The sequence below is a fragment of the Pollachius pollachius genome, assembly GCF_949987615.1.
Source record: "Pollachius pollachius genome assembly, chromosome: 1".
NCBI lineage: Eukaryota > Metazoa > Chordata > Actinopteri > Gadiformes > Gadidae > Pollachius > Pollachius pollachius.
Genome location: NC_136934.1, coordinates 15187649 through 15259135, shown reverse-complemented (window position 1 = coordinate 15259135; position 71487 = coordinate 15187649). Strand labels below are relative to the sequence as shown.

At 43.2% G+C, this 71487-nt stretch overlaps 6 protein-coding genes across 6 annotated transcripts in view; 5 read left to right on the top strand and 1 right to left on the bottom strand.

Annotated features, from left to right (window-relative positions):
* Nucleotides 1-19758, top strand: part of ghra (growth hormone receptor a) — a 27513-nt gene extending 7755 nt beyond the window's left edge. The window contains exons 3-10 of the mRNA XM_079756462.1: nt 8324-8456; nt 8780-8940; nt 10906-11084; nt 11686-11839; nt 12366-12450; nt 13231-13300; nt 13769-13998; nt 14197-19758. Of these exons, the coding sequence (XP_079612588.1) occupies nt 8324-8456; nt 8780-8940; nt 10906-11084; nt 11686-11839; nt 12366-12450; nt 13231-13300; nt 13769-13998; nt 14197-14998 (1814 nt within the window). The 3' untranslated portion in view covers nt 14999-19758. The remainder of the gene's footprint in view (nt 1-8323; nt 8457-8779; nt 8941-10905; nt 11085-11685; nt 11840-12365; nt 12451-13230; nt 13301-13768; nt 13999-14196) is intronic.
* A 2671-nt stretch (nt 19759-22429) lies between these two features.
* selenop (selenoprotein P) lies at nt 22430-26474 on the bottom strand. Its single transcript, XM_079735108.1, has 5 exons — nt 26413-26474; nt 25315-25545; nt 24668-24880; nt 24383-24500; nt 22430-24281 (listed from the first exon to the last, which is right to left on the bottom strand). Exons 2-5 carry the CDS (start codon nt 25515-25517, stop codon nt 23940-23942), a joined length of 876 nt encoding a protein of 291 aa, XP_079591234.1. The 5' UTR covers nt 25518-25545; nt 26413-26474; the 3' UTR covers nt 22430-23939.
* A 2243-nt stretch (nt 26475-28717) lies between these two features.
* On the top strand, nt 28718-35756 carry znf131 (zinc finger protein 131). The gene is made up of 9 exons (XM_079731599.1): nt 28718-28796; nt 29718-29865; nt 30357-30458; nt 30740-30884; nt 31283-31394; nt 31660-31842; nt 32245-32620; nt 33022-33152; nt 34388-35756. The coding sequence occupies exons 2-9, from the start codon at nt 29736-29738 to the stop codon at nt 35006-35008; spliced, it is 1800 nt and encodes a 599-aa protein (XP_079587725.1). The 5' UTR covers nt 28718-28796; nt 29718-29735; the 3' UTR covers nt 35009-35756.
* Nucleotides 35757-41444: 5688 nt separating this feature from the next.
* Nucleotides 41445-45139, top strand: nim1ka (NIM1 serine/threonine protein kinase a; the record flags this gene model as incomplete). The annotated part of the gene is made up of 5 exons (XM_079741371.1): nt 41445-41800; nt 41948-42060; nt 43327-43448; nt 43953-44099; nt 44378-45139. The coding sequence occupies 5 exons, from the start codon at nt 41445-41447 to the stop codon at nt 45137-45139; spliced, it is 1500 nt and encodes a 499-aa protein (XP_079597497.1).
* Nucleotides 45140-46482: 1343 nt separating this feature from the next.
* Nucleotides 46483-55975, top strand: creb3l3l (cAMP responsive element binding protein 3-like 3 like). The gene is made up of 10 exons (XM_079738318.1): nt 46483-46611; nt 47436-47583; nt 47714-48122; nt 48921-49030; nt 52448-52540; nt 52778-52884; nt 53254-53322; nt 53416-53500; nt 53871-53964; nt 54380-55975. Exons 2-10 carry the CDS (start codon nt 47446-47448, stop codon nt 54805-54807), a joined length of 1533 nt encoding a protein of 510 aa, XP_079594444.1. The 5' UTR covers nt 46483-46611; nt 47436-47445; the 3' UTR covers nt 54808-55975.
* A 1873-nt stretch (nt 55976-57848) lies between these two features.
* On the top strand, nt 57849-59542 carry gadd45ga (growth arrest and DNA-damage-inducible, gamma a). The gene is made up of 4 exons (XM_079734730.1): nt 57849-57969; nt 58085-58186; nt 58310-58520; nt 58644-59542. Exons 1-4 carry the CDS (start codon nt 57917-57919, stop codon nt 58755-58757), a joined length of 480 nt encoding a protein of 159 aa, XP_079590856.1. The 5' UTR covers nt 57849-57916; the 3' UTR covers nt 58758-59542.
* Nucleotides 59543-71487: the final 11945 nt, after the last annotated feature.

The window sequence follows — 71487 nt, the reverse complement described above, 5'->3', positions numbered from 1 at the left end:
AGTCACAACTTTTCTCTGTTTTGGGACCTCAGTGGTGGAACGAGCTCCCTACCGATGTCAGGACCGCAGAGTCGCTCACCAGCTTCCGCAAAAGACTCAAAACTCACCTGTTCAGAGTTCATCTCGACTCTGCATAGACACCAATGCACAGCCATCATTGAATGTTGTACGTCCTGGCACTTGAACATTGCACTTATTCAAGGTACTTAATTGTGTAGCATCTACAGTAGCTGCTATCGCTGCTTTAAACGGGGAATGGGTTAGCCTAGCGATTGTAATACTTGCACTTGGTTCTATGAACATCTTTACTGTACCGACAGCGATATATTGTTTCACTTCTTATGACAAATGTACTTATTGTAACAAATGCACTTATTGTAAGTCGCTTTGGATAAAAGCGTCTGCTAAATGCCCTAAATGTAAATGTAATCTCTGGGCTCCACAGGCCCACATAAGCCAACCCCCCCACCTCACTGTAAGTGTTTATAGAGTTGGTAAACACTTTGTGTAAGCCCAAACTGTAAACAGTTTGGGCTTCAGCTGAAGTTCAAATCAAATGTTCTTACTGTCTTTGTACAAATACTCTGTGCCAGTTTTATAAAGTCGGTCAACAGGTAAAAACAGATGTTTTCTTGTATATAACAAGGATGAAAGAGTAATGGTTGCACCTTTTGAATCAAGCACTTTGTATCCCAACAGTTTTTCAGCTAACCTTTTGGTCAATTAGCTTACTTTGGACAGTGCTCAGCCCGTGTTTATATCAACCTTATTTCAAGCAGTGACATTCAACTCAACAGCCCCCACCATGCAGGTTTATAGACTGATTGATTTCCAACGAGCGCATATTACCATAGCCCTGGTATTTCCCAACATTTATTTAACACCTGTAAACTCCTGACCGGCCACTGATAGCATGAGCAAACACACGCAGCCCCTTCCATTCTCAGAGGGACGGGCTTTGTCAATGCCTGCATAGAATACCTCTCGCCTGGAAACAAGTTTTCTCCGTCACGTGGTCTCTATTTGAACATTCTCGTCATCCCATCATAGTCTCCTTCGTCTCTTTCATCTCAATCCTGTTGTAGAGAAGCTGTATATTTCTAACGTGTATTTTAGAATCATTTGGAGTACACTCCCCTGGTTGAACTGAAAAGTCTCCCTTCCCAGTAGCCAGAGTCCTTTCTGTCCTCTCGTTTGTACTCGGATGTATTTTTTGTTTCTTCTTTTTATGTTCTTTCTTGAAAAGCAACCACAAGGACAAGGACATAGATTTGGTGTTGGAATCAGCCCTCTGTGTTTAAAGGTTTACCAGCGTTAATTATGGGCCCCACTTGTCATCCATCTTATCCCTCTAAATCTCCTCCTGCTTCCCCCCTCCTGCTCCCTGTTGTCTGTCGTTTGAGGGGAATCTCGACAAAATTGCGCCTCACAGGCGGTAACCCGTGGTTACGGAGCAAAGGTGTGGTACCTTGGTCCAAATAAACTATAATTACACTCCTTTTATAGTGACACAGTTTATGGTTGCAATGCATAGTTAAGATCGCCTTTTTTCCCCTCTCCAAGTTCAACCACCAGGGATATACAATAAGCTTGCTGTAGCTACAGAACAAACATGATGAGCACAGCAGAGTCTCATTGCTATGCCGCTCGGAGGCTGTGAACGCTGCCAGCGTGGATTACAGAACGGCAAATGATAAGAGTTTGATATCCAAGCGCCTAAAAATGGAAAAACGTGTGTGTGCCTGTGCGTGCGTGCGTGTGTGCATGTGTGCGTGTGCATGTGCAGCGTTTGGAGGGGTCTTGCTTGGAGAAAAGAGAAGCGAACAAGGCCTAAGGAGAACGGTTTACGCCCCGGGGTTACGTAAGGGAGGGCTGATCTGCGTGCTGTGTTGATTCAGCGAGTGAAGTGTCGGTTGGAAGGTAAGCAGCTGTAGCCCCGCACCGAGGACTGGCTGTTTCTGTAGGAGAGGGCTCTTAGCCTCCTTATCTCTCTCTCTCTCTCTCTCCCTCCCTCCCTCTCTCTCTCGCTCTCTTTCTCTCTCTCTCTCTCTCTCTCTCTCTCTCTCTCTCTCTCTCTCTCTCTCTCTCTCTCTCTCTCGCTGAGGGCCCAGGCCGAGTGCCTTGTCACCAAGAGAAGCCATCATGTGTACAATTTCGGACACAGTTATTCAGGGGGTGGTGCATGTAACACTTTTCTTACTGTGGTCCTGTATTTCACATTCCGTTGCTTGCCGAGCAAACTCGGCTTACATTGTAAGGTCACTATTGGATGCATTTTGTGTGTACTACTATGCTATATATATATATATATATATATATATATATATATATATATATACACACATACAACTTTCAAACAGTGTAGATCTTTTAGCATGATAATTTTTATGTCAATACAAATTCCATATAGAACAGAGTGACGAGGCTGCAAGGGTCAAGCAAAGAAAAAGACTACACCCCCGCAAGGGTCCAGAAACCTGATGCTTGTCATTTGTCTATACTTACCCTCACTATGACATGATATGACAGAAGTGAGCCAACACTCTGGGCTGCGGGCGGCTTTAGCTTTACAGATTAGCATCGATAACGCAGGCTAATTCATGACTACGGCCGGGCTGAGATAGCTGGCTCACCGCATCTCTGGACCTCAAAGTTAGTGTCACCACGGGTCAATGGAATCAAGGAAGAGAAACACAGAGAGGGTGAGAGGGAATGCAAGAGAGAGCGAGTAAGATTGAGAGAGAGAGAGAGAGAGAGAGAGAGAGAGAGAGAGAGAGAGAGAGAGAGAGAGAGTGCTAGTGCTTGTTGAAGTGCTGTGGAATTTAGGTTGTGTGTGTGTGTGTGTGTGTGTGTGTGTGTGTGTGTGTGTGTGTGTGTGTGTGTGTGTGTGTTTATGTGTGTGTGTGTGTTTATGGGTGTGTTTATGTTTGTGTATGTGGGTGAGTCTGTGTGTGTGTGTGTGTGTGTGTGTGTTTGTGTGTGTGTTTATGGGTGTTTGTGTGTGTGTGCAGTTATTTCTATCACCTGTTTTCATTCTCTTGTTTGTATCTGGTTGCATTCTGGCCCCTCCCCCCAAACCGCTTCTGTATCACTTATTGCCGTCTCACTGTCTCTCCTTAAACAGCTCTCTCTCTCCCTCTCACTCTCTCTCCCTCTCTCTCTCTGTAGCACTCTCTCTCTCTCTCTCTCTCTCTCTCTCTCTCTCTCTCTCTCTTTCTGTGCCTCTTTCTAGCGACCATATTGCCTGCCCACCTATCAGTCCCTATTCTGACGCTACTCTCTCGCACAGATGAAGGAATGAGGGATAAGCGACAATATTCATTTCGAAAAAGATGATATCATTGCATATCAATATCATGTAAAACAAATTTGATAAGCAGCTCTTAGCTAAGCTATTAGCTTTGATTCAATACTAACTAAAATGTTATTATGGTGGGGACTTTCTTAAAGGCTTACAATATGTGGCTCACAATATGTAACCCTCACAAATAAATGATGGTAATGCTTCAGTAAATACTAAGGTCTGCAACCTTACTAGGCTGGTATTGGGAAATCTCATGTATGGAAAGAATTAGAAGATAAAGCATCCAATTCTCTCTCTTTCGCTCCATCTCGCTCAGACATCCTGCTCTGTCCGCACTTTTCCTTCCATTTCATCAGTAGAGGCTGTGTGCCTGTACGACCAATGGCAGTTAAATGTGCAAATTTGCACATTCTCAAAGAGGCACACACACACGCACACGCACAGACGAAGATATACGCACACACACACACACACACAACCACACACACACACACACACACACAACCACACACACACACACACACACACACACATACATACACAACCAGACAAATACACACAGGCACATACATACACAGACAAACAGACTCACACAGGTACAAACACAACCTTTGAATAAAGCTTGATCGTAAAGAGAGTGAATCACGTTTGGGGCTTGTTTTAGGTAATTGTATCCATCTTTCCGCCAATAAAAACGATTCACTCCAGCTATCAGGGTTTAGCCGGGAAGCAAAGTGCAGCTGTGAGGCTGGGATGTATGGGAAAAGAGACTTTCTAGAAAATAACAAGGCTGAGAACTAACTGTATGAGACACTGCACAGACAGACCTGTATAAACTGATGTGGTGCTTAGAATTGGCAATTGAAGGCACAAAAAAGTGTGACAGAAAATGGATTATTAATTGTGTGAAGATTTTCAGTAATGTGGAAATACACCTGATATGTGTGCTTCCTGATATGAAAGCACACATATGTAAACCCTAGTAAACATTTTCTTTATTTTTAGGAAAATAACACAACCATGCAAACACACACACACACACACACACACACACACACACACACACACACACACACACACATACACACACATACACACACACACAAACACAATCCCTTAATTTACCAACCAAGAGTTATTAAATCCACAAAGTAGCGGTCATATTGGCAAATGAGCGGGAAGAGGTTGTAATTAAGCCCTTCTGTCTCCTTGCGGAGGTTAGTCAAGCATTAAACAATATGGCCGCTGACAAAGCTTCATTGGCTTTTTTTTTCTTTTTTCTCTGCAGCTCTTAGCAATATTCACAGGCCAGGAGCGTCAGCAGCAGAGTGCTTTATTTAGGCCTTTTAATGGATTTTAACCCTTAATGGGTGAAGCTGATGTCTAGATGGGAGGACACAAGTGGTTACCGAGCTACGAGGAGGGAACTCATGTGCACAGAGTAGGACTGTTGTTCACCCTCTGAAGCTCTCCAGGGACAAGCCTGCCCACACATGCACACATGCACACACACACAGGCACGCATGTACGCACGCACGCACGCATGCACACATGAACACACGCACGAACACGCACACTCACACAAGCCCTCACACATGCATGCACACATGCAAAAACACACACACACACACACACACAAGTTTGCACACACACGCACACACAAAAACACACAAGCATGCGCACACACACACACACACACACACACATACATGCATGCACCTTCCAAACACACCCACAAAGAACGGAAATTAAATGCATTTGCGGATAAGAACCAGAGGATAATAAGCTCAAGGAATAGCCCCCCCCCCCCCCCCCCACACACACACACACACACACACACACACATTAAAGGTAATTATAGAGGTATTCAGGAATATAGTGGGAAAGGGTACATTTTCCATACTGCACAGAGCATAAATGTACATTTTTAACATTTTGTCTTACTAATCCCAAAGTAGTTGATCCCAAATGAAAACTACAATTAAACTATTGGATAGAAAATTACTGACTTGAAGGTCTAGTATGTTCCAATTCGTGCTGTAACATACTTCTTGATACAAGAGGTTCCCGCCTGGCATGTGAGCCAGTTGGGACTTGCATAACAGCAGTTGTACTTTCCAGAAATAGAAACTACTAAGGTATTGTGAAAAAATTGTCTAGTGAGAACAAGTGGTTTTGAAATTGTTAAACACAATGCTATGTTGCACTTTGGAAAAGCTAAAAAAATAACATTAATTACATGTTATTATGTATGCATTATTAAGTTTGCACCTCGCACCTTTACCTTTTATTTGAGCATATCCCTGGCTTACCGTTGAACTATTAGAGGATTTGCCTATTCTTCAGATCCTCATAATGTAAGGCATGATGTCAAGCTTGTATTATGTAACACAACACAACCTTATTCATCCTCTGGCTACAAACAGGGGAGATGTCCACCCTACACCATATCAAGGTCAGACAGTTTTGTTTGTAAAATATAATATACCTCAATGATATTAATATTGTGTTCAATGTTTTGTTTAACTTACACATGTCTTCCACAAAATGGGGTTTATCAACACAGTTCCATATTGTACGATTATAAATTGGAAATATTATGAATGTCTTTCGCGATGTTTGTGTAGCTCTTTCAGCTGCGAAGGACCATGTGTCATCAAGAAAGAAAGAGAGACACTGAGGCATTTTGAAAAAGAGAGAGAATGTCTGCAGATATTTCTGCCTAACCTTTCACCTACGGACTTGTTTTTCAGCACAAGCCGGTTGAAGGCCTATACTTAAACATACAGAAACATCCAGGAATGGTCATTTCAGACTTATAACTTGTCTGTAGTCTAGTCCTAAACACAAGCCTAAACATTGGCTTAATAACTTTATTTGTAGATCAGTGGATTTCCCAAAAGTTAGAATTCAGCATTTTTCCAAAGCAATGTACAGTTTGTTTTTTAGATACATATGATTAATTAGGAGGTAGGGGATATGTATTTTGCTCAGGGAGGCCTACATGTAGAGGGTAACCTATGTTCCCCCTGTGTTCAACAAGAAAACAAGGCAAGCAAAGGTGAAAAGGTCACGTCTAAATGATGTAATCATTTAAAACAATGAATAGGAAGATTGAGTTTTCAATTGACCCCTTACTTAAGCTTCTCCCTGGATAGATTGATCCAGGAGAATGATATCCATTAATTTCTGTGATGTAATCTTTCTCCCCTAGAAGCACGATTCGTTTTTTAACAAAGCAAAAGAAAAAGTTTCTAAGCCATTTCTACCAAAGTTTCCAGATGGCATCAAGTTTCTGCTGCAATCCAGCAAGCTCTTTGATGGCGTTAGCAGGAATGTGTGGAATCAGGAGGGAGAGAGGGAGGAGCTAGGGCCAGAGGGAAGAAATGGAGAGCAGGAGATGGAAAGAGAAGCGAAAGGGAGAAAGAGAGAGAGTGAGAGTGAAGGGGTGGTTGAGGGAGGGGGAATGTGTGAGGGAGAGGCAGGAAGGGAGAAAAGAACATAGTGCAGGATGACGGAAAGGACGGAGGGAAATAGGGAATGAGAGAGCAGAGGTCTTGACAGAAGCAGAGTGTGTTGGCTGTGAAGATTGAGATGGAGGCATGGCTAGGACAAAAACATACCCTTGAGCAGCAGTAAGCCATTAACAATAAAGACACGTTATAATTGCAATCGGACAGACATTCACAATAATAAAATGCAAGAAAAGAACCACAATCTCCCAATTCCACAATGAAAGAAAAAAAATAATGGATTTTTTTGAAAGCTAATGGTTTTCTCTTCGATGCTTCTTTGGGAGGTTGTTACTTACAATTGGACTGCTTTTAGAGCTGAGCTACCTTGCTATGAATAAACCCTTATGGGATGATGGCGTGTTCACCCGGAGGAAGTGAGTGTGTGTGTGTGTGTGTGTGTGTGTGTGTGTGTGTGTGTGTGTGTGTGTGTGTGTGTGTGTGTGTGTGTGTGTGTGTGTGTGTGTGTGTGTGTTTGTCTGGGTGTGTGTGTGGGTGTGTGTGTGTGTGTGTGTGTGTGTGTGTGTGTGTGTGTGTGAGAATGAGTTTGTCTATGTGTATTTGTCTTTATGCGTGCTTGTACAACCTTTTCTTCTTCTCTATTGCTGATGCTTTCATCTGTCTCTTCACCCTGTTCCTTTGTGGTCGTGTGGGTGTGTATGGGCCTGTGTGTATATGTGTTGTTGTTGTGGTTGTTGTTGTCTGTGTAGGTTGAGGTTGGTGGGTAGGGTGGGGTCATCGATGCAGGGTTTGTTTGTGATTTAAACTGCAGTGAGAGAAAGAGAGTGAGGGAGGTAGAGAGAGAGATAGGGAAAGAGAGCGAAAGAGAGTGAGAGAGAGAGAGGGGGGGGGAGTTGCACAGAGAGAGAGAGAGAGAGAGAGAGAGAGAGAGAGAGAGAGAGCAGGAACAGCAGAAATCAATGGTACCTTCAGGCGCTTTATTTATGGTTGCACCAAACCCACAGACCCTCTCAGTTGGATGAAAAACTGCCCTGACATGAGAGATGGAAGGAGAAGAGGAAGAGTTTGGAGAGAGAGAGAGAGAGAGAGAAGGAGAGAGCGAGAGAGAGGGAGAGAGAGAAGGAGAGAGAGAGAGAGAGCGAGAGCAATGGGGTTGTTGAAGGAGTGCATGGAGGGGGTAAAAAGTGCTGAATCAGAAAGATCCTAAAGATGGAAATGTGGAGCAGAGAATCTATCTGCTTGAAATACGCTGATAGATTGGTTAGATAGGCAGTATTGAATGTGTCAATATATTTACAAAGTTTATCTATATCTATCTATCTATCTATCTATCTATCTATCTATCTATCTATCTATCTATCTATCTATCTATCTATCTATCTCTCTCTCTCTCTCTCTCTCTCTCTCTCTCTCTCTCTCTCTCTCTCTCTCTCTCTCTCTCTCTCTCTCTCTCTCTCTCTCTCTCTCTCTCTCTCTCTCTCTCTCTCTCTCTCTCTCTCTCTCTCTCTCTCCCTCCCTACCTCTCCCTCTCTCCCTCTCCTGACAGCTCCGTCCATCCCCCACTTCACAGCGTGTGTTTCCAGGGATCAGGCCACCTTCCGCTGCTGGTGGAGCGAGGGCAGCTTCCACAACCTCTCCCAGCCTGGGGCCCTCAGGGTCTTCTACCGCTACAAGAAAAAGTATGTCTGGGGGACTGGTGGGTGGTTGGGGTGGGAGGGTTAGGCCTAGCTGCTCCACTGGCCATGACCAACTCGCACACAATATGATGTAACCACCGAAGACGGATAGGATCCAAAAAAACAATATGGTGTGTGTTCATCGAATCTTCGTGAGGAAGACACAGATCATTCATGTCGTCTTTCCACGGCTCGGCCTTGTGTTTTGTTTGTGTTTGATTATGCATCCATCCCGGGGGGTCGTACAGAAATACTAGAGCCAATTCGAAACTAGTGTTCACATGTCTCTAAACGACTGTTCGTTCCCCCCCCACCCCCACTAACAGTTCTCCGTGGAAAGAGTGTCCGGAGTACATCCACTCCAACAAGGAATGCTTCTTCGACAGCAACCACACCGCCATCTGGACCTCATGCTGCGTCCAGCTGCGTTCCCACGACAACGTCACTTACTTCAACAAGGAGGACTGCTTCACCGTGGAGAACATCGGTCAGTGGTCGATCCCCCTCACGCCGCGAGTCCCCCAACGCGGGGGATATGGCTTATACCACTTCCTGTCGGAAATGTTGATTAAGGTTTTTGATTGCGATGGCTTCGCTCCTAAGGTAGGGGATGTGCTGGCTTCAAGAGCCACAGGCACCGGGTTTTTAAAAATGAATGACGGCCGTTTTGTTTTGGAAAAAGCTTTTATTTATCTTTACTCTAAAATGGTGTTCTTTTTTTGATTTGTGTTATTTTAGCAAGGATAGCGTAGTGGGTTAGGGTGACATTGAGCCGAGAGGTATTAGGTCCGATCCCTAAGGTCTGCAGCGTACCCCGTAGGTATCCTTGGGCAAGATGCTCACCCAAACCTGCTCCTAAACACCCATCTGGATCCACTGAAAGGCCCTCTGGATCCAGAACTTCTGCCAAATAATTGAATGGTACTTAATTGTAACAAAATGAATCATTTATTTAGAAGTCCTTCAAAATAAATTGCTCCGGTTAAAAGAAAAAGCACTCCAGAGGTGGTGGCCCACAGTTCTTTTCTCTTCTTCTCACACTCTTTACTTTATTTTTGACAACTGGTCAAAGAAAACACAGTTACGGGAAGAAGATGGCTTTGATTTCCTTGAAGGGGGAAAGGCTTAGAGCAGAAAAGAACTGACACGAACACATCATCATTAAATGAGCATAGCTGTGGGAAAAAGAGAATATGCAATTATGGATTGCATTAGTCTTTTGGAAGGCGTTCATTGTGTTATGTAGGACTCAACCTTCTTGAATGCAGCCTTAGTCGAAGCTGTGCTATTTCTGTCCTTCCTTTTTGCGGCACTTATTATGAATGTAGTAATATTAAATGGTATTTATATAGCACTGTTCAAACAGACGTACAAAGTGCTGTACATCTCGTACAAATAAACAGTACATGGCATTTTAAATGCATTGCGGGAGAACAGAGGCCGAGAGCAACACGACAGGAGAGAGAGGCAAATGCTGCGTCTGAATTCCTGGTTCACGCAAGGACCCAGACAACGCATGAATAGATTCACAAATAAATAGGGTAAATCGTTGTAAGAAAATAATGGAAAACATAATGCAGTTATAAATGCTTGGATAATAAATATAATAATAAATAGAGAATAATCAGATAATTATTTAATAATTAATTAAACAATTTATTATAACGGCCTATCAGTTAGAACGTAGGAAGAAGAAAAACTAGGTAGAAAGGTAAACATGTTAAGTGTAAGTGTGATTTAATAAGCTGCTAATAACCACAGGAGGAATAAGAGAAGGAATTATTATATAATGAAAAAGGGTCTACGATATGAAGGGATGAAATAGTATCATAAAAGATAGGAAATAATAGGGAATGAATGCATCGATTTTGAACGGCCGTGAAGGTGTGTATTTAGTAGGGTAAGTACAGATAGATGTAGCTTCTCTGTAGCAATAGTCTCTACCACAGACCAATGGCTGGCTGCTTTTGTTGAGGTGCTATCAATAGGAAGTGGACATTTTGTTTTTATGCCATAAACCATAATCAATAAACCTTGAAGGGGTTCAGGGTAAAAACGATCTTTCTTTTCATTATTTTACCTAATACAAATATATATTAATGATAATAATTATTAGTAGTGATAGAAGTAGTAGTCATGTACGATTATTTTATACACACTGATAATAAACTGTTTTTTTAACAAAAAGCACAGTTTTAACACACTGACATTTTCCCGGATGTTCTATCCCCTCACTGAGTTTCACTCACCTTTACAGGTTGAGCCGCTACAGTCACCAGGTTACAGTTGAGCCTTGCATTGACATGTTGGATCCTCCCTAGCCTCCTAAACTCCCCCTTCCTCCCCCACCACTTGTTAACCCCCAGGGAAACATCAATCCCCACAGAAATCTGTCAGTTCTATTGGGCGAGAATGCTCAGGTGCTTTTCGCTCTCCTTTCTCATTGCTCCAGTCCGTCCCGACCCCCCGGTGGCGGTGAACTGGACCCTGCTGGGCGTGAGTCCGTACGGGCTGCACTATGACGTCATCGTCACCTGGGAACCCCCGCCCTCCGCAGACGTGAGCATGGGCTGGATGAGTCTGGCCTACGAGGTCCAGTACAGGAGGTGGAACAGCAGCGAGTGGACCGTGGTGAGTTCCCCCTCTATTTACTTACACTAAGATTCCTCCTCTTCGTCTTCTCTTCTTGTGTTCTCTCCTTCCTGTCACCATTCTTTTTAGTTTACGTTTACGTTACGTTAAGTTACGTCAATCCATTCAAGCCTGTCACTGGTACAGATTCAGCAGTTCACATGCCAATTGTAGATCAGTCTTCTTGCAACTAATGCGTATTGACATTTGAAAATGTTAGTCTTTTTTTAATGTTTTTTTGCAAAATATTTGTAGAAATCATTGCATTCATTCAAATGTCAATTTACAAGACACAAGTTATGTTTTGCGAGACAAGTAGTCTACTCGTTGACTACTATTAGTATTAATTATGATGAGAAAAACCTCTCTCCATACTCACACACAAAAATATAGAAATCTATCTGACCCCCGATATATTTGTGATTTTTACAGTGTACCTATAATATATAACAAATTGCAGGTCTGACTCACAATTCATGAAAACATGGCAATGGTGACTGAAAATACACCCGTCACGCCGTTCGGCCGTTTCCTAATTGCTTGCCCTTCCCACCTCTCCATCTGTTCCACTCTCTCCACTGCGCCCCCCTCTGGTGTCCAGGTGGAGGTGCAGGGGGGCACTCAGCAGACCCTCTACGGCCTGAACGTTGAGGAGGAGTACGAGGTGCATATCCGCTGCAAGATGAAGGCCTTCACCAAGTTCGGCCGCTACAGCGACTCCATCTTCATCCAGCTCGCAAACTTTCCTGTCAGAGGTGAGATGTCAGCAACGCACGATGTCCACAACCACCCGCTGTTGACCAACAGAGAGCAGGGAGATAGAGAGGGAGAGGGAGAGAGAGGGGCGAGGTAGAGCGGATGGGAGGGACAGAGAGAAAAGAGACACAGGGGAGAGACACACAGCGAAGGAGAGGGAGATGGAGAGAGCGGAGAGGAAGGGAGAGCAAGAGAGAAGAGATTTATACGAGAGGCAGTTAGAGAAAGAGAGAGAGAAACTCAGGGAGGAATTCTCCGCTCAGTTTACTGTTTACTGAGACAGAGAGGGTTGCAGGGCCTCTACGAGAGGGAACACTGGACTGGATTTAATTTACAAAAGGGAAGTGTATAAAAGATTAGAGGACAAATATACAAAATACAAATACAGAGAACCCCACTGATGATATATTGAGGATGGGAAGGTTGTGATTTTATTTCTGGGATTAAACAAATAAGAAATACAAATGAACAAGTACGTGATGTAGATGTTGATGGTTAAATGTCCTTCTTCCTGTTCGGCTCCAGAGAGCATCTTTCCTGTGTCGCTGGTGCTGGGGATCCTGGCAGTGGTCATCCTCCTCATGCTGCTCCTCTTTTCTCAGCAACAAAGGTGCGAACACACATGCATGCACACACACACACACACACACACACACACACACACACGTGCGCGCACAAACACACATAACGACAGGCGCGCACGCATGTACCCACACAAACACACAAACACAACATGCACGCACACAGACATACAAACACACATGATCGCATTCACACACACACACACATACACACACATGCACGCATACACACACACACACACACACACACACGCACACATGCACGCATGCATACACACACAAACATGCAGACATGCAGAAACACACACACACAAATGCACAAACCCACATACACACTCATGCACACACACACACACACACACAAACACATATAAACAGAAACACATTCACACACACACACATACACACTCACACACACACATAAATTCACGCATGCATGCACACACACACACACACAAACACATATAAGTTCATGTCTATGCCGATATATATATATATATATATATATATATATATATATATATATATATATATATATATATATATATATATATATATATATATATATATGTATATATGTATATAGAAGTTATATAGTTATTATATAGAAGTACAGTTTTGTACATGATGTGGATGCGTTTGAGCAGGTGTAAGTGGTTAGCTGAAAGCAATGTGTTTACGCATCCACTTATCAGGTACAATACTCTCTACATACACATTGCCATAGAGATTAACATTCATAAAGAGCCAAATCGCCCTCCATAATGTGGGACCTGTACATTGTGTAAATGTTTTCTTTCATCTCTTAGATTAACTTTGCTGCTGTTACCCCCGGTGCCCACACCTAAGATTAAAGGGATAGATCCAGAAATGCTCAAGGTAAGTCTCATTCATTATGTGTGTGTGTTAGTGTGTGTGCGTGTTGTGCGTGAGTGTGTGCATGAGTGTGTCTGTGGGTTCATATTTGTTCACTCACAGATGCTCTTTAAGGTTGTGTCTGTGTAAAACAACTATGTTTCAAATTGAGACGTGTGTTTACTTCCATTTGTGTGTAGGTGTTTGTTTTGGTAACCACAATTTTAGGAAGAGTACCAAATGTCCCACGCACAAGTACTTGGTGCCCTGCATCAAAAAGCCTATTGGTTGTTAGTAACAACATAAACATCTTTGCCTTTGAATGAGAGCAGTGGATCAAGTAAAAGTGTTATTATAAAAGTGTGATAGAACTAAAACACCCGCCCACTTTGGCAATAAACCATCCACCCACGCACACGCATACACACACCTAAACACAAAACCCGAGGTAAACAGAACGCACTATAACACTATAACACTCTCCCGACACAGAAGGGGAAGTTCGAGGAGCTGAACTTCATCCTGAGCGGCGGGGGCATGGGCAGCTCCTGCACCCCCCTCTTCTACCAGGACGAGCCCCTGGTGGACTGCGTCGAGTTGGACCCCCTGGACCCCGCCGACGCTGGCGACAAGGGTGGCCAGAGCTCGGAAGCCCAGCGGCTCATTGGGGGCAGTCAAGCCTCGGGCCGGTGCGCAGTCGGGGGCCTCAGCCACACCCTCAGGTACCTTTCTCTCCATTCCGCTCCTCCGCGGTTTCTGTTTTTGCGCTCGTTGTATTGTTGGGGTTGCTGATTCGATTCACTTATCTTAAGTGTTGAGGTGTCACCTCAGTACCCACAACGGCTCCTAGCTTGCTAATCCGAACTCGCTAATCCGAACTCGCCCCTCCCTCCTCGTCACGCTTCCCTCTGTCCCGCCAGCTTCTGTGATGAGGATGACGACAGCGTGGTGGGCGACCCCCCCGACCAGGACGCTCTCCGGACGCTGCTGACCGCCCCCGCCCCCAGCCCCACCTCCGCCCTGCTGCTGCCCTGCCAGCCTGAGCTGAAGCAGGGGTCCCCGGGGGGCAGGGATCCAGACCCGAGCCTGGCCCACGATGGAGCCCCGCGGCCCCAGGCCTGGCTCAACACCGACTTCTACGCCCAGGTCAGCGACGTGATGCCCTCCGGGGGCGTGGTCCTGTCTCCCGGCCAGCAGCTGAGAGCCCAGGAGTCCACCGCCGCACGGGAGGGGCAGAAGGAGAAGGAGGAGGAGGAGGCAAAGAAGAAGAAGTTGGGAGCGCAGATCGAGGGGAAAGATCCAGTGGGAGACGAGGAGCCCCAGCAGCAGTTCCAGCTGGTGGTGATGGCGGCGGGTCCCGTTGGCGACGGTTACACCACAGACGCCATGAACTGGCAGACGGGCGTCGTCAACGGCTACCACACTCTCCCCGCCGAGAGCGTGGGAGACGTCGCCGCGCCCAGTGTGGCCGTGAAGTCGGCGGAGGACTACCAGCCCTCCTACATCCTCCCCGACGCCTCCTCCCCCCCAGCCCGCTATCTGCCGCCGGTATCGGACTACACCATAGTGCAGGAGGTGGACTACCAGCACAGCTTGATCCTCAACCCACCCCCCCCCCAGCCCCCTGCACATCAGTGCCTGCCCCAGCACCCACTCAAACCCCTGACCCCCATGCCGGTGGGGTACATCAGCCCGGACCTGCTGGGAAGCATTACACCCTGAGGAGATAATTGATTGATCCCTTAAAGCGCAACACCCCGCCTGGAATAATCCTGTTGTCACACAGATACACACACTCACGCACGCACACACACACACACACACACGCACACACAAACATACAGACAAACACACGCACACACGCACGCACACACACACACACACACACACACACACACACACACACACACACATACACATGCATACACACACATACAACCTGCTTCCGCCTATCTCCTGCTGGAATCCAAATGACTCAATGTATTGATTGGGATATGATGCAGTTGTTTGTGTTCAATTGTGTTGTTCGATGTTTCTCAAAGGGAAGCTTGGAAAGCTACGAATAACAGGTTGAGTGCAAGGGTCAAGGTTCGATGTGCAGAGCATTGTTTTTTGGGGGAAAAGACTATTGTTTTTCACCCTATATTTGCATCAAAGACTCTTGGACATATAATGTCTCTATTCAACACTAGGTTTTCTGCCGCAAAACAGGAGAGCTGTGTTGTTCGAGTGATGAGGATCATTTGGATCCTTTTTGTCTTTGAATTGCAAGATCATTCGCATGAATGGGAAATGATAAGCTAAGCAGAATTTTTAATAACAAGGCAAGTTTGTTAACGCATAGAAAAATGCAGAATCATTTTTGCCATGTACCGCCAATCTTTTTTTTTTTTTTTCAGAACGGAAATAATATATTTCTCAAAACATAACAAGAAGTACCTTGCTTACTTAAAGGTTGTTGGCCATGAAGCTGTGGCCATAGTAGAGAGGAAGCTATTGTGTGTGAGATTTAAAAAGAAAAGATCCCCTTTGTTGTTAATAGATAAACAGATTGGTAGCTCATATTATGACAGTCGAAAGCAACAACAGCTCGATGTGGTTGGCTGACAATATTTCGCCGGAATATATCCTCTGTTCTAAAGCTGCAGCAAATAACATTTTAGCTGTTATTCTTATTCAGCAAATGAAAGGAAAATTCACCAGATTTTTGCTTTGTGAATATTGTTCTATCTTTGTTTATGTGTTTGTTAGCATAAGCATAACTGATGAGGGACAGAAATATAGACATACATATATTTTTCTATATAGTTTTATCTTGTGATGTGTTTTTCTTGTCACTAGAAACTGCAATGTATTGGCCTGCATTGATGCTGTTGCAGCTTCAGAAAGCTGAGTGACATCATGCTTGGGCCCTGTTGCTGTCTGCATGGGTCTTGGTTTTCCCCCTCTGCCCCCAAATACACTACACAAACTGAGGCTTATTAGAGGCGTTCTATTGTTGAAATGGTATGAATCGACAGAGAAAGTGAGAGACGATGGATGGATGATTGTTACATTGACGGTTGATGGATGGATGGATGAAAGGATGGATGGATGGATGAATGAATGAATTGGTTGAGGATGGACGCTTGATATGTGACGGATGGATGATGCCAATTAAACTCTTTTGAATCAAATTAAACTGATGGAGGACAGAGGATGGATGGAGGTATGAATAGTAAGAATAAAGGTGAATGCAGCGTGCATAAGTCACCTTGAGCTGTTGTTGAGCGTCAGATGTTTTATATCTTCAGGTAGCCATGCTTCACTCTTTCAGCTGCCTTTATGAAGCGTGTATTCTTAATTTGGATATTCTTTGTAGAAGTATGGATGATTTAGAACAGGGTTTGGGGTCACGATCCGGGGCATGTCCAAAATTACAGAATTAGATTTGTTTTTTCAAACTCCTGTGCCTAGAACAGTGTTATATAACTGACTCTCTTTACTACGGTACGGTTTGTTTGTGTTTCGTGTGTACGGACAAAAGCACATTGGCATTTAGGGTTGTTTGTTCTCAGCATGAATCCTCAATTGAGAAGCTGAGCACAGGTTGTCTTTTCTCAGCCAAAAAGGTGTGAACTCTCACCCACACACACACACACACACACACACACACACACAGCATGCTAATTATCCAAATACTAATTCAGTAGAAACATTGACACAAAGGTGTTCTACTCACTAGTAGTGAGAAGTATTGTGAGAAGCTGCTATTCATTAGTCCTCTGTTCACAGAGTAGCGCTGCCAAATGGAATGCACATTGCCATCACCTCAAATGAACTACGAATGAATGCCAGGAACTTGTTTTCCCTCATAATGGCGCAATTCAGAAAGGCGGACAGACACTGCCTGTGAGCCATACCCCTTTGGATAGAGAAGTGCGTTTGTGTGCATGTGTGAGTAATATGTGCGCATGTCTGGCAAAATGGATGTAAACGTCAGAATCCTGGTGAAGAGTTGGTCAAATGGACACCGTTTTCATCTGGTTGGGAGGATTCTGCTCAGAGCGGTTTGCCATGCCCGCACCATCATCCTCCTCATCAAAGTACTCATGTACTTTTAATTTTCGTGTCCATTATGAGTCGGTGCAATGTTTTCAAAGTAATACTAACGGGGAGCGTGCCGATAACATTTTTCAACACAAACCCCCTAATAAGTAGCTTGAAAGAGTTGCTATTATTTCCCATCAACCTCAATGGGAGCTCAGATAACAGTGCTAGCTTCGATAACAGGACACGTTCTTCGATAGCAGAAGAGGCGGATGGGTACACTACGCAGGGAGAGTCCTTTGAATGGGGATGGGTGGCCGTAAGATGTGTGAGGTACACAATACCTTGGCACTTCAGCTCTGTGTTACAGCAACATGTATTATGTTAGAATGGCATCCAAACAGCCTCAAAATAGACAGGGCAAAGTGATAAACTAAACAGAATGCATCGTAGGTATAGGAAATAGCCAGGCTCAGGACTCATTTTGAATGGCCACATTATGTGAGTGACACATCTCGGTACATCAGCCGAATGAAACAATCATGGACATACTTTTAATGTGAATGTGTCATTCTCGCTCTTTCTTTCTTTCTTTCTTTCTCTCTCTGTCTCTCTCTCTCTCTCTCTCTCTCTCTCTCTCTCTCTGTTAAGCTCAGTTGCTGCTACCCAGTGCTACAAATCTTACCAGCATGTTGAAGCTCTTACATATAAAGTCTTAATATATTTATAAGTGGTATGCAATTATATACCATTAATGTAACTAATAACAAACAATTGCTGCTTACAACATAACGTGTTGTTTCTAGACTTCAGCCAGCATATGAGTATTCTAGAAAGGCAACATTCAACTGTATTCTCTGTTCACCAATGGCTCCTGTGTACAAAAAAGAAAGTAACAGATTTACAGTGATGTTCCTGCTTACAGTCTATGGCTATAGGGTCATACCACAAGCTAAAATTGGCTTTGACTTAAGAGACGACATTTTGTATTTTCATCAACAGGGACACATTATAACCAAAGTTGCATCATATTGTGGTCTTCATTTAGCCTCCATGGTGACTTCATAACACTGCTGTCGTCAGTGTGATTTTACTTTGAGAAGGAGCTCAGGTATGACAGAAATGCCACATAGTGGTTGAGAAATCTAGCAGTTAGAATATATCAGTGTGTGTATGAAGGCGGAGCTCAATCTGATTGTTGAGCTGATTCCATATGGGATGGGAATAATATGGGATTGTCAAGGTTTCATTGAGATGTGCCTCAATATGGCTATATGGGTCTATGCAAGTAGCATGTTAAAAAGAAAGGTCTCTCAAAATGGTGATACATAGCACATGTCCATGGGATCCCTTGTTTAGACTTGCCCTTCAGATGTTTACTAAAATACAGTGTTTCTGTCAAATGTGTATGCCAATTTCGACGTCAACGCATTATAAAGACAGCACAAAGGATTAATGACGATTTGATTGCAGCATTTACAGTGGTTCTTCAAGCAAATCAAGCACTTTGTGTGTCAGATGTAACTATTTTTTATTATTTTGTACATCAGTCCAAACTCAAGCCTTTCGATTCAACTTTGAAAATGGGTCTCCCTTTGTATCCATTGTGGTGATTAGTGATCTTAAGGAACCTACAGCATCAATAAGCTTCAATGTATTTTTACGAACGTTTTTGTCTAGAACATACACTACCATTGATTGATGATAGGCGTGTGCTGTAATACTGAGTAGAGAGTGTTTTGTATGCGATAAAATATTAGAGTAAATTAGGTAGATATAGGTAGATGTATACCAGGAGGACATATCAGTGAATAAAACAGATTACATGAAGGAGGTATTGTCCATCTCCTTCAACTTCTTTTTCCCCAATATGTGATTTAGTATTTTAACCTTGTTTCTATGGTGGTTTAAAACGATAACCTTCTGTGTTTGTGTCTCTGTATACAGCCTGCAAATACACTTACCTGCTAGTATTTCCTTAGTACCAGTATCCAGATATATTTAACTTGGATCGCTATCGATTTTATATTCTTGTTTTTATTAAAAAATGTTGTTCTTGCCTAAAATCCAACAGTATAGAGCTTTGGCTTTTCATATCATAACTGTCTTCACCACCATATCTCTAGCAATTGCCATTACAGACACAATTCCCCAATGGCCCCAATTTTCTGTTGTATATATGAATTTCCTCTTGTTTATCAGTGGCTTTCCATCAAAGTCGACGTACAAACCACTGCCCTTGGCTGTTATCTGCCAAAAGACAAAAAAGGGGATGTGTCAGAGCTTTACCTGAAGCATTCAGGGCTAGGAATGCAGTTCCCTGCATATTCGATAGTTGGTCTGTATGTTAGACTTATGTCATTTAAGCTGCTGTTATGTTGTTACTGTTTATGTTGCTGTTGTTGCTGTTGTTGTCGTTGTTGTTGTCGTCAATAGTTTTTCAAGAAGCTCCACAATAAAATTGCCCATCTTTGTCACTTATGTGTCTGTGGGTATGTATTCAATCACCTGCACGAATATAGATTTTGAGTAATAGTAAAAACCATTAACAACTTTTCAACCCAGAGACCCTTCCCAACAAAGACTATTTATATCAAACGATAATCTCTTTCTGTTCAGTCAAGCAAATATCACTTTAAAATGTTTAAACAGGCTCATTGAAATTGTGTCAGTGATCACATGTGAATCTGTCAATATGTCATTGTTGATGAATACAGCCCCCATTAAGCGAGAACAAGATGCTTGTTGGTTAAGATAAGTTTGCATAGCAGGTCTAATGAGACTGTGGATTCACAAGTGTTCAGCTGATTGTATGCATCTGTTTGTGTGTGTGTGTGTGTGTGTGTGTGTGTGTGTGTGTGTGTGTGTGTGTGTGTTTGTGCGTGCGTGCGTGCGTGTGTGTGTGTGTGTGTGTGTGTGTCTCTTCCGAGACCTCCACTGGCTCCCTGTAATAGCTCGCATCAGATTCAAGATGATGGTGCTGGCATACAAGGCAGTCAATGGAACTGCCCCTGCCTACCTCCAAGCATTAGTAAAGCCACACACCCCAGCTCGATCCCTCCGCTCAACTACCTCAGCTGGACGTCTGGTACCGCCATCGCTAAGAGCAAGCAAAGGTCGATCAGCGAAGTCACAACTTTTCTCTGTTTTGGGACCTCAGTGGTGGAACGAGCTCCCTACCGATGTCAGGATCGCAGAGTCACTCACCAGCTTCCGCAAAAGACTCAAAACTCACCTGTTCAGAGTTCACCTCGACTCTGCATAGAAACCTATGCACAGCCACCATTGAATGTTGTACGTCCTGGCACTTGTACATTTTACTTATTCAAGGTACTTAATTGTGTAGCATCTACAGTAGCTGCTATCATTGCTTTACACAGGGAATGGGTTAGCCTAGCGATTGTAATACTTGCACTTGGTTCTATGAACATCTTTACTGTACCGACAGCGATATATTGTTTCACTTCTTATGACAAATGTACTTATTGTAACAAATGCACTTATTGTAAGTCGCTTTGGATAAAAGCGTCTGCTAAATGCCCTAAATGTAAATGTAAATGTTTGTGCATTGTAAAAAAAATGCCCTTGTGCGATTAAAAGAGCATGTTTTTAGATCTGTGCTGAGAAAAAGAGTGCTACATTGTGCGTGTGATTGGGTTCACTTGTGTGCGATTCGCTTCCCTCTTCTCGCTGTCTCCGCTGGGCTAAGTGGACATGAAAGCCGTGCAGAGGCGGGCGTGCATCGCAGGGAAAGCATATTGGACAATTAAGAAGGAGCCTGTGTACTGTGTGGCTCTGTGTGGGGCTGATTGGATCAGAGGGACAACCACTCACAACTCTTGGTCTCAGGACATTGCAGGTAATTACCCATAAGTCACTGCTCCTCTGTATTGAATCTTTGGTCCAATTACGCCCCCATAGGCAGTCCACCTAGCCTTAATTTATTACCCCCGCTTGCTTGTTGACCTTTCTGAAGACATGTTCTAGAGGTGCTGTTAGATACATTGCAGCGGCAATGTTGTATGTGTAGCCTGAAAGAGAGTGGAGGAGGGGATATCTTAAATGTATGGCAAATAGATGCAAAATATATAGGCCTATACAAAGAAATGCTATGAAACTGATGAATTCATTCAATCAGTTATTAATTGAACTTTATTTTAACCAGGAAAATCCCTTTGTAGGTTGTCCTACACCACACAAGCTTCATCTGTTATTTATTTTGGTAGTTTTGTTATATTAATTGTAGTACTATTATGTGGTTGTCTTGATAGTTTCAGAAGTGCTTCCTAAGGCTATATTTAAGCAGTGACATATAAAAAAGGTTGTAGTCTTATCAGAAAATGCATATGAAAAACACAAATATTGAAATTGGTCAATGTTTCCAGATTTGCCTGCCCATTTATTTTTTCTGGATCATGATGTCCACCTGATGTCCACCAATTCCCACAGAACAAATTGAGAGCATGCTATACTTATAAAAAAGTATTTATGTATTTATGTTCACTTGTATAATGCCCGGTTCCAGTACGATTTATTGTAGTACTAATCAATCGCATAATAATGAAATATGCACATGCCCATATCATAAAGCCATGGGCCTCTTTGGGTGTAATACGATCCCCATGTCTGGTCTGAGTCACTGAGTCACACGAGCTCAACTCTCCGGCCACGTGCAGAATAGTTCCCCAGTCCTCCTTCAAGTCCCTCCCCCAGAAACTCGGCCCTCCTCCACCCCATAAACAGACATGCACTAGCGCGCACACACACACACACACACACACACACACACACACACACACACACACACACACACACACACACACACACACACACACACACACAAACACACATACATACATAAACACACACGCACACACACACACACACACACACACACACACACACACACACACACACACACACACACACACACACACACACACACACAAATCTCAAATGTAATAAAATAAATAAACTAATTCTGCTATTCCTATATCTTTTTCCTGTAGCACTTTTTCATGGCTACTCAAAGCTACTTTGATCATATGCTTACACAGCCTCATATGTAAGTGGTTTGGCACCAAGCTGAATGTAGCACATCTAATAAATAACCCATCCACACAATTCGTTGAAGGGTCTTTTTATTCAACAGAGTGCAGTTTAGATCAACGACACAGTGAGATACACCTTTCTGTGCAAACATCAGGTCTCTGGGTGACTCTTGTCTTCCACCAGATACTTTCATTGAGTACAGAACGTGTTACCAGGCCGCATGCGCTGTCTTCCAACCCTCGGTCAAATGAGAACAATCCAACAATTTCTCTTTTTTCTGACAATTTCTTTAAAGCAAAACATAAACATGATAAAATGTGTACTTTTTAAAAAAAAAAAAACTCAGGGGTGAAACTGGAAAAAAATAGGAAAGAAATATATTTAAGTGGAATTAATGTTTACCTAATTTATGTCTAAGTAGGTAACAATTGCACAGATAAAGCTAAGTTACCGTGCAAGAGTTACATTGGATTTTATAATAGAATGTTGTTGGGCAATTTCAAAAGTTGAATTAGATAGCAATCAATTTTACAAACGTATTTCTCTCGGTTTGCTTTAAGTGTGCTTTCTGTCATTTCAGAGTTTAGACCCTCAATACTCATTATTTTGTTCATCATTATCTGGTTTATGAAGAAAAAAAGCTATTTGATTTGTGCTGAATAAGTATACATATTTGCTGGAGTTTATTCTTGTGCATTAATGCTTTAATTTGTATAAAATGTCCCCATACCCTTAATTTTAAGGTAATTCCCTATTAACTTCAAATCAAAATCAGTGGAATTTGTTCATGTTAGTGAACTCCAACCTCCCCTCTCTCCTGCGTGATATCAAACACGTGCCACTAGTCCATAGTTTATGCACGTACCTTCATTAAGTAGGGAGAGAGCAAAATAGAAGTGGAGCAACAGAAACATGATCATTCCAAACCCCGAGAAAGAAAGGGAATCAACCACTAACAGAAAACGTCAGAGGCAGGTGAAAGTCATCTTCTTATGTAGTTATTTATCAAAATGTTCAAATCCAAATCCATTTCCAAATCACACTGTGTTGTTTAGCTGTAATTGTTATGTGACCAATGAGCTAATTGAAAAGATGTTGTTCTTTTATTAATAAGACTGACTTTAACACCCCGCCTCTGCCATCCTCTAAGAGGTGCTCCCATTCTTTCTCAGGGCAATACTTGCTGGTATCAGCAGAGCGCTTCGCCCCAGTGTTGAAAGCGGATGGTACCTTTGAGGACTGATCGTCAGAGCACAGCTTACGCCTGTGCTCATACTCAACTCTCAACACCTGGGGGTCAGGCTCACTGGGCTGGCAGAGGCTGCTGTCAGTCAGCGGGGGGCAGGCGTCACTGTCAGGTCTCGGTGACCTGATTGGCGGCGTCGCCTGCCAGCCCCTGTCAGTGTCAGGAGGCGGGGAGCGCCTCGTCACAGTGTCAGGAGTCCAGCAGCTGCTTCCGCCCCGCGTCGCTCGTCAGCCTGCGTCAGTGTCAGCATCAGCTGCTGCGGCGCGCGCCTCCGTTGCCGGAGAGAGCGCTCCACTGTCAGCTGTGCCTCGACTTTCACATGCCCTGGCCGGCCGCTCACGGTCGCTGCATGACAAGCACGGCCTGGCCCTCCTGCGGCACCAGGCTCAAGTCTGCAGCCTGCTGGCCGCCGGAATGCAGCAACGAGCCGCTGTTGTCGACCCTGCCCTGCTGAGCCTGCCCCGCAACCTGCTGGTCGCCATGGTGATGCCTGTGGCCGTGATCGTGTCGGGCATGGGCAACACCCTGCTGGTCGCCATGGTGATGACCCTGACCGTGATGACCACGACCATGCCCATCCCCATGTACTGCCCCCTCCTCTCTGACGGCGGTACCCACCCCCGCCGTATCAGGCCTGGCCACTACTGGCCTGGTGCACTCCTCTGGAACGTCCACGCTCTGTCGGGGAAGAGAAGGAGCAAACACTGTGTGTCTCAAAGATGAAGATGAAGATGTCGGTCTGTATGCGCACGGCTATGATGGATATGGGCATCACATACCTCATGGGAACAGTCCCCACATATGCGTTTGCAGTAGGTATCTTTGATGGCGTTCTCTACATGACCCTGCCCGATGATGGAATATGGCAGTGCGATATGGTGGGTGAGACGGCCACACCTGATGTGTAAATCGATATAACCAAAAAAGGGTTTAGAATTTCATTTCATTTCAACATCAAGAATGACAAATTCGATCAAGAGATTTTCAATGATTTCAAAGAAAAACGTTCAGAGGATAGTATAATATGGCCGTGTTAACATATCTGCTGGTGTGGGCGACCCGACCTGTCATAAATAAGGAAGTCATCCTTCTCCCCGTTCAAGGCCTGCCACACATCGGCATCCTGGTCCTCCTGCTTGTAGAGGCTGATGCTGCTTGACAATCTGGTGGTCAACATGGGATGCAGGCTCTGGGCTTGCATCCCCCGGTGGTTGATTACCATGTAGTTGACATTCACCAGGCCCTGATTTTCCAGTTTCTGGCGTAGGCTGTCCATACTGTTCACAGACAGAGCAGACAGAGCATGCAAGAGAGAGATGAGGTGAACCTTGGCCTCATCTTCATCATCCTCCTCCTCATCATCATTATTAAAGTTGGTGCTGGTTTTGTGTTATCTTTTTTGCACAGTGTGGAAGGACTGAATAATCAAGTCCAGTTCACTCATAAATATACGTTTAAAAGGGAAAAGCTTTTGTATGTTTGAATGCTATTGTATGAGGCCCAGTCTACATGAAAGGACTGGCACAGTTTAACATTGAAATGAAATGGAAATTGTTATTTGCTTAGCACACATGACTTATTTTATGTAGAGCATGAGAGATAATGCTTGTAGGGACTGGCAGAGTTCGTATTGCATTTATTTTAGGTTTGGGGACTGTAAAGTAAATAGTAAGATGAAATTTTGCCAGACAAAGTAAAACTGTGCACGTACTTGGATGCCTGCACCAGGCAGAAAAGTCAGCTAGCCTGCAGCAGTGCAACAACAGTCACCCGGCCCTCCGCCTCCTTCATGGGCATCACCTCCCCGATCTTCCAATCGGGTGGCCGCTGACACTGAGGCCCGCCTCCCTGGCTCTCTGCCCCGCCCCCAGGGAGCAGGCAGAGAGCCGAGAGTAGGCTGAGGCACACCCACATTGCTGCTGTGAGCCCTCACTGCCCTGATCTGCGGAAGGGTAGAGGAGAGGAGCAAGAAATGGAGGGAATGGCAGTTTGGAAGATTTTGGAGGAGGGAAAAGGGGAGGGGAGAGTGGGAGGGGAGCACAGAAAAATGTTGTCAACGTCAACCGAGAGGAATGAGAAGTACAAAAGGGCAATGTTGTGTCAAGCTTAGACTGAACAGTTGCAGCATACCATCTGCAAGTTGGGCAATATTTGTGTTAATGTGTACAAAATAATGTGTTTTGTACAAATGGAGAAGAATATGCTGGATTTGGTGCAATTTACTATTGATACAGTAGTCTTAGAAAAAATGTGGTATGGCTCAGGCTTTATTTGAATGCATAGTTTTAGAAAAACTTGTGTGTGTGTGTGTGTGTGTGTGTGTGTGTGTGTGTGTGTGTGTGTGTGTGTGTGTGTGTGTGTGTGTGTGTGTGTGTGTGTGTGTGTATGTGTGTGAGTGTGTTCATACGTGTGTGTGTGTATGTTCGTGTGTGTGAATGCGCGGATTCCTCTGGGTGTGTTTAGATTAAGTAAACTGAAGGCCCATTTATATCATGCACATAATTTATCTTTGACGCAAACATTTTTGCACATATACATGCACACTTTGTGCTAAACATTGTTGGACAAGGGCCAAAACTATTGCCAGATAGCAAACATTTGACAGTAAACATATTATACCATTCAATGTTTACAATATTTATCAATAGTCAATACTTGCTATATACATTTTCTCCTTTTTTACACAAAAGAGTAGAAGGACTTCATTAAAAAAACAAACATAACACCAATCCATGTATATACCTAAATGAATTAAATTCCAATAACAATATTTATCTGCATGGATGGGAATCTTAGTTGTTTGACTTACCGTGTGTGTTTTTGATTCTCCTTCAGCAGAGTTCTTTCTTGCAGTGGACTGCTCGATGAAAAACAAGTCCCCCTCCCTCAACCCTCCCTTTTATACTCAGCCTGTTGTTTTCCTGTCCATAAGGAGGACAAAGTTCAGTCCTCCTTGCTCCTCTGACCATTTTGCTGACTTGTGCACATCTTCAAAATGAGTGATCCTTTTTTGTTGTCTCAGGGAGAAACATGTGAGGGCCACATTTTTCTCTAGCTAAGGAGCAAAAGAGGCTTTTTTTAGAATGTTGAAATTTACACCTTTTAGGGAACACCATGGTTGATTCGCTATGTGTTACTTTTTCAGAACTATTCAACATTATTTATTTAATGGAAAAAAATACTTTTTTTAAGAGCTTCTGTTCTGACATCCTGTTATTTGTTGTAAGCAATAAAATGAATCAGACTGCTGGTCAAATTATGTTAATTACATTGTTACGATCTACAGATGAATGCTAACCTGTGCAAAAAAGAAACAAAAACTCTACAGAGCTTTTAAGAATTTGTTAAAGAAGAAGAGTTGTGCTTAGCTGCAATTTGTACCGAGGCTCAAATGTTAAAATATTTAGAAAAAAAGGAAGTTACTTTCAGTTTTATCTGTTGAGAAATATATCCCATGTGAAAATATGTTGCGAAATATTAATTTTGTTTTTGTGTTATTTGGTTGAAGACGGTTAATATAGATGAAAATTTTGCTAGGAAGTCTAACAGAGTTACACTTATTACTTATTCAATTACAATATTACATTCTTACCACTCTAGATGTTCTTAAGTGTTTTTAAAAAATGTAGGGATGCAGAATGGTTAAAACTGTCACTCTGCATTTTGGGTATAATTTTACGAGTCAAAAAGTTGATCACAAACGCTGGCCTGCTATAGCGTACTGATAATCTGATAGGCTGATAACTGTATCAGCCTAGCAAGATATTGTAAAGAGTCAAGACTCCACTGGACCAGGTTTATAGTCAAGAATGTTTGATCTGTAGATAGCAGATTAAATAATGTTACTCATTGACAGTACCTGGCATGCTCACAAGTATATTTCAGCAGGACACTGGGATCTTTGTGGATGGTTTGATGTGACTCCTGAGTGTTTTACACAGCGGCCGCATTGCATAAGCAGATTGTAGCTTCACAAAATGCTCAATAAAAAGATGTACATTGCATTACAACACATGGTTCATACATTTGTTCTTATTTTGAATGTAGCTGTTATGATTCCAACGAAAAGGGAAAAATAATAACTGCTTTGTAAAACTACTTTGAAGCATTGATAGAGTAGTAAGTAGTGAATTCCTTATTTGTAAAGATTTTTTTCTACATCGATACTCATTGGTAAACGGTTCATAATCAATTATTATGAATAAGTTAATGAGACAATGGTTTGACAATTTACACACTATGGATAAATAATGCTTTGTTAACACTTAATAATGCTGCAATGCATGATTTGTTCAGCTAGTTAGAAAGCATTAGGAAAGTCTTTGTGTGAGCTTATCTAAAGTGAGGACTATCTATTCCTGACTAAACATTTATAAATGTTATTGCTGGAATGACCACAATGCCAAAAATAAGAATGATGGTGATGGTTTAATGCTTAACAAATGAGACAAAACTGAGTTTGGACTTTGTGTTGGACATGACTTCTCAACTGTTGGGGAAGACTTTGAGTTCCAGATTATATATGTTATTTTATTTTGAATGGTTGACTCCCAAGTCATAAAAATATTGTTTATTAGTCGTTCATTGTCTAAATTCATTACTCCTCTTGTGGAGTGCGGAAGAATGCCAATGTATAACAGTTCAATGACCTGAGTCGAGTTATATATATATATATATATATATATATATATATATATATATATATATATAGGGTACGACTTCCAAACCTGTTTGTTAAAATAAATATTTTCACAAAGACTGTTTCAGCAGCGGCAGCATAGCAGAGACCATGCAAGTGGACTTAGAAAGGGAAGTTCATACAGTTTATTGTATAGAGTAACATAGCACATGTATAGAATCCATACACGCAACAGCACAAATTGTGTGACATGAATAATGGGGGGCCTGCTGTGCCACAGTTTAGCTTCATCTCTTGCAAGACCCCCTATTACAATTTTATTGTTAATCAATAGAGTGAACGAAAACGATGCTCAATATGCCCGTCTTCAGGCATATCTGGTCACCAAGCAACGCTCACCAGCGTCCCCTATTGTTGCAAGGGCTTCTGGGAATCGGAGGCCCTACTGGAGAACGACCGCCCTTTTTGGAGCAACGAGAGAAGAGGAGCTCTACGTGCGTCGGGACACATAATACCATAAAACTACCTTCTAAAGCAACGTGGCTGGACAAGAGGTAGCTCTGCTGATGGTTTAAAACTCCCATTTTGACCCATGGGTCTCATAATATAGAAATCTGTCAGGAAAAGTGTGTTTTAATGCGCGTTTTGATGACGTAATGTTGATTGTCAAACGGGATGGCGAGCATGCTAGCAGGCCTGTGGGCTGCAAAAGCTTTGGATTCCTTAATGTTTAGAGCCTCGTTAGTAAGGGATCAAAACCGGACAATAATCCTGTGCACTGGGGCTCAATCAGAATATTCCCAAATCTTCGTCGACACCAACTGTTTCAGGCCACTCTTGTACGTTTTGCTAGGTAGGCTAACAGTTTAGCCGGTAGCCCAAAGTGAGCTAATTTGGCTACTCTCATGACGTTCACAGCCTTGGAGAGAATAGCGCCGCACTCCTCGTATGTATGATTGGTCCAATCACATGTCAGTCTGCCGTGTCATATCAGGACAGTGGACACATGTTTTTTATTTTGTGCGTCGCATGATGGACTGTGTGTCCGATGCGAATGACCTAGAGAAAATCTTGAAATGAGAACAACTTAATGATTTATGCATACAAATTAATATTTTTTAGGAATAGTAATTTTGAGAAGTATATGTGTGGATGCATGTAAACAGTTACAAAGTAACATCCGTGTAGACTACACCCCTCAAACGACCTGTCGTTGTCCTTTTACATAAATAAAATATGTGTATATATATATATATATATATAAATATTTCCTATTATTCAAAATAAATTTATCACTATAATGCTGTAATCCAACATTTCATTCTTCTTGATTCAAGATGGTTTTAACCATAAATATGCTTTCTATGTTATTTAGTTACATGCTTGCCATGTAACGAGTGTCACGCTGAAATTCTGTGACGTCAGGATTGTGTGAGATCATCGTTAAGTTTGACCATCTTTCTTTGCTCTCTTAGGGAGGGCAGGCAAGGATCATGGCGGCTGAGGGGGAGGGGGAGATGGAGCGCGGAAGCATGTTCCCGTCGCACTACAAAGTCATGCTGGACAAACTGAACGAACAGAGACAACTTGACCAGTTCACAGACATTACCCTGATTGTTGATGGTATGCAATATGTCAAAATTCTCAGACGGTAGTGATAAGTCAACTCGGTGGTGAATATAAAGGGAACTTAGATTTAAACAATCCACGTTTACTTGCCGGTACAGAAGAAGGATTCTTGCAAATGTAAATTAATGGTCCAATGTTTATTACATGTAATGTACAAATGGATGGACTAATATGGAAATGGTTACATCAGGACCAAATCTTTTCAACATCTGTGTAAATGGCTAATCTCGTTGGCATAAAAGCAGTCCTTTAAGATGTATGCCACAAGGCAATCATTCCAATTTGTTTGTTAGATAATACAGACAAATCCAAACACACAAAACCCCATGCCATACACCAAACAAGTGTGGAGTCTTCCACTCGATTTAAATAGTTATTATTATTATTATTATTATTATTATTATTATTATTATTATTATTATTATTATTATTATTATAATATCTAAAATAATGCTTTCTTTTCTCTGTATTTTTCGGATATACAGGGCACCAATTCCGAGCACATAAAGCAGTCCTTGCAGCTTGTAGTCAGTTTTTTCACAAATTCTTCCAGGATTTCACCCAGGAACCTCTTGTGGAGATAGAGGGTACGTGGTTCTGTTTATCTATGAACACTGCGGTGGGACAGAGTTATGGCTTCACCATTGGTCACGGCATTTACTATTGATTTTTTATTACCTTCAACAATGCTAAAACCTTTACTTTTTTTTTCTAGGGATAATGCAATACACTCAATACACTTTACACTTAAAAATGTAGCCTGTGAGTCTTGTGAACTTGTTTAATTCAATAATGGCCTGAGCCTTGTTGGCTGCGTCCGCACCGCACGTGTCCGCTTAACTGGTCCTGATGGCATCCGTTTGGACAGGTGTGAGTAACTCCGCCTTCCGCCAGCTGATGGAGTTCACCTACACGGCCACGCTGGCCATCAGTGATGAGGAGGAGGCCAATGATGTGTGGAAGGCAGCAGAGTACCTGCAGATGCAAGAGGCTCTCAAGGCGCTCAACAACAGGTGAGGCTACATAGACATCCACCCACCCCAATCTCCAACCAGTTTTTTTCTGTGACAGGAAGAATCTGTAATGGCTGCTGGTTTGAGCTCTCATGTCCAAAGCAGATTAGTAACATATCCTTATTTTCTGATGCCTGGAGTCCACTGCCATGTTGTGTCTGGCCACTAGAGGACACTGTTGTATCTCCTGAAATGTATTAGCAATAATTCTATATGCATGAAATGTCAGGGTTGTGTGTAATATATCAAATTATTGGGGCTCTTGCACTGATGGGGACGAAAATGGCCATTACTATTGTGGCTCATCTTCAAAGTGACCACTTGACCCACAGCTTTGTCCTACTTGTACTGTCGTTCAACCGAAAATGGATGTCTGATGTCTTGGATTTAATTCTCAGGGGGACAGAGAGTCCCTCGCAAGATATCCCAGAGAAGAGGGGAGTCAAGAGGAAAATCAGCGAGACGTCCAACGTAATCACGGAGACGCTGCCCTCGGTAGAAGGGGAACAGGTGAGAGACGGGTGTTAAGATGGCAGTATGGGTCTTATTAAATCAGTTACGATTAAAGCGGCTGGGGGCAGATTTACTAATGATTAAAATGAAAAACATTCAAGCCGCTTCGTATCTGAAATGTTTATTTTCCTTTTTGAGATTCAAATTTATTTTTAATCAGAAATCATTCTTCAACTGACATTTATATTATCTTTCTTTAAATAAACTTTAAAACCTAATTGTAATATTAAGGGGCAAATTCCATCTTCCTTGTTTGGTGCAGGTGGAGATCGAGGTGATCGAGGGAGGCATTGAGCTGGAGGAGTCGGGACTGGAGGAGGTGGTGGACGCGGCCAAGAGCGCCGCCCAGCCCACTTCGGACGACTCTGCCCTGGTTCTGCTCGCCGACATCACCAGCAAGTACCAGCAGGGGACGCAAGCGATGCACGTGATCAAGAAGGATCATGTAAGCATGGTGATTGACCCGACACCCCTCAATTGTGGGTGATGTTAGTTTGGTTTAGGCTGGCTTGGGCAATGTGTTGATCTGTTTAGTAGCACAGAAAAACACCAAAAAGTGCTGCATCTCCTGCTACTAAATTAAAACTAGCTAACCTATTAAATAGCAGTTTCATATCTTTATCAATATAATATAGCACAAAAAGGCTGTTTAGGAAACAAAAGATATCAACGTATTTGTATATTTTTTTTGCGTGGTTGCTCATACAAAAATAGCTATTATACATGGTTGAAATGTTTAACGTAAGCATTCCAACTCTGAGCGGGACATCGGTTCACGTACGGCTCAATCGTATGGAGAAACCAAGAGTTTCTGAGGATGTTCTCCGTCCCTTTTGTGTGAGCCCAGGAGGTGTCGTACCAGGAGGAGACGGTGACGGCCTCCAAGGTGCTGGAGAACGTGGAGATGGTGGAAGTGCAGATCTCCCAGGTGGACAATATGTTCCGCTGCCACAAGTGCGAGCGCAGCTTCAAGCTCTACTACCACCTCAGGCAGCACCTGAAGACGCACGCCGGGCCCCTCGACAAGCCGCACGTGTGTGCGTACTGCGGCAAGGCCTACACGCGGGAGGGCGCGCTCAAGCTGCACGTCGCCACCTTCCACTTCGAGGCGGAGGAGCTGTCGCGCAGCCAGCGGCCGCAGAAGCGGGTGCACGTGTGCGAGTACTGCGACAAGAACTTTGACCACTTTGGCCACTTCAAGGAGCACCTGCGCAAGCACACGGGTCAGCATTCCTCCGCCCGCGTGGGCTGTGTTCATGAAAATAGGTCGCCTGTGGGACGTTTGAACGTGTTTGTCTTGCGTTTGCCGACGGAAGTGCAAATTAAATCCTTGTGTTTTAATTTAAATTGAGTGCGTCATGATAAGACGTACACACTTATGACTGCCAAAGAATTTGCCTTAAAATTTTAACCTTAAAACTTTTGGCAATTTTTGACTTAAAATGTAAAACTTTTAAGTAGACATTTTCATTTTTTTTAATGCATTTGATAACTCTCCATGAGACAGAAACACATCTTTTAATGAACTTGGTATAAACATGTTTCTAGAAGGGTCCCTGTAGGGATGTTGCGGTTGTTCCTTTTCAAATAGTCCTTGTCATGCTCCTCTTGTGTGTCCCTGAAGGCGAGAAGCCCTACGAGTGTCCCGACTGCCACGAGCGCTTCGCAAGAAACAGCACCCTCAAGTGCCACATGTCCGCGTGTCAGAATGGAGCGGGCGCCAAGAAGGGACGCAAGAAGCTGTATGAATGCCAGGTGATAAGCCGCAATCATTATGACAGTGGTCTATGGCCGTAAGGCTGTGTATTTATGAAACCGTTTGGCTCGCTGTTGTATAATAAGTAGCTTACTATGCCTAAAAACATAGCCGCCCATACTATGTCATGGATTACTTTTTTTTTTTTCACATTTTATTTATACAAAATTTTCAATACAAATTTTTCAACACAACACAGAAAGACAAGCACATACAAAAGACGTAATTAGACAAAAAAGCCAGCACTCACTCAGTACTACGAAAAGACTCAGGATGTGGATACAAGTTACAACACAAGTCAATACAATTCTTTACAAGTTAGGTACTCTTAAAAAGGAATACAACTTTTTTTTTTAAATTAAGAACCTCAGGACCCAGTTTGGGGTCTTCCCTCTTAATGTGATCAATGAAAGGGCCCCAAATATTTTTAAATTTGGAATGGGAGGAAGACAAAATGGATTACATTTTTGATTTGATTTACGTTTTCACTATTGTTAGGCATTTTGGATAAACGTCACGGTATTGTTCGGGCGAAGAGTACGGTACCTAATGTATGTAACTTTTGTAAAAAGCCATATGGTGGACAATACCATAGCCTGCAGCCTGCTGCTGGGAATCGAACACCAGCAGCACTAACACCTTGCTATACCAGTTGACCTAGACAGGACCACAACTCTAGCATCTTTGTGTGTGCCAGTTTGTAATGTGAGCCGATCTCCTAATTGCATACTAACATTTGCAGACAGACACGACTCCTCCCTCGTTTCAAACATTTAGCCATTTAAATTACAACGTAAATTCCAGAAGACGCTGAAGGGCCAAGCAATGACTTGGTTATTAACACTTGATTTGACAAATTGCGTTAGATTGCACCCGTGATTCACAACCTCTTTGTTTATTATATTTGTATATAACTGTTCAATTTAGTTGCACAGCAGACGTGTTCATCCAAAGTGTTTTACAATTGAGGTTGAGAAAAATGAAAGCATACAATCAAAAAGTAGCGATAAGGTGTAGCTATAAGAGGCAGATCACATGGTGGGATAGGTTTGTGGAATTCCTGTATACCATTTTTAGTCCAGAGGGCTACAACAGAGATGTGCATCTCAAAGAAGTGCATGCCAAAATCCGACCGTAGACCTCAACAAAGATCAAAACGTGAGTGGCCCCTGATCAATATGTTTGTCAAGAGGGTAAATCTCCTCTTCCCATGTACCTCACTTCCTCCCTCCAGGTGTGCAGCAGTGTGTTCAACAGCTGGGACCAGTTCAAGGACCACCTGGTGAGCCACACCGGGGACAAACCCAACTACTGCACCCTGTGTGACCAGTGGTTCACACACCCCAAGGAGCTCACGGCCCACCTCCGGGAGGTGCATGACACGCTGGAGGACCAGGTGGTCGCCTCCCCCGTGGTCCCCGCGACAACGGAGGAGGAAGAGGACGAGGAGGAAGAACTGATGGAGGAGGAGGAGGAGGGGGGCGAGGGGGAGCAGATGGTGGTCGGCCTGGAGGGCGGCGAGACGCTGCTGCTGGACGACGGCATCCAGGTGGAGGCGGTGACGGTGGAGCCCCCCGACATCATGAGCATGGGGGAGGAGGAGGAGTCCTCGAACACCATCACCACCACCACCACCACCACCACCATGGTGATGGAGGACGGGGGTCTGAGGGAGATGTGCGAGGAGGACGTGGAGAGACTGCAGGCGGCCGGCGTTCACATCCAGGTGGTGCACCTGACCAGCGCCGAGCTGGAGCAGCAGACTGTGGTCAACTCTGAGGTGGAGGTGACGCTGGAACAGGAGGTGGTGGAGGAGGAGGTGGAGGTAAAGGTGGCGCACACGGAGCAGGTGTGAGAGACCGAGGAGGAGACGGGAGTGCGTTGGCGTCGGGGCAGGCGAGCAAACCAAGCAGCATGTCAAAGGCCTGTTTTGAACAGGGGCACGCAGTGGCACAATCATCCTTCATCTATCACAGAGCACTCATGGCCAAGAACTCTTTGGAGAGAACGGGCATTATTGCCGGTTGTGATGCTTTATTTATTTTTCCACCTGGTGTTCAACGCGATCAATGTTCAAAAAGAATCACTGTACTTTATCTTTTTTTAAGAGGTGCCATGGCCTTGCTCTACGTCGTTGCTCCGCATGTGTAAATATCTGTCGGATACATTTTCGGGCCGGTGTTTTTTTGACAGCGCTCAACGTTATGTACTGTGAACTCAAATGCCAACGGGTGTGTGGTGCTCATGTCTTAAAGCCATCTTCATATTTTTTGTTTTGGTTTCCATATAACACATTGGTCCATTAAAAGAACGATAACCAATGGAATGGAAATAGAACTGATATGGAAGTCATTGAAATGGGCTACAGAGAATATTTTTCTTAAATATTTACTCACTTTATATAGGAGAAGAATTTGGTTTGGATGAATTGGGACTTCAATGTATGATTCTTTAAGTTATACATGCCTAAAGTACAACTGCTTTTTGTACCTTCAAGCAAATGCGTCTTCCTTTGTACATATTGAATATCCAAATGAATGTTTTACTTTGAAACCAGACGTTTGAAAACGTTTGATTGAATTTGAACATTGTCTGAGATGCTGAGCTCGTTTTTGTAGAAAAAATAAAAATGTAAGGAAAAACAAATTTACGAAAGGCACTGTCTTTTGTAGTCTACAATTACAGTACAAACAGAAATGTTCGATTCTTCCGAGCTATTGGGAACTTCTTGGTATTTCATTCCATATTTTTGTTGATGGGCTCACCTGCCACCATCTCTTAGAACGTCGGACAGCTCCCACCGTGCCTTGTTGCTCCGCCCACACCGCTTCTGATTGGCTAACATACCGGTACATTTCCTTCTCAACGCCGTTGACTGGACCCTGTTCCTGCCAATCAAGAGGATTTTCAACGAGGTTTATCAGAGAAGCGGCATAGTTCCCAATGTCATCCAGCCCCTGCGATTGAGGATGGATTTAGTTTATTACAGTTGCCTAATTGGCTTTAACAGACTCACGAAAGACCAAACAAGGTAAGGGTTAAACATATATATAAATGTCATGTTTCATTCGATTTATTACGAGATATAATGACCAAAAAACGCTATCCTACACCTACGGGAGTGGCCTGCTACTTAGATCTTCCCTGTTTCTAAAGTCACTGCAAAGGAGACAATTGGCAATCGTGAACCCAATGTGGGAGTTCATTTGGATAAGGGCTAGGCTCGATATACTTGGCTTGTGTGACATGCGCAACAAACCATTGACTCCGATTTTCCGAGATGTCTCCAACAACACATCTCAAGTCGGTCGACGGGTGGCCTACCTTAACATCTTGGAACATAACATAACGCATCGGCTGACACTGCAATGCGCATGTCGTCGGATTTACGTGTTTATACGATTTTCTCCCGGTACGGCGTGTTTACGATGGTGGTGGTGGTGGTAGCTATGCATCACTTTGGACTGCCAGGATAACAGGCCATCGGTTGGTAGCCAGGGAGACGCGCACTACACGCTACCAGAGATTAAGTAGTCGGTGAGTGCACTGTTTCTAGAGCCACAGTGAATGCAACATGCTTGAGCTCAGGGACACATGTGAGACTTCAGCCGATGACAAGCTGGCTAGACACTTCAACTTAACTTGCACATTTAGCATAAGCATATATCACCGTACAAGAGCAACACCACAATATACTATTTCAACAAGGAATACTTTTGCATCGTTCAACGGACATGGCAGTTTCCATTGTGTCCCACTTATCAAAGTCACTTTTTGAATCGCCTTAAGTCTAAGTCTTCACTCAGTTTCTCAGAGAGAGAGAGAGAGAGAGAGAGAGAAAAGGAGAGACAGAAACCATAAGACATTTGATCTCTGCTTATTCATATTCATTTTGATATGGTTGCGATCACATTACTTCCATGTTCACCATTAAGGATTGCACCCTTTTTATTTGAAACACATATTACTATAAGTAAGCCATACATAAGTTTTATTCCTAAACTAACTCTCATATCTAATTGGTAGAAGAGCTTACCGTTGTGCTGAATACTGTATAATAAACTCTGTAGGTCTGCATAATTCAATGAAGGGTAATTTTGGTAACATGGTGTTAATTATGTGGTAACAAACACACTCCTCTAACACACACACACACACGCAGCCATCTCTCTCCAAGGATTGTATATTGCTCAATGTGTGTTTTCAGAGGTGTCCCTCATTTGATGAGGCTCAGAGAACAGCCTGTACTGTATTATAACCCTAGGGAACTCCGTTAGCAGCAGCAGACCTATTGCTTACTTGTTTTTCTTTCTAGAAAAAAATATACATTATCGGGATATAGGGGCATACGATTTTAGCATTCATTTTTGTATTAATTTCCCAGACTTTAGCCCATGCTTTTTTGTGTGTGTTTGTAGGAATTCAGAGCAAAGGGATTTGGGGTGGGGATCTCTCTTTTTGGGATACATGCGATTATTTCTCCACAGATTCTCTCATTCTGTTCCCAAGGCCTGCGCTCTCTATTGTCCCAGGCTCTTTCACTGTCTGGCAATTTTGTTCCACTCAACCAAGCGTCACAATTGACTCATTGAAGACCCTTTTTTGGCAGATGTGTGTGTGTGTGTGTGTGTGTGTGTGTGTGTGTGTGTGCATAGATTGCATGTGTGTGGGTATTCATGTATAATTCTCAGGAAGTAAGAGTGTGAAAATACTAATGCATTTATGAATTGTTAAAACTATGCATTTTGCTATGCATACATATTTAGAGATTTATGATAAAATAATACACTTACAATTAGGAGACAGAAAAAAGAGGAGACTGCATTTAATAAATTTGCATTTAACACTTTATTGTGTGCACTAATCTGTACCGATTGCAGGCAAGTCCAAAGCCCTAGCCCTAAAATGTAGCCTTGTTTATAAACTAGTTTTTTTTGTCAACTTTTTTCTAAGCATGAGTTAGGGTGGCACAGATGAATGCTCATGATGAAATATACACATTCGCTTGAACTAGTACTATAAGCTGCTGATGGTTCTTGAAAAATATCTGGAAAACACACACGAATCCTATATGACCATTCCTCATGTCTGGGAAGGAAAGGACAACCGGGCTCGGAAATTGCCCATCACCAAGCAACCAACTAGAGCCCTTTTCAAGTCAGGAAACCCTTAACACAATGCCTTCTGGTCAATTTACTGTTCTAGGCCCATTGCGGAGAAATGCATATGATTATTTCTATATAGCCACTGTGTCCAGTTTATTCGTCTTTTGAAAAGTAAACCAATATTAATGGTGACCAACGGTCTTTGTCTATGAAATAGCTTTTGTGCAAAAAAAAATTCTTCTTTGTGTGTAACGAGCCAGTCAGAATGAACCTAATTGCCAGTATACAATTTTTTCCTTAAAGTTCCATGTAATGCAGGCCTAACAGCATTGCATATCTGGCCTGTGAAGTGAACTGTCCGGCATTATCAGCACGTGTTTCCCTTTTGGTGATTTATACGGTCACATGAAAGGTGGCAACGCAGGCCCTGTGTTGTTTTGTGGTGAAAACTGGAGGCCTCGCTTCTCTTTGCAGGTCCTTTCAGCCTCCCTTAGATCAATGCTTAGTTATTCATGACAGCCAGCTACAGGAAGGTGTTTGAAGGCTATTTTCAAGAGTGGCCGGCCTCACAAAAGAAGAAGCCACTTTGATTTTAACCACAACACTCCCAATAATCAAAACGGGTGAATTGGACAGCAGCTCTAAAAACATGACTTATCTGCATTTTCCACCGCACCTCTGCACATATGAATACCGGGTGTTTACCTAAAATGCTATCATTGATGTAAAAAATGTAGCTATGCTAGATGCAACTAATAGCATTTGACACCAAATAGAGATAAGTATACTGAATTAGTTTTCCATGGTTAATAATGAGTTATGGATTATTCAATAACCCGGAATGTTGACCGCAATCCATAGCTGCATACCCGCTGGCTTTTAATCCGTAATAGGGAACAAAGTCCATCTACAAAGTGGCACTTTGGTTTTCAGATCTTTCTGGTCAAATCGTCTTCCATCAACTTCTTCATGACTTATTTTCCCAAACATCATATTCTACAAACCAATCACATTGAAATATTGGATTGATGATTCAAAATTCTCAGTACTCTGTACAGTAATAAAATAAAGTGCCCAACTATTAAAGTTACATTCATACATACAAATTAAAATGCTCTCCGTCACCTTTTTCTCTTGCAATTATCCCCTCACAAATGCCCTTTACACCCATACCATGGACACACAAACATCCACACCAATACCCATAATATCTCAAAGAATTTATCATAAGGGATTGGCCCATCCTCTCGTATTTGTTGTATATATTCACATATAAAGAGAGCTAACAAGCTGGTTTATGTTGGCCCAAGAAGCAATGTGAGCATTGTACACACACACACACTCACACTCACAAACACACACACGCACGCAGGCACGCATGCACACACACACTCACACACACACACACACACACACACACACACACACACACACACACACACACACACACACACTTACATGGAAAGTTACATGTGAAGACTTGCAAGTGAAATCACTTACAGAGTATCAAGTATGGTGCAGGCTATACATTTAATTGCTAAGAAGAGCAGGTTAAGGTTGATCTGAACACCTTAATCCTTCCAGGATTAAGGTGTTCAGATCAACCTTAACCTTAATGGAGTCTTCACCTTAATCCTTCCAGGATTAAGGTGAAGACTCCATGTTCAGACCTCAGATGATAAACTGCTCGATTATAATTGTATTTTTTTTTAACATTGTGGTTTAGCTATTATCTCCAAAGTGTGAGATCATGCTGTTCGGGTGTTTTGTGTCTTCGAAAAAGCAAGATGTGCCATTTTTATTTATGAAAAGGACATTTAACAACATTTGAATGATGTCAAAGTAGGAGGGAGCTAAAAAATAAGCATTTGCAGTTAAGTAAGATACAAACTCAGCACCAAAGCGATGTTGAGGGATTCTACTTAGCACACGTATTTTGTGCCTTTATCCCTTTACAGGGTGCCTCTCTGAATGGCCAATGGCTGTACCATCTCCAGCCCCCCCGGCTCCCACCCAGTCTATTAATACCCTGGAGACTCAATGACCTGCGGACCTGCGGCGTGAGAGCTGGCAGACTACAACAGTAATAAGAAGAACCATCTCTTATTAACTCACACCCCAATTATACCAGTCTGCTGCCTGGCCTTCTAGCAACCGTAACCAGGAGAAACGGATGCAACCACAAGAAGACTCCATGTTCAGACCTCAGATGATTAACTATGCTTGATTATAATTGTATTTTTTTTACATTGTGTTTTAGCTATTATCTCCACAGTGTGAGATCATAGCTCATTCAGCTGGAACTGGAGAAAGTAGAGGCTTGGCTGAGATATACAGATCCTCTGTGTTGGTCTGTCCTGCAACGCTTGCATGAAATGTGTGTCAAAATTCAAGAAAGGAGTGTATTCGCTGTCGAACTGGGCAGTTGCACGGGAGATCTGGAGAATGACCCTTAAGTGAGACCCGATGTGTGCAAAGGTAAGACTCATTTTATACAGTTCTGCAATGAGAAGGTGTTGCTTTATTCACTGTTTAACTGAATTTTTATAATAATTTAGTCACTAGTCATTTCAGAAATAAAAATATATATCAAATGAGAAGGTGGATTATTTATTCACAGATCAACTGAAAGTTGCTACCTACTTTTAGTAAAAGAAATTAAAACATATTTTGGTTGGTTTTCTCCAAACAAATGTTTTATTAGAAATATAATAATTGCTGAAACATTAGCTTTGCTTGTAATTTCTTTATAATTTATAAACTAAATCCTATTTTATAAACTAAATCTTTATTTATTTTATTGAAACGGTTGCTTCAAAGTTTTCTTAACCTTTCTTTCAGGTTGTTTGCTCAAAGATGCATATTAGTCATCATTACTAGTCATGTGTTTTTCACTGCTTTTTTCTAGGATTATCAAACTCACCACTGAGACTCATTAATGGTGTTATGGATCAAAGTATACGTAAACACTAACTAAAGTGCCCCAAGCAATAAAAAGTTATACAGAGGAAAAACATGGAAACTGAATCAAAAGTGTCTGGTTTACCGCTGTTCCGATATTACCGGTTTCTTTTCCATCTGAATGAGAAGTTGACGCCCTCCTGCTCTCCCTATGTGTTTCCCCAGGTTTGAGCCAGCCAAGCGATGAGATAATCCCACACTTTGCATCTCGCCATCCTGCGCAGGATGACTGCCGTGTGTCCGGCCGAGAGCAGCCCAGATGGGTCCGCCGCCGCCGCAGCAGCGGCGACGGCGGCGGCGGCGGCATCAGGGACATCGGGGACACCAGGTGCAGGATCGGCTGGCTCAGGGACAGCGGAGCCCACCAAGGGGGGCCTCAGCTCGGCCTCGGGCCGCACTGGGACCCTGGAGTCCGTCAGCGGGTCCGCCGGGTGCTCGGTGGGCGGGAGCGGCGGCGTCCCGAGACCCACCCGCTGGAGCCGGCAGGACAGCTCGGACATCAACACGGACGACGAGGGGGCCACCCTGCGGCGGCTGACCCCCCTGGAGAGACTCAACCTGGACATGTGCCAGGATGAGAGGTAGGGGGGGCGCGGCTGTAAGCCAACCTTCAGGGTTATAAATTATCATTGGATGTTTATAGTTTTATTGGTCTGCACCTATTACAGTGTGGTTTATTATTGGTCTAAGATGATTATTTTGTGATTTATTGCTTAATGATTTGATAGGATTTTGCGGGAGCTCACTGTGGGCAGGAGAATCGGCTTCTACAAGGTGCGAGGGGAGATCGGCTCGGGAAACTTTTCCCATGTGAAGCTGGGAATTCACTCCCTCACAAAAGGTACGGCTGATTCTCTGTAAACACACATTTGTAGGAAATAAAAAGTACTGGTTTGTAATGATATACAATGGGTCATACAATAGGTTCTACAAATAGATCAGATATTAATTGAATGATCTACACTCACCTTGTTGAAATATTACAATTCATTGTATTATCAATTTGTATTAAAATCCCTATGTCTCCTAAATCTTAGATACAAGCTTAGCCTATCACATTTAGCATTTGTTTCCATCACAGGGGTACAGTTCTAACAAGTGTGTCCCCATTTAGCAGCACTTAGAAAAGACAGAACTGGTCTAGCCAAGTGGCTAAATCAGCCCCGTCAGGACTGACAGAACACAGGCTTCTGTTGAACAGATGGATTGATTAGAGATCTCCAGTTTCCCTGGCAACGTCTAAATTGCTGAAAGCCTCATCAAAAGGGTCTGCATGTGCTTGTTTCATGTGTGTATGTTTGTGTGTGTGTGTGTGTGTGTGTGTGTGCGTGCGTGCGTGCGTGCGTGCGTGCGTGCGTGCGTGCGTGCGTGCGTGCGTGCGAGTGTGTTTGAGAGTGTCTGAGAGTGTAAGAGAGTGTTTATGCATTTGGATACCAAGACAATATGTGTTTTGATACATTCAGGAACCACTCAGTGAGAGCTGTGGTCCCAGCCAAAGGAATGCTAATACCAGTCTAAATAATTAAATATATCAACACCATTTGTTGTACATAAGATCGCATGTATTGGGTGACTGAGGTCCTCCATTTATTTTCTTCAATATCAATCATTAAATATATATATCAGCTGTTTCAACTTGATATGTCAGTTTGCTTTGACAAATACTGATTCAATTTAACATTAATATGTAATTGGGTTCCAGTGTCAAGTTGTTATCCAGGCAACAAAATAGTCTGTAATTCCATTCTTTATTTAGCCACAGTCCTCTCAATTATTACAGTTCCACACAATGCTCAAGCTCAAATACTATGCTTGTATTATGGCTATAATCCAACAATTTAAAAGAAGTAAAGTAAACAGGAAAGTATACAATATACAGTATGCAGGAGGCATAACCTTATCCTAAAAGTACAGGAGTTTAAATAGACATCACACAAGTGTCAAAAGTTCAAAAAGTAGTGTTTTCTTTTCTTTCTTCAGAATTTTTAATTTCTTTCTATGGATTTTCATGCCTTCTAATCGCTCCCCAGGAATGAAGTAAAATGGTCTACTGGTCTTACATGTTGTGTCTGTGATGACTAATCTCTCAACTTTTTTATTTCACTAGATAAAGTGGCTATTAAAATCCTGGACAAGACAAAGCTGGATCAGAAAACCCAGAGGCTTCTCTCCAGGGAGATCTCCAGCATGGAGAAACTGCACCATCCCAACATCATACGTCTATACGAGGTGAGTCCCACAGGCACTGCTGGAAATGGCCCTGTATAATATCCCTGCCAAGTTTCCACTGCAACCCTGCCCTGAGCCAGGTCATTTTGTTGTTCTCATTCATGGTTCTCATGGTTGAAGTACTTGGACTTGAATTTCCACCTGTGGTTAAGGAAAATACTAATGGGATGTAATAGGGTAGCCATGAAAAGATACATTAATAATATAAAATGATGACAAGAAAAACGATTTCCTAATGAAATAAATTCATAAAGGAAATTCCCCTCAAAAAATACAATTTAAAGAACACACCCTATACAACAGTATCACCCTTCTCTCTCACCCACCCTTACTCTAACTTTCTTCTTTCTCTTTGTCTGTTTGTCTTGCACAGACAGAGCATGAACACCAATCTAAGAGCATATAAAAATAGCCTGATCTGATCTCAAGGGCTTCCCTAATGACCCCTGCATCCTCTCCTCCGGATGTTCTGGTCATTAAAGGTTCTCCTCCTTCCGTCTCCAGGTGGTGGAGACGTTGTCACGGTTACACCTGGTCATGGAGTATGCCGGGGGAGGGGAGCTCTACACCAAAATCACAATGGAAGGGAAACTCTCTGACATTGACAGCAAAATCGTCTTCTCCCAGATCCTCTCGGCTGTCAAGCACATGGTACGCAGCTACTTACAAAACTACAATATAACACTTAATAATAAATGAAGTGTTATATTAAAAAGGGTTAGAAAAAAAAAAATTGTTAATAACTATTCTACACTTAAAATGACTAACTTCGCATGTAGAGTTTCTCTACTGTATCATAAATGTAAGAGCCTATTTATTTATGTATTTTTAAATGTAACATTTGCTTTATGCCAAGCTTATCCCACACTAGGGACAAAGTCGTTTGGCAACCAAGCACATATACTCTCATTGCCCTCTTCGCTTCACAGCACGACAACAACATAATCCACCGAGATCTGAAGGCAGAGAACGTCTTCTACACTTGCAGCACGTGTGTCAAAGTGGGCGACTTCGGCTTCAGCACGTTCAGCTCCCGCGACGAGACCCTCAACACGTTCTGCGGCTCGCCGCCGTACGCGGCCCCCGAGCTCTTCCGCGACGAGCACTACCTGGGGGTCTTCGTGGACATCTGGGCCCTGGGGGTGATGCTGTTCTTCATGGTGACGGGCACCATGCCCTTCAGGGCCGACACGGTGGCCAAGCTGAAGCGCTGCATCCTGGAGGGGGCCTACACGCTGCCCACATGGGTGCCGGAGCCCTGCCAGCGGCTGGTCCGGGGCATCCTCCAGCCGCAGCCCTGCGAGCGCTGCGGAGTGGAGCAGATGATGGGCTGTGAGTGGCTGCTCCCGGTGGACTTCCCACGCGCCATGGAGGCCTTCAAGCTGGACCCGTCCTATCTGGCCGAGGGCGCCGGGCCCTCGGAGCTGGAGGAGGAGGAGTCGGAGGTGCGGGGCGCCCTGGAGGCGCTGGGCATCACCTCTGAGCACATCCTGAACAACCAGGGCAAGGACTGCAGGAGCTCCATCACGGGGGCCTACAGGATCCTCCTGCACCGGGCGCACAAGCGCCGCGCCCTGGACAGCATGCCCGTGGTCACACACGTGGCGGAGCCCAGTGCCGGCGCGAAAAAGGAACGCCTTAAGGTCTACCGGGGCTTGCGGCACACCTCGAAACTGTGTGTGATTCTGTGACGAACAGCTCTGCCTTTCACCTCGAGGTGTAAGGTAAATGTTTCAGATAATGAAGGGTATTTATTGTCAGAGAGTAGGTTGCATTGATTGTGTTGGGGTTTCTTACGGGTGTAACTAAGTGCTTTTAGCCGAGGATTAGCCTGAGATCTAGCTGCAGCCAATCAGAGTTCAGCTTTAATCGACTATTGTATGAAATTAGTCTCTGAGAGAGGGTTTTTACAGTTGGATCCTTACCGTCAGTTTTTTTTGTGGGGATCTGCAACTGTACTGTATAAAACGACAATGTTAATTGGTTTTGGAAAATGAAATCAAAATGAAGTTAGTTTATGTTGTACACCGCTGATATAACACATTAGTGGTCATGAAAATGACATAGACAGCCTTGATTCAGTCCTATAATCAATTGTGCTATAACACCAGGAAAGCCTATAAAATACCGGTTTGTGGTTCTTTGGGATCAATCAAAACTCTAGTATATGCAGGGTTGATAATTGATTGTGAAGCAAATACGCGGCCACTCTGTTTAAAAATGAGTAATTGCACTGTTTATAGATACCCTTCTTTTTCTATAAATCTGGTTTGAAGTCACAAAGGTTGGCTTATATTCGTGTTTAAAGCATGGCATGAACTGGATTAAGTGCATTGTTTGAACAAATCTTGTTTAATCTATCTCTATGAGATATTCGCTGTAGATTTGTTATGTGTCCAAGGTAATCAATACTCGTCTTTGGAAAACTTGAATAAATCATTGGATATTATCAAACTTTAATTATGTTATCTGCTATTGACAGATAGTTGGATTAAAACCTTTAGGGGGGATTTTTGTTATTGAAATCATGTGATAATGGTCTCATTGTGTGATGCCATATTTTAAACTCATGTTAAATAAATTATATTCTAATATTAAGTGAATTTAGTGGAATATCTGCCTGAAAGTGCCATAAGTAAATCATATTGTCACATAGTTAACAAACAAAACTCTCACTTCTATGATATGATCAATATCATAGAAGTGATATCATATCACGCATATGATCAATCTGATGCAATCGTTTTGTCAAGCAAATCATTGATTAGACACGGAAGAGATAGGCAGCTGATATGACAGCCAAAGGAAATGGATATCACGGTTAACTCAAGACTCAAAACTTATATATAGGTTTTGCATATGCATTCATGCATGCAAAGTCTGTGTCTCCTGCAAAATCTTCCTCCTGTACATATTATGTACAGGCTATCAATATTAAAGCAAAGAACTACATTTCCAAGAAGCCTTCTATTTCCGCCCGCATTCGAGCCGTCTTTACAAGATTACGTCATTTTTGTCTTGTTGGAAGGGGATTTCACCCGGAAGAGGCTCGGCCAGAGACTACGGCAGAACCCACTCAGAGACCTGTCAGAAAAGAAAAAAAAATAATCTTAACGTTCAGGCACACGCACTCGCATGCTATTTCTCCAAAGGTTATTAAAAGGTAAGGACATGCTCAATTCGTTTGCTCCGAAATCGTGTTGGTGTTGGAAAGCGACATTCACGCCCTCTTAACAATTCAATAGAGATTCATGCTTGCGGATTTTAGCCTAAAAGCTAGTATTTGCTGTAATTGTGCAGTAAATATTTGAACAATAAAAGTCCGTTCAGCTTTAAAAGCCCGTCATTCGTTGTATTAATCGGTTTGCGATCTACAATTTGCTCAAAAATCGTCCCTCGGCAAATTACTCATTGTTCTAGCAAGGCCACTGAAAATACCCAACAGCCCAGGTGTCCACGCTGTTCATTCCATACATATTCGATTTATTGTTCGATTGAAATCAAAAACTGTCATTTGGATTCTTTATTTTGCCATCCACACATTTTGTTTTGGCTTTTTATCGTTTATGTCCACCGAAGGCATTTGTGGGCGTGCCCTGCCAATCTTGACACGATCATGAAATAGGCTATGATGCAACCTCAGGATGTTAACATGCCTGCTCAGTAGACGTGTCGATAGGATTTCCTCATTCCCCTTAAAACTGAAAAAGCATAACCATAATAAGTTTACAAATAAAATAAAATAAAAACTGCTTACACTGAAATGAGGGCTATAATGAGGTCAGTGTTTTGTAATAGAGACAATATTTACTTGATTAACTTCCACTAAACATAACCTTTTTTAAAGTTATGCTTCTTCATTATCTCTGCTTGTAAATTTGAGTTCAGATAGATGATGAGGTGGAAAATAAATCCAATTTCAACCACTATAACAAACCACACCAAACCAACCACTAATTTTCACTACATGTGTGCTGTACGTTCCAGTATTCCCAACATGTCTGCAAGCTTGGACCTCCAAGATATAGACGGAGCCGAGCTGCTCGGGCTCCTCTTCCAAGATGACGACGGCATCACTGGCCCTTTCTTCCCCGATGGGAAAGAACTAATCGAAGACTGGCTCTCTGTGCAGGAGGTAAGCCCTAACCATAGCGTTGAGGCCTAACTGCAATAAAGAAAAACAGTGCAGGATTTTCTGCAATTATAGAAGATTGAGGACAACGTCAACCTTTGTAAATCAGTTTCCCCACTCCCTTACGTCTCAGATGCTGACCGACATGGACACTGAGGATTTCCTTTCCAGCCTGCTGGAGGGAAACAACACCATGCCCACCACTCTCGGCCCCTCCCACTCCCCCCAGGGAAGTGACAGCGGCATCTCAGACGACAGCAGCACCATCGGTGGTGGCAACGGGATGGGAAACAACCTTCTGACGTGCCCCAGCCCACAGGACAGTGACGGCGACCCCGTGCCCAGTCCCAGTTACTCCCAGCCCAGCCCTGTGTACTCCGACAGCACCCTGCCACCTCAAGAGAACCAGGTGGAGAACCCGGAGTCCCTGACGGTGCACACGGATCACTGCTACTCCCTGGCTCAAGGCAGCGAGGGGGACCTGGATGCCCTGCAAAGCGTGAGGGCAGAGAAGCCAGACATGGATGTTTTCATTGATTTGGGTGTGTACCACGTCACTTATGATGGATACTTCCTCCGCCATTTGTTGTCTTACATGCTGCTGCATTAAGTAACAGATTCTGCATCACACTCCCATTCCACTTATTCTACTAATTCTAAGTGTCTCTAAATGACTTATTTTATTTTTTTACTTAAATTTCTGAGGTTATACACAGGTCCACATTAGTTTAGGGACGTTTAAAACAGCATTAATTGAATTTGTAGGGGTCCTAGGACCTAGGGTTTAACTGGACCTTTATACACTAAACACATCTGGTAAACAAGCTCAGCACATGACACCTACATTTACATTTACATTTAGGGCATTTAGCAGACGCTTTTATCCAAAGCGACTTACAATTCCAAAAAGTACATTTTCATAAGAAAGTGAAAGAATAAATTGCTGTGGGTGCAGTAAGGATGTTCATAGGACACTTGCTGCATCCTTCAATATCCTTATTCCACGGTATTTGTTCTATTATGTACAGCTCAGGAAAAACAGAGTTCACCACTGTTTGAATTCCAAAAAATGTAGCATGTAGCAACCCCATGGCGACAAGCTTTGTTATTTGCTTTTGGTTTAGGAGACTAGTTTGAGCTACGAGTGTAGCTGCAGGACAAAGGAAACAATAACTAACATTCAGCATCCTAACCAAAAAGTTCAAATACCATAGGAGTGCCTGGTGGCTGAAGTGTAGTGTTTCACATAATTTGTTATATGTTTGTATTTCAAAAGCTTTCTGTTAGAAAGATTAACAAAGATTAATGTTATTTTTCTGAATGCTTCTTTGTTTTATCAGATGACTTTGAGGGAGAGGCTATGGACCAGGACTTTACAGATGAACTGCCGTACACCCTGTCCATGGAGGACTCACCCCTTGATTCAACAGGGTTTGACCAGGACGACGAGGTTAGTTATACTCACTCAACACCATTTAACATGAGTATTTCATGGCGCTTTTATTTGACCCGTTACTGTTCTTATCTTAATCCGAATCTTACCAAAAATGATGGGTTGTGCATCCCTTTGTTTCAAACCTCTCTTTGTTTAAACCAGGGGTTTTCAAAGTATGAGAGAGTGAGCCCCCCCTCAGAGAACAAATTTCAGCTGAGCCCCCCCCAAAAAAAATGTTCTAAATCCCTGTTTTGAAAGATCTTTAAATTATTTTACACATTTTAAACACCTCTGATCATATTTTACACATTTTAAATATCTCTGATCATATTTTTGAAACATTTTAAACATATTTTTGAAACATTCCAATCATCTTTGTGATTTCACATTTCTTAACACATTTTAACATCTTTATCTAAGCATGTTTTTGCTTAACTTTTTAAAAATACATTTGAACTGCTTAATCTGTAAACTGCCAGTTTAGCCTCCTTTTTAGCTCACCTTTACTCTAGTGGGAGCAATGAGTTTGCGTTTGACTTTGCGTCTTCACGTTTTTTTCTGTTACTTTTTCTGGTTTATTTTTTCTCACGTCGCGCCCCCCCTGAGGAACTCTGGCGCCCCCCAGGGGAGGCGCGCCTCACAGTTTAAAAACCACTGGTTTAAACCAACTAATACATGGCCATGAGATAATGTAGGATTTTGGGGCCACCTAGTGGACACTAGAAGTGTTGAAACGAATTTCTAGAGTCTTATACAGTGGGGCAAAAAAGTATTTAGTCAGCCACCAATTGTGCAAGTTCTCCCACTTAAAAAGACGAGAGAGGCCTGTAATTTTCATCATAGGTAAACCTCAGCTATGAGAGACAAAATGAAAAAAAAAAATCCAGAAAATCACATTGTCTGATTTTTTAAGAATTTATTTGCAAATTATGTTGGAAAATAAGTATTTGGTCACCTACAAACCAGCAAGACTTCTGGCTGTCACATACCTGTAACTTCTTCTTTAAAGGGGACATCTCATACCACCAGGTGTGAGTGTGATTAGCCATTACAAGCAGGTTTGAAAATGTGCAGCATTGTGACATCACAGGTGGGCGTGTCCATCTAGATGTGTGATGGATAGATGGACACGCCAACCTGTGATGTCACAATGCTGCACATTTTCAAACCTGCTTGTAATGGCTAATCACACTCACACCTGGTAGTATGAGATGTCCCCTTTAAGAGGCTCCTCTGTCCTCCACTCATTACCTGTATTAATGGCACCTGTTTGAACTCCTTATCAGTATAAAAGACACCTGTCCACAACCTCAAACAGTCACACTCCAAACTCCACTATGGCCAAGACCAAAGAGCTGTCAAAGGACACCAGAAACACAATTGTAGACCTGCACCAGGCTGGGAAGTCTGAATCTGCAATAGGTAAGCAGCTTGGTGTGAAGAAATCAACTGTGGGAGCAATTATTAGGAAATGGAATACATACAAGACCACTGATAATCTCCCTCGATCTGGGGCTCCACGCAAGATCTCACCCTGTGGGGTCAAAATGATCACAAGAACGGTGAACAAAAATCCCAGAACCACACGGGGGGACCTAGTGAATGACCTCCAGAGAGCTGGGACCAAAGTAACAAAGGCTACCATCACTAACACACTTCGCCGCCAGGGACTCAAATCCTGCAGTGCCAGACGTGACCCCCTGCTAAAGCCAGTGCATGTCCGGGCCTGTTTGAAGTTTGCTAGAGAGCATTTGGATGATCCAGAACAGGATTGGGAGAAGGTCAGATGAGACCAAAATATAACTTTTTGGTAAAAACTCAACTCGTCGTGTTTGGAGGAGAAAGAATGCTGAGTTGCATCCAAAGAACACCATACCTAGAGTGAAGCATGGGGGTGGAAACATCATGCTTTGGGGCTGTTTTTCTGCCAAGGGACCAGGACGTCTGATCCGTGTGACGGAAAGAATGAATGGGGCCATGTATCGTGAGATTTTGAGTGAAAACCTCCTTCCATCAGCAAGGGCACTGAAGATGAAACGTGGCTGGGTCTTTCAGCATGACAATGACCCCAAACACACCGCCCGGGCAACGAAGGAGTGGCTTCGTAAGAAGCATTTCAAGGTCCTGGAGTGGCCTAGCCAGTCTCCAGATCTCAACCCCATAGAAAATCTTTGGAGGGAGTTGAAAGTCTGTGTTGCCCAGTGAAGGCCCTAAAACATCACTGCTCTAGAGGAGATCTGCATGGAGGAATGGGCCAAAATACCAGCAGCAGTGTGTGAAAACCTTGTAAAGACTTACAGAAAACGTTTGACCTCTGTCATTGACAACAAAGGGCATGTAACAAAGTATTGAGATGACCTTTTGTTATTGACCAAATACTTATTTTCCACCATAATTTGCAAATAAATTCTTTAAAAATCAGACAATGTGATTTTCTAGGTTTTCTTTTTTCATTTTGTCTCTCATAGCTGAGGTATACCTATGATGAAAAGTACAGACCTCTCTCATCTTTTTAAGTGGGAGAACTTGCACAATTGGTGGCTGACTAAATACTTTTTTGCCCCACTGTATATATCGAATAGTAAAATATGAATATAAGTCGAATGCTGTTATTACTATTCAAATGTGTATTCTTTTATTTTGTATAAATTTGTGGCTAACCTAAGCAAATCTCAGCCTTCTCTCCTTGGCCAACCGCCTGATTAACAATAAAGTTTTCACGCACTTAAAAATCAACCCACGCATATTTGCAGCATTTTCCTGTAATAATCGCTCCGTTGAAAAGACAGATGGTATACTCAACCTATACAGCCTAGTGACAAGCCTATGCTCCCAACGTTCACCAAAATATCCTATGTATTTAGAGGATTCAATAAACAAAGAGTTTTACGTTCAAATTTAAATGTATAATAGTGTAAATAATGGCTGTGCATTCTTTAATGCATGCATATTCTGGAGAAGTTAATTTTTGAGGTTGTTTTCCTTTTCAACAACATAGCATCCTTTATTCACGTACCACAGTGCAATTATAAACATTGGCCCGCAGCTAATTATATTAACACTGTCGAGAGGCGCCGTTAATATAAAATAAGTTTGACCCTAATATTATTATTTTAATATTAATTATTATTATTAAAGTTTATTAGTAGAAGGACCTCAAATGGACAGAATGTTTAACAACCACATGCTGATGGTGGCATTAGTAATGAATAAGCCTGTGTATACACTGTAAAGGCACATAGTAAATATATATAAATAATAATATTAACAATAGACTCAATTTGAGCATTCAGAATGTGAGTATTATTTGAATATTAAAAATAATAAATATTATAAGGAATGAAATTACAATGGGATTGCAGAGGAAGATTGACAGCTTTGGTGGCACTGTGTATCCTGCTTTATGTTAATACTGTTTTCTGTTTCCCCTAGTTTCAGTTCAAGGACATTGTGCTCACTGAAGAGGAGAAACGGCTGTTGGCAAAAGAGGGGGCGACCATACCCTCACATATGCCTCTCACAAAGGTAATCAACTTGGCTCCTCGATAGTCGTTGCTACCCTAAGATACTTAACCTACTTTAAGACGATTCAGGTAGCAAAAGCATTTTTTTCTTCTTAAAAGAACAACATTAGCTATTGGCACGAATTAAAATGGGTCAATAATTCTGGTTTTACTTCTCTTCTGCTCACCATAACAATGCAGTTAGTATCTCCATAGCCCAGTAGTGAAACCTGTTTGTGTGTGTGTTTGCGTCCCTCAGGCAGAGGAAAGGACTTTGAAGAGGGTGAGGAGGAAGATCCGTAACAAGCAGTCTGCTCAGGAGAGCCGCAAGAAGAAGAAGGTTTACGTTGACGGCCTTGAGAACAGGTAAAGCAGTGTTCTGTCTAGCCGGATTGCTCGGGTGTGGTGTTATCACTGGCAACTTTTAGGGGGTTAGGTTCCTAACAGTATCAAACAATGCTAAGCAACATTGAGAGGCTTTGGATTAAACTAGGAAATACAAAATGGCAGTTATTCAATCAGATAAAACAATGAGAACCCTTGTTCTCATTACTATCATTTTTAAAAAAAAACTTAAGCTGGCATTATTATTTTTTTTATAATTCCTAAAGTAAAAAATCGAAAAACAAGCAAGGTCGATAGGTTCTTTGCATCTAGAATTGAAAGAACTAAACGATGTCTGTTAGAGAAGAAAATGACATGTTAACTGACTGTTCTGTCTTTGCCTAACTACAGAGTGGCCGTCTGCACAGCACACAATCTGGAGCTCCAGAAGAAGGTCCACCTGCTGCAGAAACAAAACATGTAAGAGGCCCACACATCTGTCCTTGACACAGTCGTTACATGGTGAGCCCTTCATTACCAACAGTGAACCTCACCTTTTGCTCCTGATGGCAGATCGCTGATAGAGCAACTGAAGAAGCTGCAGGGTATCATGAAATTGTCCACCATGAAGACCAGCACCACGAGCACATGTATAATGGTAAGGGAGGGGGAAATTAAAACATGGGTGGGGATATTAATACCGGTAATGAATATATATATATATTAACATAGGTTATTTTACGTGGACTTTCTCCTGCGTTTCTCCTGTAAAAAAAATGAACACTTCAGACAGTAGCTTTCAAATTTATATATATATTTTTCACAAATAAATTCGGACATGGTTAACAAAAAAAAAACACCAGAGACGAAAAGCTACAGATAAAAAGAAAAAACTATTATTTTGACCAAAGGGGATGGCTACTGCACACATTTATTGCTGCACGCTTTGATTTTGGAGTTATGGATTTCGTTAAGGAGATTCCCACCAACTTGTTGGTCTTATCTCTCTTGTTTCTCATGCTCCTCAGGTTTTCGTGCTCTCCTTCTGCCTCATCATCTTTCCCTCTGTCAATCCATTCGGTGGCCGCACAGGACAGAAAGAGCTTTACACACCCTCCTCTGGTAAGAGTAATTTTTTTTCTTTATGTGGTAATACTATGTAACATAGGATGTAGTGTCAGACAGTCAAATAGTCAATAATCTTAGACTTAGACTTGGCTTTATTGATCCTTTTGGGATGACTCCCTCAAGGAAATTGAATTAATCTGTTGTCCTCGACGAGGAAACCTCATTTAAACACAGATCATAGACGTAGTACACAAGACATGACCACACACAGAAAGACACCGAACAGTAGACACACCAGAGCTCTGGGGTTGATCAATTTTAAACTAGGTGGTTGGATTATTGAATGCAATGAAGGCAGAATGGGAAGGGACTAAATCTTTGCAGGAAAAGGGCCAGAGTCTCTTACTGTAACTGTGAGCTGACCTGTCTCCTCTCTACTCTCCTCTCCCCGTCGCTGCTCCTCCTGCAGTCATGTCCAGGACCCTGCGCTCCCTGCCGGCCGACGTCGCCGACCCCGCCAGCTACGAGGTGGAGCAGGACGAGGAGGAGGCGCAGCTCCTCCTCATGCCGGCAGCGGAGGTGGATAACGTCAACGCCATCTTCACCGGCGGTCAGAAGAACCACACGCCCGACTACCAGCGGGTGGAGCGCTCCGAGTCGGAGACGGGCGTCAACAGCAACTCCTCTGCCGACTTCCCGGAGAACGCCCAGTCGGCCGTGGACTCCACGGCTGGCGCCGGCGGGGCTGGCGGCGGAACGGGGGGCTTACCGGACGGATCGGTCGACGGGGCGGTGGCGTCCGCCGTTGCGTACGACGTGGCGGGGTCCAAGGAGGGCTGGATGGAGCGGAACCCCACAACGGTGATACTGCAGCAGCGCCGGTCGGATGAGATGTGAGGGTGGAGGACGGCAGTTTGGAATATACCCTGATGTTGGCTGGCTTGGTGGGGGGGGGGGGGGCCTAAGGGGTTAACATTATTCTGAGCATCTCTCTCCCTGTTTTCTGCCCTCTACGTCACCTTGTTGGTCGATAGTACTACTGTTCATCCGCAAGCACTTTGTTCCGATTTCTGATTCCCAGTAATGTAAGGGGGCCATGAGATTCAATGTATTAGCCATTCTTAAGTTCTCGATAAGGAGTAGGCCATTGCAGAGATTGTATTCAGGGTCTGTGTGCTTTAAAATTATCTTAAAATTACATTCGGGAAAATGAGTAGCACGTAACTCTAAAGGGAAGTGATTGAAGTGAGTGAGGGTGTGTTCTAAATTCATCATCTCTAAGTTGGAATTTGACTCACTTTTGCAGGGGTGTTACTAGTAAATGTGTGCTGCGTCCATTCTAAAGAATTTAAGCCAATCATCGTATTGTTTGCACAGTTGGAGCAAGTCATTAGAATATAGGCAGCTTTATTCTCATGATGCTTGATTAGAGCGGTTTCACCTCCGCTGTACTGCTTTAGCCATTGCAGGACATTTGGCCATTTAGTAAATAGTGTACATTGTTTCTCTGAGCTTCCCTTGTAACAAGGGATTTCATGCATATGTGTATGTGTATATATTTTTATGTTTAGCTTATTTTATGTTCTACAGTAGGTCGAAGAACGAAGTGTGTTTTTAGAACTCAACAAAACAAACAGGACAAACTGAAGTACTCCGGCCATTGTTACCTGACGGTTTTATAACTTTTAAGAACCACTATGGATGTTGGCACGAAATAAAGGGATTGAATATATCTTCCCTGTGAACATTGTCAACGTGGTGATTGCATACTCAGAAATGTTATGACCTGTTTTGTCAGTGATGCGTTTTGGTATTTTTTTATTTTTACCCAACATTGATCTATGGAATCTTAATATAGTTTAAAAAAAATTTACAGTACTGTAAGTTTATAATCTTAATGTTAATCATGTCAAAACAAGGCACTGATATTTATCACTGTTCATATATATGGGTTGTATATAAGGTTGAATGAGTGTAGTCATTTCATACATAGGAACTCTTTCTGTATGTAAAATACATGTCACTGAATATGTACAATAATAATAATAAATCATTTTATACATCAGGATTATTTTCATCATTCATTATTTCAGGGGCATAATAGCATACATCTCCTGTTGCAGCTAGAGGGGTAGGCTACATGCTTTCACACCTGAAACATAAGCTGCTTGTCAACACATTTCCTCATATAGGCTTCTATATATGATTATTACTTACTGCCTCCTGTAGTTTCAAGATTGTATCATTATATCTCAATTGCTTATCTCACAATATCTCGAAAACCAAATATCTTCTAGGATTTGTCTGTTTAGGATGTTTCATTGCACTGTTTTGGCATACATGCCTCTTCTTAATACACATGGTTTCTAATGTATTGCTTGTTTATTTGTGTACATGGATGCGATTCCAGCTCATACAATATGCCTATGCCTTATATGGTATATAGTTGGTTTATTGTTAAATACAAATATCCATGAGTCATTGTGAGTCATGATCACGCCTCAATAAGGATGAGTCACGATCATGCGCCGCCGTGATTTATTCCACGAGTTGTTTAGGCCGGTAAGAGCTAGTCACTCTCCATGCTCACCGCCAGGTGGCAGAGCAGGCTCAATTGTAAAGCCCAACTCCGTCAATAATCACTCTTACTGATACACTACTGATAGAAGATACGGGCGTCACCGCAGCTCTTACTGGCGCTATAGTCCTTCAAATCTAATTGCAACCGACTGCACTCATCTATTGATTTCATTTTTTTTTAAAAAACATTTGTCATCTAAATGATTTCAAATTAGGCTGCTTCTAAAATACGGCAGCTGCTGTTCACATATTTGAAAACGTTAATGTATTTGCAGTAAAAAACAACAACACCTGTTTTACAAACATGCAACCCCGATTAGAGTTACTATTTGGCCGGAGCCCGACACGTGCCGCTGTCCAGGAGGGTCGCATCTGTCTAGCATCTGCCGTACCACACACACACACACACACACACACACACACACACACACACACACACACTCACACACACACAATCCACCTATCCATGAAAGAACCAGGAGCAGGTGGGGCGCCAGAGCCTATTATTTTAACACAGGGTCGCCGTTGTCCTAGCAATGGATCGCCACGCGCCCATGAAAGACTGGCAATTATGATCCCTTCTATTCGGTGGCGTTTGCCGTTTACCAATGTCACAAAACGTTTTTTTTTAGACTAGCAGAGTATTGTCTCAGAGTAAAGAGTAGGCATGCGACCTGCCGAACTAGGCTATTAAAAGCATCACGCTACTACAATAAATAGACATAGACTGCAGCAGGTGGTATCAGCACAACACGTTTGGGACGATCTGGAATTTGCAATGAGTATCTTGCACCTAAAATAGGCTTACACTGTAACAATCTAAATAAATTATGACTTAAAATAGTTTGACAGGGTGAGGGTTAAACCAATTATTTCCCCCCTTTTTGATATGCGATGGTGGTTTAATTCGTCCTTTGTTTTATATTTGTCCTATGGCACTGCATACAGTTGGTGCATAACAATTATGCAACCCACAACATTCAAAACAAGCAGGTCTTCAAGAGCAAACTGAATTCGACTATTCCCAGTAATCACTCAGGTCACTTGAGAGGACAGTTTCACCGGTAATGCAACATTCGCTCGATAGATACCAGAATCTCTTAAGGGTGGTGGGTGTTTTCTACTTCGTTTTGTAATGTTGAAAAGGAAAGGGGGAATTCTTCATTATAGAACTAATCCCGCCCCACGTGGGGTTGTCAACAATCGTAACAGCCCAGGGACTTTGCTTTCGTCACCCTGGCTGCTCTCTGCCAATGGTAGACGCGGGGAGTGGAAAACCCCGCCTCTTGCCGAGAAACGACGCTGCCCTGCTATAAAGCCAACTGATAGTCGCTTTCTGAGCACACTCAAAGCAACATCGTTTTCAGAGACCGTTGTGACCTTTTTTCTAACCGTTGCAAAACCCGATCGTATTTGGATTACAATCATGACACTGGAAGAGGTACGCGGACAAGAGACCACCATGGAAATAGTTGACAGGTAAATACTATATTTTCTAATACGTTATACTAATGAACAGTCTAACATACATTTTCTGAATTGTGTAGCTCCATTATGTTTTCATGACTTTAACGAACTGTATTTTTCTTGTCAGGGTGCAAAGTGCAGGCACATCTTTGGAAGACCTGCTGGTAGCTGCAAAGAAGCAGGACTACCTGACCGTTGGCGTCTACGAATCCGCAAAAATTATGAATGTGTAAGTAGCCTACAACTATTTGATCGTAATTGCTAGTGATTTAAAATGGTGTTGTTGTTTTTTTTGCTATTGCTACACAGATTAATTTATACTAACCGGGTTCTTTTTTATTGGTTTTAACAGTGACCCAGACAGCGTGGCATTCTGTGTTCTTGCCACCGATGAGGAGTACGAGTGCGACATCGCTCTCCAGATCCACTTCACGCTCATCCAGGCATTCTGCTTCGACAACGACATCAACGTGGTGCGCGTCAACGATATCGAGCGCCTCGCGGATCTCGTGGGCACTGACGCCACCGGCGAGCCCAAGGACGCGCATTGCATTCTTGTCACGGTACGTCCTGTGTTCCATTGAGCCATTGCGCCATCCGTTTCGGCTGTTGAGTTGTACTTGCCTGCGCGCGCTTGTCTTTAAGCCCGATGCCTAACCATGTGATTTCTCTTTCTCCTCATGCAGAGCCCCAGTGCAAACCCATGGAAAGACCCTTCCCTGGACAAGCTCAGCCTCTTCTGTGAAGAGAGACGCAGCATGTACGACTGGGTGCCCACCATCACCCTACCAGAGCGCTGAAGAACCGAGACATCGCCCACGCTTCACACGATGAAGAGGAAGATGACGACGATGAGAACGTAAAGGAGCTGAGTCTCGCCTACTGGGAGGGTTCACAATTGCTTGTGCCCACCCCAACCCTTGCTTGGATTAGAAAGCTGTGGCTCTCTATAGCACCCTGGCTGCACCCAGTGCATTGTGGGTCAGCGCGTTCGGTTTGGATTTACCCACGGGAGGATGGGTATGAAGTTCTGGGGAGTCACCAAACGTGGACTTGGGTCAGGTGTGATGCCGCCCAGGACTTCAGGAGCTGTTGGCCACTGAGGAGGGGGCCCGATGGGCTGCGCCTGTAGATCAAGCAGAAGGAGAACGTGAAGCCGATGGTGGTCTGACGTGTCCCAACACCTCAAGGGGTGGGGGGGGACGCTCGGAACAGAGCCGCTGACGGAAGGAGGATGTCAGAAATGGACAGTAGGAAGTAAAGGATCTTTATTGGAACTGTGCCTGTAGACAGTACGATGACATGTTGGTCGCACCTCCAAAGGAGGTGCCCCGAAGACGAAAGTGTGGACTTTTATTTCTTTTTGAAAAAAAACATTGCATCAATCGCAAAGCAATTTTGCAATGACAAGGAACTTTATGCGCGTGCCTGCAAATCATGATTTGAGTTGCTGTTCCTGTCTCTGGACTAGACAAGCACCCTCTTTTCTTGGACTATGATTTCAATTTTTGATATGATGCAAACTCAATGATTTCGTGCCACATAATTGTATACATTATTGTTATAATTTCTCAATAAACGCTTGTAAAAGTTAATTTCACTGTTGTCAGAACACTTCATTTGCACTGTGCACATGCCACGGGGCTGTTTGTTTGCAAGAAGCAGGGGTGTTATCCGAGAAAACCAAACCAGGAAACGCTTTCTTGAATGTCTGCACCTCCACTGAGCCTGCGTGGCATCAACGCTTCAACAGGAAGCCTTGCAGAGAGTAGGAGGTGGAAGGTTGACCATGTAGGTGCAAGATAGTGAGTGTGCAGGCCCAGGAGAGAGAAAGGAACAGGGCGGGTTTATCGGCAGTAGAGTGACCAAAAAGTGAGCCGTGACGTCTGCTCTTTCTTTCCAAGCATTGACCTTTATGCAACTCGTACACCAGCTGCCTTATGTGACAGCTTGAACAATCGCCAGAGCCAGGGCCGGGTGCTAGGGAGTGTATGGGCTCTAGCCAGAGAGCGAGAGAGAGAGAGAGAGAGAGAGAGAGAGAGCTCTTCTTTGTTTTGAGTGCACAGCTTCTGCAGTGTCAGTGTGGGGCTGGTGGGCTCTGCGTTGATGTGGGGGTGATTAGGGGGTGGTTGGTTGTAGTTCAGTGCATCCAAGTGGAAAAGGGAGTTTGTGTTCGCTTCGGATATAATGGCCCTACTTTCACACAGCTCCAGAGTGCTAAGCGTATAGTTTATAAGCTGATATAACTTATTTTGTTTGAGGAAATAATGGTTGGTTTTGCATGCTTGATATCAATGTCTACACGTAATATGTTAAGCTGAAGAAATGTGCACAAATCTTATTTTGCACGCTTTGGACGGAGAAACCGTTGAATGCAAAGCAACAAAGAAATCAAGCTGTTCCTTTCAAAAGCACATCACAAGCACTTAGGAATTCAACATGGGGATATTGGTGTGATGGGAAACAAATCGTTTCCATGTTGATTAGGAAGAAACAACCCTGTTTCTCAGCAATGGCTCAGGCTCTACACAGCAAACCATTGGTCACCCACCCACACACACACACACACACACACACACACACACACACATACACACACACACACACACACACACACACACACACACACACACACACACTAACACCTTCTTATAACTATGCAGCAGATCATTTCTTTCTCAGAATGTCCCATGACCACAGGAACTCTTGGTATCTAGGGACTTCCCTTTTCAAGTACTTGTATGAAAAGCAATACAGATCAATTCCTTAAATGCATACTATAATATCATGACATGATGGTCTTGAAGGCTTGATTAAGTATTTTTGTGACCTGTAGGGTTGTAGGAAGGTACTCATTCATATTATTAAAAACCGAAAAGAATTATTAGAAACCGAAAGTATCTGCACAAAAGTAATCTGTCTTTCAATCTTCAACTCGAGTTGTTTGATTACTAGCCGTTAAAAAAATCCTTTTAACAAACAAAGTAACCAAAAAAGAAACAACCTTCGCCTGAGAGGATTGTTATGTTTAGTGTCTGATTCAACAATACATTTGCATAACCTCTCAATTGCCCTGAAGCCACTCAATGCATTGATCCTGTCAGCAGAACTCCTAACATGCTCCATGTATTGACCAATGACAACACTCTAGTTAGAAGGACATTAACAACAGCCTCAAAAAGACAGAGCTCTGCAGTTAGTGATACCACTGATTACCAGTGAAAGCCGATATGCTGATTAATTCATAAAGCATGCTGTCGGCCATCTTAAGAGGTGCGAATGAAACTGTTGATGGAGACAAAAGTATTATATTTGTCTTTTGAGTACAGTTGAGCAAAGGTCACATGGGAAAGTTTCAGAATACTCCATGGCATAGCATCAGCTGGCATAGGATTTGTGAATTGATTAATGATGTCACCTACGAGAATACAAGTCAATAGCTGCCCAGTTTCATTTTGGACCATGTGGAATCTTAACCACAACAGCAATAGTCACAATATTGAACCATCTTGACCAAAATCTCAGTCATGCTAAGATTAAAGCTCTTATACAGAGTTTGAATCTTACATACTTGCGGTTGAATAGTTGATGGTGTGCCTAAGGTAAACAAACTCACAACCGCACTCTAGCAGGTAGTCTTTGTTTTGGTTTCATCCTTGACACCAGGCGCGTCGTTAGACCTGGGCATTCGAGGCTATAGCCCCGGATCTTTTGGGAATAGCCCCGGATCGCTGTGCCGTCAAAAATAATAATAATAATAATAATAATAATGAGGAAAATAGACCCGTAGAGTATACTTCTTTGTGGTTGCATTACCAGCAGATGCAACATTGTAGCCAGTGAAAACCGCAAAATTCTGACTTGTCCATGTATGGGCAGATTTAGAATAATTTGTTGCAAAATGTTGCAAATTCAACGTTGGTATTCTTTCTTCTCTATGCATAGCACATCTCGTCGATATTGCTGTTTCGTGATGCTAGCCTTTTAGTGAAATCAGAGTGTTTAGAAGGACAGTAATAAAATATCTTTTGTAAGATGGATCTAAGAAGCGAGACCCGCAGTGAATTCAACCCGGTCCACTTAACATCGGGTAGGTGCATGACAGTGGTACCATAAAACTTCAATAGCCCGGGCTTTTATTTGTTTCAATCACTGAACTTTCGAACAAAACTCTTGCTCAGCAAAGATGGTAAATACTATCAAATGTATTATTTAAACCAGTATGAATATTAGTAACCTAGGTCGAATAACGCCTGCACGCATGCTAACACACACACACACACACACACACACACACACACACACACACACACACACACACACACACACACACACACACACACACACACACACACACAGGCGAAGTGGTAATCGGGCGAGTCGGGAGAATTCCCTGTGGGCCGTTAACGTTTCGGGGCCGCTGGGCTGATTACTGCGGGATAACAATATTGTGTTTATAAAAGTTCCTTGCAGCGCCGTCCGGTAGCCTGAGCTGTGCAATCACAACCTCTCACTCACTCTACACACGCAACACATACAATCTGTCAAAATCGCAACCAATTCGATTTTGTCTAGAGGGGAGTAACTGAGCGACCCCTCCTGAAGTGGTACATCCCAGGTCGGCCTTGAACTGCGATTGGTCAGAAAGACGTAACAGCTAATGACAACATTGAACTCTCGTGCAGGCTCGAACAGTGACACACAAACACAGACACACACACACACACACACACACACACACACACACACACACACACACACACACAGACACACACAGACACACACATTTAAAGGTCCCATGACATGCCACCAGGTGTGGGCTGATTAGCCATTACAAGCCATTTTGGAAATCTGTCCCTTATGACATCACAGGTGGGCGTGTCCACCTAGATGTGTGCTGGATAGATCAGTCACACATCTAGGTGGACACGCTCACCTGTGATGTCATAAGGGACAGATTTCCAAAACGGCTTGTAACGGCTAATCAACCCACACCTGGTGGCATGTCATGGGACCTTTAAGGAGTTTTTCACCCGCTCCGTATCCAGCATGTTCCACGCTTAAAGCACCCAGGCTACTAGTATGCGGCGAGCTGGGGCTCTCATGTTCCCCCCTGCGGTGTATTGCTTGTCCTCAACCCCTGCCATCCAGTTGTCATACGATTCATTCAGACTGGCTTTGAACGGCTGATTCCATGGATGTAGTTTGCGTGTGCCTTGTTTTCCCGCCGATGTGGCGAAGCATATGGTTATGCTTTTGAGAGCTTAAATAAATGGACTATATAAGTTGACTATGAACAATTATTGAAGTTTAATATTTTGTTCAGCAAATTTGACAACTGACAGATGCAATATTGTAGCCAGTGAAAACCGCAAAATTCTGACATGTACATTTATGGGCAGATTTAGAATCATTTGTTGCAAAATGTTGCAAATTGTATTCTCTATGCATAGCACATCAAGTCGATATTGCTGTTTAGTGCTGCTTGCACAGATTCAGGTGACCCGCAGTGAATTCAACCCGGTTGAATTCATTGGGTAGGCGCATGACAGTGTTTATTTGGCAACAAGCTTTTCTAATGTCTCATTTTGGCTTCTGGTGTACGTGGTGCACTTTCCTATCCTTAACGTAAACATAAACCTACTCAGTAGGCCTGCCCTGACGTGAGTCAGACAGGCCGATTGGTCTTTCCTTTCCTTCTCAAACTACGTTACAATTGCATATTTCATCAGCCCGATTTTCAAAATTTCTCGGGGGAGAAACCCCCCAACTCCCCTTTTAAAAGGGCTCTAACTTTTGGGCTTTAGCCCCGAATGTTTTCAATTGCTAGCGACGCTCATGCTTGACACAAATAGGTGAGATTATCAACAGAGCTGTAAATCTCTCAATAGTGATACATTCTTTTCGAAGGACAAATATTAACTTGATTATTCATCAAAGTAGAAACACAATAAGATATGCTCAAATGCATAGTTCCAATCAATTGGAATGGGCATCATTGATTTTCCTTCTCCTGCTTTTCCTTGGGCACGATGTGCTACCAGTGCTTCCTTGCCCACAGAGCACATACAGTATATACCACCAGCACTGTACAGCTGAGGACAGGCTTCGCTTCTGCTGTTGGGACTGTCCTTAGTTTAACTGCCTAGCTCGTGCTCTCCTCCTGCACTGCCTGCTGGCTCCCTGTGCCAAAGCCTGCAGCTACATCCCAAAACCCAGACACAACCCCTGTCTGCACAAGCTCTCAGACAGACAGAGACGGAGACCCAGTCCCAGAAAAAAGAGAGACACAAACAAGGAGGTGAGGCAGCGACTGATAGGGAGAGAGAGAGAGAGAGAGAGAGAGAGAGAGAGAGAGAGAGAGAGAGAGAGAAGGAGGGAGAGAGGGAGAGAGAGCGAGAGAGAGAGAGAAAGAGAGAGAGTGAGAGAGAGAGAGAGAGAGAGAGAGAGAGAGACATAAGCAGATGTCCAAACATGGCTGACAGTGACTGAGTTATGAAGAAACATGTTTGAAGAAACTTGTCCATTCCATTCAAATGTATTAACAAATTATTAATCTATCAGTAAGTTGATAGTAATATAGAAAGTGCATTGACCCTAGCTAACTTACTTTGAATCTCTCAAGAGATTGAATGATACATGCTATAGATAGATAGATAGATAGATAGATAGATAGATAGATAGATAGATAGATAGATAGATAGATAGATAGATGGATAGATGGATAGATGGATAGATAGATAGATAGATAGATAGATAGATAGATAGATAGATAGATAGATAGATAGATAGATAGATAGTTAGATAGTTAGATAGATCAATGGATAAATAAGAAAGATTGATTGATAGTTTGATAGTTTGATAGATTGATAGATTGATATAGATGTAGATAGTTAGACAATGTAGATAGATACTGTGGATATAGTTTGATACTGTTGATATGTAAATGCACATGTTGGGGATCTTTGTCAGTGTTTTTGTAACTAATGGGTCAACTGAAAAGGGTTAATGGTATCACTGATGGGACCAAAGTACAATCCTGGCCTTCCCAGAGCCATTACTGCTATGGGGAACTGTTGTTCTCTCACTCTCTATTCCCCAGTACTCCACACTTACCGTAAGCGCAGAAAGATGAGATGATACACTGAGCTGGCAATCAGCATGGACTCTCGCTCTTTCTCCCCTGCGCATGCTCTCTCGCTCGCTCACTCTCGCGTGTGCTCTCTCGTTACCTCTTACCTTTTCTCTCTCTCTCTCTCTCTCTCTCTCTCTCTCTCTGTCTCTCTCTCTCTCTCTCTCTCTGGCTCTCTCTTTAGTGCATGCACTACCACTTTCTCTCTCTCTCGCGCTCGTTTGTTCTAGAACAATCCTAGAGAGCGATAGGCAGAGTGGGAGAGAGGGAGAGATGGAGAGAGGGAGAGCGAGAACTAGAGATCTCTGTGTCTCTCGCTCACGGGCCTGATTGGTATCATGAGCTAATGGCCCAGCTGGTGCGGGCAGTCTGACACAGACAGAGATAGATGGACTCGCGGCCAGTGTCGAGTGTCTCTGATCTCGGTAGAAATGTGTGACTTCTGGGAGCAGAGGAGATAGCTTTCTGCCCTTGCCTCTGTTTCTCCAGCTCCATGCAAAGTGTACCCATCCCCCCCCTCGCGGCCCAGGTGTTATGCGTGTGTGTGTGTGTGTGTGTGTGTGTGTGTGTATGTGTGTGTGTGTGTGTGTGTGTGTGTATGTGTGTGTGTGTTCAGAGTCAGCAGTAGGTGTGACGTTATAATAAAAAAGCTGTCAGATTTAAGGTGCAAGGGGGCTTTCTCTCTCTCTGGCTGCCACGGTGATACAGATAAAATAACGTCTACTTATGATGAGGCTGCTGTGCTGTGTGTGTTTGTGTGTATATTGGTTGCTGTGTGTGTAGAGAGTCAGTCGTAGAGTTTAGTGGTTGGGGCTTTGATTGAGTCCCGCTCTCTCTTTCTCTTTATCTCTCTTTCTCTCTATCTCTCTCTCTCTCTCTCTTTCTATTGCTCTCCCTCTTTATGTCTGACACACACACACACACACACACACACACACAGACACACACACAAACCACACACACACACACACACACACACACACACACACACACACACACACGTACACACACACACACACACACACACACCACACACAGACCACGTATGCTGTACCTGTAGGGATGACATCACCTAATACTAAACTGTCAGTGCAGCAGTATAGCTTTTGTATGTTGTCTTCTCTCTGCATAACCTATAATTAGACTGGGTAAACCAGGTGTGTGTGTGTGTGTGCGTGTGTGTGTGTGTGTGTGTGTGTGTGTGTGTGTGTGTGTGTGTGTGTGTGTGTGTGTGTGTGTGTGATCAGAAGTGACTCGGTTAGTCATACCCTTGGGAAGTAGCATTGGGGTATAAGGACCAAAATGAAGTCATGGTGCAGAGTGGGCTTCTATTACAGGGACAGTTCTTCAAATACACACTGGTCAGGGAGTTCCTATTTCAACAGAATCTAATGGAATTATCACAGATTCACAACGTATCATGTTCGCCGTTCGTTGGGAGAGGGTTAAGAAAGACTCGGCTGGCTTGTGTGTTTGAGTCCTGGCCAAAAGCTACTGGGTTCGATCCCCTAACCTGTGACCCATCCTGTTAAGGAAGCTGCCTGCTCCTTACTGACATGTATCTGAAAGTCACTTTGGATAAAAGTATCTGAAAAGGGATGAAGGAATAAGGGTAATTCGTGCAAGATATGGTGTTTTTGTGCTCAAGGTTTGTACAGAATGTGTGATCAGTGCTGTGTTCTTGTGTTCACCATTTGCACAGAACATAGTGGGTAAGATCTTACAGTCTCTCCAGGATGTAATACTTTTTTTGTCGGTGTGATGTTGGGATTGCATCAGGGTGTTGATTGAATAAAAACTGTACCGTGTACAAATTTGAGCCAGGCATCTTTATTTAGATATACTTATAATAGATTAATAAATCAAATGAGTGCCGTAAACAACCCGTCTCCCATATATCTCCAACTCCAATTACTGTTGAGAACTGTAAATCCAGTACAGTCAGAATACAGTCAGCACAACCTCACCTAACCTCAATGTCAACTCAAAGTAGCTCACTTAAATCTGTCTGAGGGTCAGGTTCCTGCTTGAATCGACCTATTCATAGAGCGGCCTCCTTCCCGCCTTCCAGCCTGTGCTGGCCGAGTAAACATACAGCGTCCGATAAATACTGTACGGACCAGACGCGATCTCAAGCTCCGCTGGAGGCCAGCTGTAGTGTTTGCCCCGTACGAATGCTTTCCGCTGGGGTAGATCAGATGAGCCTGGGGCCCCTTGGTGGCAATGTGTTTACCACAGGTTGCGTTGAGAACAGTGTGTAGCAGCAGGTGAAACCCAAATTGGCACAAGGGGAATGGAGGACTGATCCGAGTGGATGCCACCTTCCTGGTATGGCTACTTACAAGCAAGCTTTGGAATCTGGGAGGCGTGAGTGGGGAGTTATGTCACTTGGGCTTAGTCAATAGTCAACAGCAACCATATGAACCTGCAAATGTATATGCTATGGCCAGATAGTGTTCCTCTGTTTACTATTCATTCTCTTTATGTGAAGTTGCTAGCAATTTGAGAGCGGAATGCCATTGTAAATATGAAAGTTAATGACTAGATTCAATTTGGAAAAAATGGGCTGGGTCCATGAATGTGTGGATGCAGGCATGCGAACATGTTCAATTCACTCCCTATCTATTGCTCATACTCGTTCTCTCTCTCTGTCTGGCTCTCTCTCTATGTCTGTCTCTGTCTCTCTCTGTGTCTGTGTCTGTGTCTGTGTCTGTGTCTGTGTCTGTGTCTCTGTCTGTGTCTGTCTGTGTGTCATTCCCTATCTATTGCTCATACTCGTTCTCTCTCTCTGTCTGGCTCTCTCTCTATGTCTGTCTCTGTCTCTTTTGCTCTCTGTGTCTCTGTCTGTGTCTGTCTGTTTGTCACTCACTATCTATTGCTCATACTCGTTCTCTCTCTCTGTCTGGCTCTCTCTCTATGTCTGTCTCTGTCTCTCTCTGTGTCTGTGTCTGTGTCTGTGTCTGTGTCTGTGTCTCTGTCTGTGTCTGTCTGTTTGTCACTCACTATCTATTGCTTATACTCGTTATAGGCCAACTATAGCTTATAGTCTCTCTCTCTCTCTCTCTCTCTCTCTCTCTCTCTCTCTCTCTCTCTCTCTCTCTCTCTCTCTCTCTCTCTCATTGTGCATTGCATTGTATGCATATTTGTCCATTCTTCCTGAATACCAGTCTGGCTGAGTTGGAGGGGCAGGGCCATGTTGAGCACCAAATAAGGGTTGGCCGCACACTGCAACCTCGGGTCGGGCCGGCGAATAGCTGGCATAGCTGAGCTTATCCTCCCAGAGGCACGTGGGCCTGCAGCCCTGCCAGGAATCTTTTCTCTGAGCCGGCCGTCCCCAAGTACGGAACGTCGGGCCGGACGGAAGGGAGACGGAGGAATGGTTTCAGGAATATGTGGAATGTTGTCGGTAACTTTGGGCATGCATGGTCACAATGACTCAGACGGACGCAGAAACACACGCAAACACACACACACACACACACACACACACACACACACACACACACACACAAACACACATGCATTTATGCACAAAAATGCAATCACACAAACACGCACACAAAAATACATACAGCCACACAAATTGCACGGATGCACAAAAATACATACAAACATGCAGAAACCAATGCACACACACAGCAACAAACACATGTAAAGACGAACTGTCACACGCCCACATATGCAAATGCACCTCTTGAAAGGTTAAAAAAGCACAGAATATCCCAATAGAGTAAGGGAGTTTTTTTGGGGGGGAGGGGGGCCTTCAGAAACTGCATCAGCAGCACGCTTGGTTAGCAACGCACGGTAAAAGAGCAGACTAGTAGTTTCTGCATGACTGCTCTGTAGCACACACACACACACACATATATGCTACATGTGAACCTAGGGCATTTTACATTAAGCAGACAGACACAAAGAACACCATCTACTGGAAGAGGGGCCCAATTGACAGAAAGCAGATGAGAGATAATGAGATCTGGAGAGGAGAGGTAGAAGGAAGGAGAGGGAAGGAAAGCGTTGAAAGCAGGTCTAACGTGTGCGTGTATGTGTGCGTTGCTGCAGAGAGGAGGGGACCTGTTTGCTCGAGGTCTGTCGTCATTCCATCGTGGGGGTCATTCCTGGGTCAGGGCTATTAGAGGAAGGACCCTGCCTGCACATGTGCACAAACAACTTTGTTTTTCTAAGAAAGCACATGGCTGTTTTGCAAGCCTGCATGTTTCCAGATCTATGGATGTTGTCAAATTCAGAAATGAAAACACATAAACACACACGTGCACACTCGTGCACACACACAAACATAAACACACACATGCACGTGCACACACATACAGACACACACACACACACACACACACACACACACACACACACACACACACACACACACACTATACACAGACATAGACCTAATGCAATGGAAGAGATAACAAAAGTATGTGATAACCTGTGCATAACTTGTTTTTTTCGAATGCCAGAGTGCGGCGTCATTGTTTGCTGCTACTGTGGATAACACACTCCTTGGACAGTACACCGGAAGTTGTGTAATACGGTTAGAACTGCTCTCCTGGCTGACCATGGAAAACATATCTTATGAAATTGTTGCCCCAATGACAAGGCTGAAACCATGAGCGACAGTCCAAGCATAAACAAACCCCCTTTTCCACACCATTTAACCTTAAAGATGGCCATAAGTCTGTTTAGCTAAATCCATGAATCCTATCCATGAAAATTATTTTTCCATAATGCTTGAGTGAAGTTCACAGAACCAAAAAAAACAACTAATATTTAGAGTAAAAGACCGTTATTGTAGGGAGATTTCTTGAAATCTCTTTCATTTATTACAGAACAATGAAACATGTTGAACGCCTCGGCAAAACATTTCACATTTCAATTACAAATTTCTCCTGGAGCATGAGCTGCGGATGCAATTAGCATTTCTGTGCAGCGAGGCAGGAGAGAGAGAGAGAGAGAGAGAGAGAAAGAGAGAGAGAGACAGACATGTTTTTCCAAGGACATTTCAACGGACTGATGCAACGGCTCCTCTTCCTTGCACTCTTTTTTTCCTAGCAACATAGCATACTTGCCCTAGTAACACACTGAACGTGCATGGCAACAGTAGCTTATAGTATTCCACCCCTTGATCCATTCCTTTCTCCCCTCCTGCTCCTCCTCTCATCCTGTGCCTTCAGAAGCCAAGAAGTATTTCCTCCATGGTTAAAAAAAAGAGAATTATGATAATGAGCCTAGTGTTTTTATTTGTATTGGTGCACTGTCATTAATGGAAAAAAAACAATAAGCTCTTTTTGTTTTTCGAAGTGTTACTTAATCTGCAGGGATAGAGAGAACAGCGCAGGGGGAAAAAATGAAAAGCAGAGGAGGGGCTGTTTTTGTGAGGGCAGCCAATCAGAGGCAAGGATCAATCCGAGGAGGGCATAAACACCGGTTGTTGCTGTTGGTAACAGAGATCTGATTGGCCGGCCTGAAGGTCTTGCTCAACTAGGATAGGTGTCCCAGTGCATGGGTATTTTGTTTTGCAGCTGAAATGTTTTTCAATAACCTTGTTATTTTTACTTGTTATTCCCCCCTTTTCTGTTTTCTTCTTCTTCCTAATCCATTTGATCAAAGCACAGAGAGCAACGTTGCATTCAAACTCCCAGGGCTTTGAGTCAATACTCGTACCCCGACACACACATACATTTCCTAGACTCTTGTTTACCTGGGAAAACAAGAAAGAAAATGGTATGGGACTGAGAGGGAGGCTGACTGCGGTAAACACACAGTGGACACAACAGAACAACAGCACACTGGGACAACGCACAAGACGCATGGAGGCAGATGTGACGCTGAGCGGACAGGTCACTGACACTGTTGTTGCGACAGAAAAAACATGCGTGCACAAGCACGCCTGTCTGTGTCGGGCGCCCGCTCTGTGTTATTGGTTTTGTGTGTCCTCACCGGGGCCTTTATCTAGCGCACCCCCTTTGATCTTTTAAATGATTGGTAACCCGTAAGAGCTCTGTGTTTTGGATCCCTACGTCTCTTTATAGTCCTCATCAAAATAAATGTCTACTTTATTTAGTTTTGTTAATGCAAGCCATAAACCCTGTTGTCCATAATGTGGCTGCGGTCCCGTATATTCTTTCATTGCAATAAAACAAAGGGGGCTAAACATAAACATAACATTTATGGAATAACTGCTTTCAATATTGGTGTTTGTTGGCCTTATTGAAAACAGTGAGACATGGAGGTGGGCCGGGTTTGTCTGCACCCTGATATTCAGAGGTGTCAGAGTTGTACACACTGTGATTCCCATGCCCGGTTTGTTTACCAGCATCCCTCATGGCTTATTGTTGAATTTTTTTCTCACAGGAGAGGCGGGCTTCCCTTCAGCATGCCAG

Excerpts from the sequence above, each read along its gene's own strand:
- znf131 (XM_079731599.1), top strand. The coding sequence starts at position 29,736 with ATGGCGGCTGAGGGGGAGGGGGAGATGGAGCGCGGAAGCATGTTCCCG. Across the intron at positions 29,866-30,356 it reads CATTACCCTGATTGTTGATG|GGCACCAATTCCGAGCACAT; the intron begins GTATGCAATATG and ends TCGGATATACAG. Across the intron at positions 32,621-33,021 it reads GCACCTGCGCAAGCACACGG|GCGAGAAGCCCTACGAGTGT; the intron begins GTCAGCATTCCT and ends GTGTCCCTGAAG.
- creb3l3l (XM_079738318.1), top strand. The coding sequence starts at position 47,446 with ATGTCTGCAAGCTTGGACCTCCAAGATATAGACGGAGCCGAGCTGCTC. Across the intron at positions 49,031-52,447 it reads GGTTTGACCAGGACGACGAG|TTTCAGTTCAAGGACATTGT; the intron begins GTTAGTTATACT and ends TGTTTCCCCTAG. Across the intron at positions 52,885-53,253 it reads GTTGACGGCCTTGAGAACAG|AGTGGCCGTCTGCACAGCAC; the intron begins GTAAAGCAGTGT and ends GCCTAACTACAG.
- gadd45ga (XM_079734730.1), top strand. The coding sequence starts at position 57,917 with ATGACACTGGAAGAGGTACGCGGACAAGAGACCACCATGGAAATAGTT. Across the intron at positions 58,187-58,309 it reads TCCGCAAAAATTATGAATGT|TGACCCAGACAGCGTGGCAT; the intron begins GTAAGTAGCCTA and ends TGGTTTTAACAG. Across the intron at positions 58,521-58,643 it reads CGCATTGCATTCTTGTCACG|AGCCCCAGTGCAAACCCATG; the intron begins GTACGTCCTGTG and ends CTCCTCATGCAG.